This window comes from Scardinius erythrophthalmus (genome assembly GCF_964197995.2).
Source record: "Scardinius erythrophthalmus genome assembly, chromosome: 11".
Classification (NCBI taxonomy): Eukaryota; Metazoa; Chordata; class Actinopteri; order Cypriniformes; family Leuciscidae; genus Scardinius; species Scardinius erythrophthalmus.
In genome coordinates this window covers 10,272,187-10,344,275 of record NC_138231.1, presented here as the reverse complement: position 1 = coordinate 10,344,275, position 72,089 = coordinate 10,272,187, and the positions used below count along the sequence as shown (strand labels likewise).

Here is a 72,089-nt window from a genome sequence, read left to right as displayed (position 1 = left end):
ACCCAATTCGGATTTTTTGCTCACGTGTGACGACCCTGATCGGATGTGGCAGATCGGATGTGTTCTATGATTGTGTGACCAGGAAAAAAACGCATGCATTCGAATATTTCGAAATCGGTTTCAGGCCTCGTTCATATGTGGAAATAAATCAGATATAAATCAGATATGTGCCAATGCGACTGTCATGTATCAGGCATATCAGATTTTCTGAGGCATTATCTACATCTCTGCGGTTTAATGACGAGAGCAACCCCAAACTTGCATCTGTAAAGGGTCGAAACGTTGTGTCGTCGTAGGAGAGGAATGTGGACAATGTTGACACAACATATTGAAGGTTGGCTTGCTCATCCTAAAATTTCGGACCGACCGCTCCTCGTTAAAGCCAGTATTTTAAACACAATATGATCCCACAAGTCCTCTCGCACCCAGTAACTGAAGCATGAGCACAGGCTGCAATGATGGCTCTTTTTTTCCTCCTCCGCCTCATAATAATGGTGATGTTTGGCGAACTTCGCATCGCAGAGCTAGCATCAAGCATATTTCGTGTTCGTCCATCTGTGCAAGAGAATTGAACCCTTTAAGCATGCGCATTGTTTCAGATTGTATGGCAAGTGTAAACACATGAATCGGATATGGATCACAATTGAAAGAACGTGTAAACGGGCGGTGAAAAAAATGTAATATAGGCAACAAATCAGAATTGGGCATCAAGATCTGCAGTGTAAACGAGGCCAAAGTGTTCTTGCCCTATCTTATACTCGAATCACTCTCTTCTTTTCAAGCATTCTCAGTGTATCTTATGTTCGCTACTTAGAGCACTTGACCTCTCAGACCTGTTTAAATTGTTAGAAATGCTCTAGATGATTAGAATTTAAATTCATGAAACTAAACATGTCTGTTCAAGGCTGATGACTGAAATGACTGAAATGATATGAACTCTGCACACATTGTAAATAATTCTAACACAAATCCATTTTTTGTTTTGTTGGTCAGGTGGCGCTGAAATTCGCTGACAAAGTGGGTATAGAATGGATGGACATTGTAAGTACTCTGTTTCTCTCAGTTTATTTTTCAATAGACAAACTGGTATTGTCAGTAGTTTAGTAGTGGTCTGCTTCCTGTCTCCATGTAAGATCATAAGAATTGTCTTTCTTCTAGGAGGGTTATCCTGAACCCGTGCCACAGGAGATCGGCCTGCTAATTCTTGCCAACAAAGGCCCCTGGGTTCCCCAGATCATCCAGCTTCTGGACTGGGTCGAAGAGCCTGAACGATACATTATGGTTCTAGAGCTGCCTACACCCTGTGAGAACTTGATTGAATTTCTAGACCGCCACGAAGGCACCATCGGAGAGAACGTAGCAAAGGCTATCATGCTGCAGGCAACACTCGCAGCTCAAGCATGCTGTCAACGTGGAGTGCTGCACCGAGACATAAAGATGGAAAACCTTCTGATTAACCCGGACACCCTGGAAGTCAAACTAATTGACTTTGGATGCGGCGAAATCCTGACCAATGCGGGATACACAACCTTTGCTGGTATGTTTTAGTCCTCAGAGCCGTAAGGTGGGTCTCAAGCTTTGATGACGAGTTTGTGACCGTTCGACTTGAATGAGTCAAGGTCTTACAAAGCATCATGTAATGGGATCCAGCATTGTGAATCAATAGCATCAAATAATTTCATCCAAGCTAATGAATACCTAGTCAAAATGTTGCTTTAAAACAAGCTTATAAATCAGACAAAATCTCTTTCTTCCAGGCACAGATTGGTACTGCCCCCCTGAGTATGGTTTAAACGGCAAGTATCACGGGAAACCAGCGACAGTTTGGTCACTCGGGATACTCTTGTTTGTGCTACTGTGTGGGCAGTTTCCGAAGTCAGTAGACTTGGACGAGCTCAATGATAACATCTGGACCAAAGATGGCTTGTCACAAGGTGAGATCTTAATTTCAGCAAAGGACACTTGTAATAATAAATCATACAAAATAGAACAAAGTAATACAAATGGTTGTGTGGGTAATGCAGTAATATTTAGATTTTTCAGCTCTTAATCAAAGAGAGCAAGTGTGAAGTTTAAGGTAACTAGTGCAAAGTGCCCGTGCAAAATCAGTTTTTGTGTGTGTTTTTAGTAATTGTTGGTTCGGTGTGTTTGAATGCTCATTGTTACAATTACACAGCAAAAGTTCAGTGACATTTTTTTATTTGTGCATGGTAGAAAGTAAATACTGATACTGACATAATGACATACAATAAATATGGAAAATTAAACTACACGATTGAGGGAGCAGGCCTGCTACATAGTAAACTCAGAGAAAATGCTACGTTTGAGCAAACAGTTTGTGTCTAGGCTACTACATATGATGGCTGTGAAAGAGACTGTGAACGCATTGAATAGGATATGTTTAGTTGGTGAATAGCAGATAGGCTACTATTACACAGTAGCGATAACGTTAAGCGCACCAGAATAAAATATAATATTCAGAAATAAACAGTGTAGCTGACTTACAGTTTCAGTTAACATCCACAAATGAATAAGCGCGATGATTGAGGGAGCAGGCTACACAGTGAACTCAGAGAAAACGCTACTTAAGCTCCGCTGCTTTCTTCAACCCTCTCTGACTCTTGTCCTGCGCTGTGCTCACTCAGTGTCAGTGTGAGAGGGGGAGTGGCCAGCAGCTAGAGCGGCAAAAGCCAATGTGCTTCTTATACCGATATATTTGATGATATCTTTTGCATTTCTAATCCAAACAACGTCAAACTTGGCACTGCACTTACTCGTGCCCATAGAGACACCTGTCAAATTTGAAATCCATCGGAGTAACGGTTCTTGAGATATGCGAATAACAGACACACAGACAGACAGACAGGCATTTCTGTAATTTATAAATGGATAATAGGACTTCTCTTCTCTTTCTTCACAGAATGCTGCAAATTACTTTGCTCTCTCCTGCAAAGAAACCCAGAGAAGCGGCTTGAATTGGACAATGTCTGTCTCCACAACTGGTTTAAGTATTTTATTTGTCAGCCTGAAGATAAAAAGATTATTGGTAAGTTTACTGTCATAACTCCAACATTACACAAGACAAACACACGTTTGATACAATATATGCCTTTACTCAGGCACAAAGCAATTTTCATATCAACTCTTATTATTTTTCTTTTAACAGACGTCGGTTTCTCCAGCTATGAAATCATCAGGAAGCTCGGTGAAGGAGGCTTTGGGAGCGTTTATGCAGGGATTCGCTTAAATGATGGCCTTGAGGTATCACTTATTTTACTTGCATTATTTATCTATCAAAGTGTTCTTGCCCTATCTTGTACTCGAATCATTCTCTTCTTTTCAAGCATTCTCAGTGTATCTTATGTTCTCTACTTAGAGCACTTGACCTCTCAGACCTGTTTAAATTGTTAGACATGCTCTAGATGATTAGAATTTAAATTCATGAAACTGAACATGTCTGTTTAAGGTTAATGACTGAAATGATATGAACTCTGCACACACATTGTAAATAATTCTAACACAAACCCATTTTTTGTTTTGTTGGTCAGGTGGCGCTAAAATTCGCTGACAAAGAGGGTATAGAATGGATGGACATTGTAAGTACTCTCTTTCTCTCAATCTATTTTTCAATAGACAAACTGGTATTGTCAGTAGTTTAGTAGTGGTCTGCTTCCTGTCTCCATGTAAGATCATAAGAATTGTCTTTCTTCTAGGAGAGTCACCCCGTTCCACAGGAGATCGGCCTGCTAATTCTTGCCAACAAAGGCCCCTGGGTTCCCCAGATCATCCAGCTTCTGGACTGGGTCGAAGAGCCTGAACGATACATTATGGTTCTAGAGCTGCCTACACCCTGTGAGAACTTGTTTGAATTTCTAGACCGCCACAAAGGCACCATCGGAGAGAACGTAGCAAAGGCTATCATGCTGCAGGCAACACTCGCAGCTCAAGCATGCTGTCAACGTGGAGTGCTGCACCGAGACATAAAGCTGGAAAACCTTCTGATTAACCCGGACACCCTGGAAGTCAAACTAATTGACTTTGGATGCGGCGAAATCCTGACCAATGCGGGATACACGACCTTTGCTGGTATGTATTATTCCTCAGAGCCGTAAGGTGGGTCTCAAACTTTGATGACGAGTTTGTGACCGTTCGACTTAAATGAGTCAAGGTCTTACAAAGCAACATGTAATGGGATCCACCATTGTGAATCAATAGCATCAAATAATTTCTTGCATGCTAATGAATACCTAGTCAAAATGTTGCTTTAAAACAAGCTTATAAATCAGACAAAATCTCTTTCTTCCAGGCACAGATTGGTACTGCCCCCCTGAGTATGGTTTAAACGGCAAGTATCACGGGAAACCAGCGACAGTTTGGTCACTCGGGATACTCTTGTTTGTGCTACTGTGTGGGCAGTTTCCAAAATCAGAAGACTTGGACGAGCTCAATGATAACATCTGGACCAAAGATGGCTTGTCACAAGGTAAGATCTTCATTTCAGCAAAGTACACTTGTAATTATAAATCATACAAAATAGAACAAAGCAATTCAAATGGTTGTGTGGGTAATGCAATACTATTTAGATCTTTCAGCTTAATCAAAGAGAGCGAGTGTGAAGTTTAAGATAATAATAGCCCTTCTCTTTTCTTTCTTCACAGAATGCTGCAAATTACTTTGCTCTCTCCTGCAAAGAAACCCAGAGAAGCGGCTTGAATTGGACATTGTCAATCTCTACAACTGGTTTAAATACTATTAGGACTGGACGGGCCTCCCCAGCTCCAGAACTCCCTGTCCCCACACACCAATGTACACCCTGCATTGATGTGCGGGTACTATCCAGGTAGACACAACCTTATTCTAAAAAGAAGTCAAAGTTTGGACAGTCTTCCCCCTCATATCCGGCTAGCTCAACAATAGAAATCTTTAAGTCTCAATTAAAAACTTATCTTTTTAACTTAGCTTTTAGTTAAGGGTATTGTACATTGTAGATATAACTTATTTTCATTTAGTTTCCATTTAGTTTTATTTCTCTGTACACTGATCTCATTATACTGTTGTGTGAGGGGGTATGTCTAAGAGTGTGTAGTCATGCCTTCATCTGCTATCCTTGATAAATATTTTTATGCATGTATGTTTGACTGTTTTTAGTTAACTGTGAAGCACTTTGGGCAACAACGTTGCTATTAAATGTGCTATATAAATAAAAGTTGAACATGCCCTGGAAAAACTCTGGAAAAAAAGATTGCTTGTCACAAGGTTAGATCTTCATTTCCACAAAGATTACTTGTAATTATGTATCATACAAAACAGAACAAAGTAACAAAAGATTGATTCTTGATTCTCGATCGATCAAAGAGAGCAGGTATGAAGTTTAAGGTAATAATCAGATGTCTTCCATCTGTCTCCACAGAATGCTGCCATTTCATTGGCTTCTATCCCCATACACCATTGCAGACGCTGCATTGATGTGCGGGTACTATCCAGGCAGACACGACCTGTGCATGTCCAAGAAGACTCTGTGGAACAAAGATGGCATGTCACAAGGTTAGATCTTCATTTTCACAAAGATTACTTGTAATTATGTATCATAATTATGCAATTATTTAGCGTTGGAGGTCTTTGGGAGGAGGATTTTTTCCATTCCTTTTACTGAGACAATGTGACCAAGGAACTTTAACTGTCGTTTAAAGAAATGACACTTCTTCATGTTAAGAGTAAGAGATGCCTGGTTGGGTCTCTGCAGTATAGTGTTCTGATGTTGTATGTGTTCATCTAATGATCGTGAATAGATGATAATATCATCTATGTATAAAAAACAGAATTTGCCTCTCAATTCTGCCAGAACCTTCTCCATTTGCCTCTGGAAGGGCTGCGGCATTCTGGAAGGGCTGCGGGCTGTGTCAGTGATAACCCAAGGGCAGAGGCTGATAGAGAAACAAAGTTTATTGAAAAGGTAACACAGGAGTCTGCCGTCACGCGGACGCAGTACTGGAGAAAACAAAAGTCAAAAACTTGGCTGGTCAACAGCGGTGGTCCCAGGGTAGGAAATGGTAGACAGCGAGGGAGACTCAATCCCCAAACCAGTAGCGGAGACTCACAGGTGCGATAAGGAGAAGATCATGGGCAGCAGGATAGATGGGCAGAGAACAGAATTAACGTACCAGAGGATGTAGCGAGACAGGACAGGACAAGACAAGACAGCAGGTTCCAGAAGGCGATAGCGAGAGGATGGTCAACGTAGAAGGTACGAGTGCGAATCATTTGCAAACAATAATCTGGCAAAGAAGCAGGGGGAACAGTAACTAGAAGTAGCAGAGAAAATTAGGCCAAAGAGAAAACATTGAGGTGGCAATCAGCGCGGGAGATAATCATCAGCTGGAGGAGAGAGGTAGAAAAGTGAGAGAGAGAGAGAGATCAACCCAGGTTCATGACAGTACCCCTCCCTCGACGAGTGCCCTAGAAATCCTCGATGAGCGAGTGGTTCAGGGAGTGGTCGAGTGGTCCTTCTCTCCTCAGGACCGTACCCCTCCCAATCGACCAGAAACTGATGCCCACGACCCCAGGGGAGGACGTCTAGTAATCTACGAACAGTCTAGACAGGGGAGCCTTTGACAAGAGGGGGGGGGGAGAGATCCGATGAAACGAGGTGCTAATTTACGGGGACAGGACTGAAGGGGTAAGTTTAGGGTGGAAAGCCAAACCTTCTGGCCGCAAACATATCTAGGAGCCTTGACGCGACGTCGATCGGCAGCCCGACGAGTGCGAATTTTGGAGTGACGAAGGGCAGTTCTAACCCTTCTCCAAGTGCGTTTGCACCGCTGAATGAACGCTTGCACCGAGGGAACGGAGGACTCGGCATCCTGAGATGGGAACAAAGGTGGTTGGTAACCGAGGCAACAATGAAACGGGGATAACCCTGTGGCGGACGAGGGTAGAGAATTATGGGCGTACTCCGCCCACAGTAATTGCTCACACCATAACAAAGGATTCTGGAATGCCAGACTGCGGAGCATACGACCGAGAATCTGGTTAAATCTCCTCCTTGGTCGAAGCACTTTCTGAGGAGCCAAATTGATGCGAGAGGGTGTCTGATTTAACGTTCTTAGAACCGGGTCTGTAAGAAATGGTGAACTCGAAACAACAAAAAAAGTACCCAGCGAGCCTGTCGTGCATTCAGCCTCTTAGCTGACCGAATGTATTCAAGGTTTCTATGGTCCGTCCAAACTATGAACGGACAGGTCGCCCCCTCCAACCACTGACGCCACTCCCCAAAAGCTAAACGAATAGCCAGCAATTCACTATTCCCCACGTCATAATTGCGTTCAGTGGGCGAGAGCCGATGAGAAAAGAACGTGCATGGATGAAGCTTATCGTCAAGTGGGGAGCGCTGCGAAAGCACCGCCCCCACACCTACATCTGAAGCATCCACCTCGACGATGAATTGTCTCTTGGTGTCAGGGGTGATTAAAATCATTGCGGTGGTGAAAAGAGTCTTGAGATGCTCAAAAGCGGTCTGAGTCACTTCGGACCAAGAAAAACGAAACTTGACCGAAGTGAGCGCTGTCAGGGGGGCGGCAACCCTTTTCTGAAATTTCTGATACACCGGCGATAAAAATTGTCAAACCCCAGAAATCGTTGGAGCGCGACTCGGGAATCAGGAACTGGCCAATCTGTGATGGCTCATACCTTAGAGCAGACCTGGGCATATTACGGCCCGCGGGCCACATCCGGCCCTTTGTGTGTCCCTGTCCGGCCCAACATAGATTATAAAAATATCTACCGTATTTTCCGCACTATAAGGCGCACTGGATTATAAGGCGCACATTCAATGAATGGCCTATTTTAGAACTGTTTTCAGGCGCACCGGATTATAAGGCGCATAGAATAGAAGATACTGCAGTCAAACTCGAGCAGTCCGCATGAGCGCGAAGGTAATAAAAAAAAACTAATATCCGTCTGCTCGGGCAGATTCGGTTTAACAGCGCGTGCGCCTCCGCATCCGAAGATGCACGACTTTGAGTTTGAATCTGCCCGAGCAGACGGATATTAGTACATCACACCAGCACCCAGTTTGCGCGTCTAAATCAGTTGTAGCTATGTCTGGTGTTCAGTCTAAAACAAAACAGCTGTGTCAAGTATAAATGCCTCGTCTGTTTGGGGAGTTGCGCGCGCACTCAGCTAAAGGCTCGCGCTCTGTTGCCAGGCGACAGTATAAACAAGATTTAAGTCAGCGGTTGTTACTTTTTATATAAGGCGCTCCGGATTATAAGGCGCACTGTTGTTACATTTCTATAAACCTTTTGTTAGGCTATTCTTTGTTTTTGAAGATTAACAAGTTCAAATTAAATTGCACTGATTCAGTGATTGTTTTTGTTTTATTAGACCTAAGTTACACACCACAATTTCACTTTTCACAAATTTTCAATTTCACACCTAATATAAACAGAATTTTATTTAGTTTTATTCTACTGATTACCAGTACCGGCTATTCATAATATATAATTTAGGGAATTGTACAATGGAAGAAAGCTGAGCAGAATTAAGTGTTATTGTTGGTGTGGCCCTCTGACACGATTCAGGTTTCTCATGTGGCCCCTTGTAAAAATTAATTGCCCACCCCTGCCTTAGAGGGATCCATACTGATCTCCTCCTTGAACAGAGCATATTGATCGCAACAGTCTTTCTGCATCTCCCAGACAGCCATTCCCCACTCGTGCGCCCGTCCGGTCAGTAAAGAAACCATAAAGGCCACTCGGGTGCGGTCCTCAGTGGTGGGCTGAAGGGAAAATACAACCTCACATTGGGTTAAGAAGGAGCGACATTCAGTGGGTTCACCAGCGTAACATGGTGGGTTGTTGATCCTGGGTTCGGAGGAATTGTGGACTCTCTGGGAAGTGGGTGTTTCCATAACACTTCCGAAAATGGTGAAAGCGCGTGGATAAGTCCGTCACTTGTGCCGCCAGGCTCTCCACAGCATGTCTGGCATTAGTAATCTCGTCCTCGCGAGGCTGACAGATGTTAGCCACTTTCGTTCCAAAACAGAGGATGAAATGTGTCGTAATATCCCAAGTGGACGCGTGGAAGTATGGCAGGCGATCGGGGTCAAAAGTCACGAAACGCGTGATTTTTGACCGTGTCAACACGCACCGTTTGTCCGTGTTAACGCGACAACATGTACAACAGCCAATGAAATAGTTGTATTTGAGACTACATTTGCATATGTGACGTGATGGTACGTTGGTATATATGTATACAATCATCATACGTCATGTTTATTTATGAAGGATGTCGTAATGGTATACTGGTATGCACGTATGCAAACATCAGACGTTATATTTGTTCATGAGGGATAATGCATTGGTACGTTGTGAGTGATGTCAGTCTTATGTCATAATTTGTCATGCCCTTTTAAGTTGTTCGTTTAACGTTCTTTCTCAAAGTCAACAAAACTCCTCCTTATGACGTTATAAGGAGAAATGTTACCTCCCCTTTCTCTGCTTTGCCCGCCCGCAGAGCTTGATGTAATTGTAATAAGATAAATTACAGACGTTACAAATCTCTCATGAAAAGGCAACAGTAGGTTAGCGTTAGCTACATGATAATAACTGTTAACCATCCGAATAAAGTACCGTATCCAGACATAATATTTTAAACTAACCATTTGGAAACGTCCTGCTGGAGCCGCTGAGTTGCAACTTCTTCATCCGTTGCTTCTCCATCTGGATCAGATTCTGGGTCAAACTGAAATGCTTGAACGACTGCGTGTCTTCGTGCCATTGCAATTATATCCAACGTAAACATGCATGATGTCAAGGCCACACCCACCCTCCACCTTGTGCTGCCTTTCTCCTACTCATTAGCATTTAAAGCTACAGAGAGCGAAACGGCCCGTCTGAAGGAAGCTCATTCTGGGACTGGCTTGTAGTGGCTATAATTCTACACCGAGGCTGAATTTTTGGAAAGAGATTTCAGATACAGTACTAGGGACCACTAAGGCCTATATTAAAGCCTACAAAAAGTAGCATGTCATGGGACCTTTAAGGCATACTCCTGTCTTAATTTAAACAACACATTTCATCCTCTGTTTTGGAACGAAAGTGGCTAACTTTTGTCAACCTCATCCACAAGCAAGGACAAAAATAAAGCAATTGAATTTGAATTAATATCGGGGACATTCTACCAGAAATGTACATTATCTGTCCTTGAATTGTTACAGTGACTAAAAAAGTATTTCATCCAAAAATTTCTAAAACTGGCTCATAGTTGATTTCTGTGAGTTGTTCTGTAAAGGAATATGTCATTCATTAGGTTCTCAGATTTTTTTTTTATTAAAAACACTTTTGAAAATTACAAATCCTGTCCATGTCCTTGTCCTCAGCCAAATTGGAGCTACAGCTTTCATAGTTTTGTTATGCTAAAAACTGTTATTTAGAATATAAACTCCATCAAAACAAGTTTAAGCTGTTATCATTCACATCAACTGATCAAAAACATGAAATTATATATGCATTTTACAAATAAATACTATTTTACATCTGTTCATGTTTTCGGTCCGTCTTGTCACGTTTACATAAAACTACATAAAATATGTGAAATACGCCTTTAAGGGTATCACTCAGAGGAAGTGACATTATTTGACCCAGGTGAAGCTGACATTGATCAAGGCTGAATTCTGTCATTAAATTATATGATTTTAAAGCTTGTTTTTGTATGGGTTTTTTTTTTTAGGAAGACGAGCTTAAGGGTCAGTCCCTGTCACAGTAAAACATTCCAGAAAATAATGGAAATGTTTTAAACCCAAAACATGTCTAAAAAGGTTACTGAAATTACTTGCTTGCATGTTAACAGTTTTTATGCTAGCATGCTATCAGGCTGAGTAATGGCAGTTTAAAATGTCCGACCATTTGTATATGTAGTTAACGCATGAAATAGTAAAATGGAGGCCAAGGTGCTTGATTTTTATACAACTGTGGCCATGGAAGTGATTGATTGGAACACCTGAATTAAATTATATTGATCGATTCAGGAATAAAAATATCAATTTTAGAATCGTTTAAAAAAAATCACGATGAGTCGAATTTTTCTCCCAGCCATAATATATATATATATATATATATATATATACTATATATATATACTGTATATATATATATACAGTATATGCACCCCATTTTTACATTTGAGCCCCTGCCCCTGAGGAACTCTCTGCACGTCCCTGGTAGGTATAATTACAACATCACAGTATTTGAATAGAGATTTTATTATAATATTAGGTCAATGTACATGAGTGAGTCACTCGCTGTGTGAAGAAAGTGAGTCGCTCGCTGTGTGAAGAAAGTGAGTCGCTCACTGCGTCAGGAGAGTGAGTATATAGATCCACCGCCGGCCTATCAGTGGGGAATCTCAGTAGCTAGTGGTTATAAAAAAGTGACTTCCCAAGACAAGTCATTAGTCATATTTTTTTACCTTCTGGCCCGCCATAAGATATGGCTATTATTTTGCGCTAAGGTAGGAAAATCTGACAAGGTAGTTTAGCCCAAGACTGGTTGCCCACTGAAGTTAGGCAGGGTTGAGCCTGGATGGGAGACCTCCTGGGATAACTAGATTGCTGCTGGAGGAGGTGTTAGAGAGGCCAGCAGGAGGGTGATCATCCTGTGGTCTGTGTGGTTCCTAAAGCCCCAGTATAGTGATGTGGACAGTACACATCCGAAGTACACGGATGAGACGTTAAACCGAAGTCCTGACTCTCTGTGATCATAAAAATCCTAGAATGTCATTCAAAAAAGAGTAGGGGTGTAACCCTGGCATCCTGGCCAAATTTGCCCACTGGCCTCTGTCCATCATGGCCTCCTAATTATCCCCATATATATATATATATACATATACAGTATATACATACTAAATTGTCTTCATCACTGTCTCCTCTCCACCAATAAGCCGGTGTGTGGTGGGAGTTCGGGCACGATATGGCTGCCGTCGCAACATCCAGGATGGATGCTGCACATTTGTGGTGGTTGAGGAGATTCCCTGCTTCCATGTTAAGTTCTCTGAGTGCCGAGAACAAATTATTATTATTTGCCACATGTTCTGTGTATCAATCATGATTCAATGCGACAGTTGAATGCACATTTGATCCATAGATAAAATGCTGTATTTCAATATATCATTTAAAGGCCTTATCAACAAGACAGCATTCACTTCTTCCATGCAGAGAATAGTCGATACTCTCTCTGTATTATGATTTGCCAAACTTCTCTTCTAATCCTTTTCTCTCCTGAGTTCTGCCTATTCCTCTGAGCTGCTGCTCTGAAGTTTCACTTGTATGACTGAATTTATTTTTTAGCACTGTGCTTTCTGATGTCAGTGCTTTGTGGGAAGAGTACCGCCGAGGGTCAAGAGCTTCATACATATTTGAATGTTATGGCTGTATGGTCCTTTTATTAGTATAGTTGTGTGTGTGAGGCTGGTGGGCGCTTCAATAGTATCCAGCATGGCCTCACTCCAAGCTCCCTGCTCCCCAGGCTAATATTTCTGAGGCTCACTGCCAGCGGTGTGACTCAGTCCAAGTATGACTAAATAAGGTAGTCCAGTTTATTCAAGAGAAGAAAATGCTAAATAAGCTGCTTAACCTCCACTATTTATGCCATCAGATAAAAATAGTTTTATTTGTGCACCGTAGACTAATAGCCTACATATGATCAGGTCAGGGTAGATGGATGCCAAAAATATGTAACCACTGCACAGCAACAACTGATTTTTGACTGAGTGCATAGATGCAGTGAGTGTCAGTATGCATAATTTTGAATAGGCCTTAGACCAAGTGCATTAAACAAGCGAGACACTAGGTGGCAACTATTCACTTTGAGAGAAAGAACTTGTTTTATTTATTTCCAGCATATCAGTTTGTTTAAAAGGGATCCTGTTATTATTATTATACATTTTAAACTTTCTTTAGTTTGCAATGATGCAGTTTGAGCATGAAAAACGTCTGCACAGTTAAAGTCCAGTCTACTCCAAAGGGTGTTATTCTCTGTATGTAGGTGTTTATGCATATGTATTCCTCTACCAGGAATGTACACGTCCCAGCATTCCTTATTTAAAAGGCTTCTGCCCAAGGCATAGGCCTATGGGGCAAAAAAAGGGGCAAAGCCTGTTTGAGTTGCATTAGTAGTGTGTTGAAACGGTTAAAGGCAGGGTAGATGATTTGTTCCAGAAACCTTTTTTGTTATGCTGATTGAAAGTCTCTTCACATCCTGATAGCAATCAAAGGTGTTTTTTGAACATTCAAACATGAAAACCTTTTCTAGTAGACTCCAAAAACAAAATCAAGACTTTGAAAAAGGGCAAAATAGGTCCCCTTTTGTAGTATGAAAAAACTATGGAAGTCAATGGGGCCCATCAACTGTTTGGTTACTGACATTCTTCAAAATATCTTCTTTTGTGTTCAGCAAAGGAAAGAAACTCATACAGGTTTGGAACAACATGAGGGTGAGTAAATGATGAAAGAATTTTCATTTTTGGGTGAACTATCCCTTTAAGATTGTCAAAAGATTACGTTGACCTATGTTATTCAATTATTTATAACAGTTTTTAAAATCTCTATCACCAGATAAAGAAAAGCCAAACCATGTTTTATTTTATTTTTTAAAAAATGATCATTTTCTCCAGTAAAATTGTACAACCGAGCATAATTAGGCTATTTAATTGCTGCGCTGACATGGCAAACATACAGCAAGGTAGAGATGCAGATCTTAAGTTTCCTAAAACATACATAAAGGTTCTGGATCACAGTTTAGGTCACAAGAGAATTTCAACGTTGTGTAAACGTTTCTTTGTGTTAAACAGGCTGCAGCAAGCCCTTGACCAACATAAATGCAACAGGGTCAGATGTCACTGGTTTCAGAGATTTATTTTCTTGAAGAGACAGAGCACACTCTGAAGACATTTGCACATTTGTTTTTACACAGCAATGTAAAGCTTAGCTTATATTACAGTGAACCACTACGTCACCAAGATATGGGAAGCCAAACAAACAAGAAAAAACAAAAAAACAATGCAGCTACATTTAGTGTTCTTGTGCAAAATGTAACAAAACATAAAATATAAATATGAGTATGCGTATGACACCACTAGAAATTCCCACAATTTTTGACCTCACAAATATGGCATAAAATGTAAAACGTGAAGGGCAAGAAGAAAGACTTGGTCAGTTTTGTTTGTTCTCTGTAATACAGCACCATCAACAGCAGGGGAAGCCCTACTTCCATGTTTTAGCTTGTGTGGGGAGAAAGCACATCTGGCTTTAATTTAAGATTTAGTACAGAAAAAAAAATGCAATTTGGGGTGAATAGATCTGATTAAAGCTGCTGTAAGTGTTTTTTATGCCATCAAATCAAGTGCAAAAATAATTTTAGTTTCCAAACAAGTCACCTTTTTCTTTCATTTTTCAGGTTATTTTCAGTTTAGTGCCATAACTGCACCATTATGATGGTGTTTGAAGAATGAAAAATGTTTCCTGACTGCGTTTTAAAAGCCGTGTATTAAAAAATATTTTTCCTAGCATTGCTTTATTATATTATTATTTATGTTTTAGGGTATTTAAGTATACTCTCAGAAAAAAAAGGTACAAAAGCTGTCACTGGGACAGTACCCTTCAAAAGGGTTCTAATATGTACCATTTAGGTACTAATATGTACACGTTTGGTACCAATATGTACCTTTGAGGGACTTAAATGCACTTTTTAGGTACAAAGGTGTACCTTTTGAAAAGGTACTGCCACAGTGACAGCTTTTGTACCTTTTTTTCTGAGAGTGATGTGTGTGTGTGTGTGTGTGTGTGTGTGTGTGTATATGTGTATATATGTATATATATATATATATATATATATATATATATATATATATATATATATATATATATATATATTCTTTTTTTCGAACACCTATTTCAGTGATATCTGACTGTCAGGTATTGTAGGCCTATTAAAAAAATCACTTACAGCAGCTATGATTTGACCTATTTCATTTTTCCTATGTATTTTAAGCGTGTTTAGGGAACTGTGGCTTTAGGACAGGGATTTGAGACCTTTTGTCCGCTCTGTTCCTTTTTGCATTCGTAAAAGGTCATTTATTTAACAACAGCAAAATATATGACGGGTAAAAAAAAAAAAAACAGTGTGGTGACATTTGGTTCGAGGCTTCTCAATAACCCATCTGCCTTTACTGTGTGACTGGAGTGCGTGGCGTTGACGTCCCGACCTGTAGGTCTGCCCTAGGTGTTCCTCGCCCCGGGCTAAATAAACAACGAATAATCACTGATTGCGTTTATGCTGGTGTCAGCACGTGGTTTCCATACTGACCAACAAATTAGTTTTTATCTCCAACGATATTTTGCTTTGAGCATTATCTCATTGTTTGGCGGTATGCAGGGATGGTTCATTTGCATGGCAAATAGTCATGCAAAACAACAATCACCTCTCTCAAACATGATGCGCTCAGAGAGTGGTGAATCAGCATTCAGAGGCACTGCATCGAGCGGCGCCCTCAGGCACTTTTCAAAGGAAGAACAACATTTCTTAAGGCTCTTGTGACAATCTGCAATGTTTGAACTTGCATGGAATGCTTGACATTTTTGGTCAACAGATGTGTAGATTAAGATCACAGTCTGTATTAATAAGAAAATACATTGTAGCTCTTACAAAAGCTCTTATAGTGACTCCCTTGCTGTTTGCAGCCTTTACTGATTGTTAAATACAAAAAGCAGTGCAGACTGTGTGTTAACAGGGAACTTGAAAACATACCACAAACCGGTGTTGACAGATTAATAATCTCCTTGAACTGGAGCCACTTCCTGAGAAAAACTTTGACACTCAATTATTTTGGGCACTTGTGGATAGGGCTGGGTAGAAATATAGATTTTCCAATTAATCATGATCTTCATTTGAATAATTCTGATGTGGATTCTTAATATCCCGTTTGTTTAGTGGCGGCGTGATAAAGTATTTGTACCGCGCTTCCCATCCTACAGATGGCACTGTGTTCAGCTAAAATGAAATCAACTCAATCTTCAGTGACACAGCACTAAAACAAAAATCATATTTTTAATATCATAGTTAGCAATATTTGAAAATTCGCAATCTGTTTTGAATGTGATGCAATACAAAGACGTCAAAAAAAAAAAAAAAAAAAGTCTGGGGTTGCATGCAGAAATGTGTCCAGTGGGTGAATCACAAAAATATTCTTAAGAGTCAGGTCTTTCAACATAGTGCGACCAGTATAGAGTGATTTAGATGTCTGAATTCCCATGGGACCTGACTTGTGGGACTACAGGAAAACATATATAAAAATAAAATACAAGTTACTCAAATTTAGTTTATGTTTGAAGGTACAGAATGTTATTTGTCTACTGTGCAAAATGCTGACAAATGCAACAAGTTGAGGTCTGAGGCGTTATATGTGTGTGTGGGTATTGGGGGAAAAATAGCCTATGACACCGGAGAGGGACAGAATATTACTGGAATGGGACTAATGGGATGCAAAACGTAAGATTTGTGAGCAGGAGCAGAATTTTTTTTTTTTTTTTTTTTTTAGCGGGAACGTAGCCTCCTTCCCAAAACGAATGACTCAAGTCAAAAACTTTAACTGAAATGCATCCCCAAATACATCGGATTGAATTGAGAGCTTGTTAATTGTAATCAAGAATTGTAAAATCTGTATCGATACCCAGCCCTACTTGGGCACAAAAACATAGACTGAATTTAAGGAATGTCAATATGAAGAATTGAGTATAAAAGAGCAGAGAATAAGACCATCCACCAAATTGGATAAATGAATTTGTTCTACTATAGGCACTCAGTATAAATGACATATTTAACAGTACATTAACATTATCTTAACAGGGTAAAAAAAAAAAAGAATATTGTTAGAATCCTAAAAATATAAATATATCTCAATAAACATCTTGTTGTTAAACTGATTGTTAGGCTTTCCCATTATATATATAACATTTATTTTTTTGTTTCAAATAAGAAATGGTGCCTATAGGTGAGAATAAAAAAAAAAATCGTAACATTTTTTTGCAGCATCTAAAAACAAAATTTTAAGACGATCACGAGTAAAACAGCTGCAGGTGCTTTACACTTTTCCGTAACACAAGCATGTTGAAAAGAACGCACATAAAGGGAGTGTGGCTTTAAGATTCACCCGTTTGTTAAAGCGCTAGCTGCAAAGATCCTATTCACACATGTTCTGAACTAAAACACTGGCATTTACACTATATGTACAGCATCTACAAGTTTACAAACATACACACTCGTTTAAAGGCCACTGGTTTTCTGTTTTAAGTTTTACAGTTTTCTTTTTTGGTGAGACGGGGGCGATCGGTTAGGATAGCTTTAGGGGGAACCCAGCGAGGTCTTGAACTGTAGTGCGGGCGAGAAGATCGAATCCTCTTACTCTAGCGGGCTTTAGGAGCTAGCATATGGGAAATAATGTCTATGAGGTGGTCTAGGCCGTAGAGGTAGCCGTCTTCCCTGTTACCCTCCACCCAGGTGGCCCTGTGGCACAGCTCCTGCCCCTCCGGCAATGGTGTGGTCTTCCCAAAGTCTATCATCCACACTTTTGCCTGCTCCCGTTTGTCATGGACGAATAATAGAGAACTGCCGATCACCTGAGCACGAGAGAGGGGAAGAGTTACGCGTGCACAACACGGAAATGCGTTAAATGTCAGAAGGGTGTCGCATCTTTAAATGTTTCATCACAAATTCAATCGGGAAACTTGACACAACAGACACAAAGATCCTGTTTCCATCATATTTGTGCAGCAAACATGCGCTCACTTATTAAACAGATAGTTGTGCATAACTGTGCCCTGTTTTCCACCAGACAGTTTGTTTTTGTTATCTATTAATGTGAATAAGCACGGCTCTGTGTTTGCATAGCCTGTTCTACCTCCTTGTATTACAATAAAGTTCTGACACTGGCAATGCATGAAGTTTATCTAGTGTATTTGTCTTTAAAGTTGATTAAAAGAGGTTGTGTGATGCTTTGCATACAACCAAGCAGCTCTTCTGGCTTCAAGCATCCAGTGTAAACAGATAATTACTTCAGAGCTGGTCTTTGCATAGATGCTATTGTGTATTATACATTTTCACATGCTCTTATCACATGGGTGCGTAAAAGGTTGCATTTATTAATTCCACCATGGTCGTGAGTGTAACTAATGTGTCTTGAGATGATAAACAAAAGAGTGACTGTTTACCTCGTGCGTTTTGAAAAACGATGAAATTTCCAAAGTGTCCCTGATCTCTTTCAGACGGTTCAGATAGGAATGCTATGGGAAAAGAGATAAAGTGTAAGTAACAATAAAACCATAAAAAATACCCACAAATGTAGTGTCACAAATACTTTTTCAGAATATTATTGGATGCATGTGATAAAAAAAGCTATAATGTAATGAGAAAATAAGCTTTTTTCTTTAAATCAGGTATAGTTCATTTTGTAAAATAACTTGAATATGAATTGAAGACAATATCAAGATTCATTTGAACCTTTTTTGAAGAGTTATTTAAATGTGGCACCTCTACAATAATGTTCTATTATGTTAGCTTTAGTTAATTGCTATAGTGAAGTATTAAAAAAAAAAACTTTTCTTGCATTTATTAATATTGTTAATTTCTACACATCCTAATACACTTTTAATATTTAAAATTGCTAAAATGAACATTATTTAATATATGTAACAGACATTAATTATCAAAGTGCAATATTTTATTTATAAATTGACATGATCATAGATTGATAAATTGCAATAAAATGTTGTTCATTTAGTTTATGATACCTTATGCATTGACTAGTGTTAATTCATAAATTAACCTTATTCTGAAGCTCTGATTCTATATATATATATATATATGCGCAATAAATAGAAAAACAAAACATTTTTAAGGTTGAATTAAGTTACATCCCCGATTTCAAGTATATATTTGGATGCTAAACAGAGATTTAAACCATATGAGTCAAGACTTATTATCAGGAATTATTAGTGTCCGATAATCAGATCATACAGTACTACCACCACACTCTGCTCTAATTCATGCCAAAATAATTGCATTAATTCAGCATTTAAATCAGAGGATGTTAATTGTGGAAATAAAAGCAAGTTTATCTGGCAAATCTAAAGCACATTTATCAGATGAATCACAGAGCATGTAAGTGAATAGGGATGCACATCAAGCTTCAGGACACACTGTGGACAAACACTGGGTTAAATAAATAGGACAAGTTCTTTGGAACTGTTTGTCTAAGGCTTAACTTTAAGGAAACACCCCTGTTACAACATGGAAATCCTCCCATGTAATGTCATTTCTTTGTTCAAGTTGCAAACATCCTATTAATATTTAAAAACAGTAAGATTGCATTTACAGTACTTTAATGTCACAAGAATACACAGTCGTGTGTCAACAATTGCATTATGCAAAGCGCTGTGAATTTGCATGTGTGTATTTCTCTGTATAATAATCAATTTTGTGTGCATCTTAAAGAGTGGTTTTCCCTGACAGTCGGTGAGCTTTCGCTGGTTTCAATCTATAACTCTGAAGGGACTGCACCACACAAAGGAAACCCTTAGGTTCACAAACCACCCTGGGGGGTAAATGAGAGAGTTTGGCTCCACCTGTCACTCACTTCCCCTCCTTGTGCCTCAGGAGACTTTGAAATCGTCAGAAGGCCCTAGAGCACGTAAACACATGAGCGCAGACTTACCAGGATGTTCTCGTTTCCTTTGACGAAGTCTTGGAAGGCCTCAGTCACTTGTTCTCGCGTTTTGGTCTTTTTAAAGTCCCTGTTTACTGTTCCGTCCTCATTCTGTAGAAGGAAAAAAAAAAAAGGTATACTGTATGTATATATATATATATATATATATATATATATATATATAAAATATATATATATATAAAATATATATATATATATATATATATGTAAACACTGCCGTTCTAAAGTTTAGGATCGGTAAGATCTTTTATGTTTTTAAAAGAAGTCTCTTATGCTATGTATGATTAAAAATACAAACAAAAAAACAGTAATATAGTTCAATATTATGACAATTTAAAATATCTGTTTTCTATTTGAATATATTTTAAAACATAATGTATTATATATAAACTCTGCTGTTTCTACATCAGGGTGTGGACAAATTAATGTGCTTCTAAGTTAAGACAGTAATCACAACAACAGGAAGCTCAACAGTCTGCCTTAAGTGTGGGACATATACCCGTAGACACGATTAACTGTAAGAAATTTGTCAACCGCTAGAGATTTTGGACCATTGTCTCTGTCACGGTTATGCTCATGTGACGTAGCTGTTCTGCATGGTAACAAAAGATTATCGTTTAAATGCGTTTAAGCATTGCACTTTAAAAAAGTGATTTTAAACCATTGAAGCGCAATAAGCAGCGTAAGAGAACTGATTTCGCTATATGCGCACCCTCTCTGAGAGACTGTTTGGTCAGTCTGAGTGACGCGCACACATGAATCCGCTGCTCATTCAGTGTGTGAGGACTGAATTGAGTTAGCCTGGCTAACGTCAGACCTCTTCTCATTGAGACAGGTCTGGGAACCACATGTTCATTTTCTCGTATTTGAGGCGTGGTTTACGAATGCCCAGAGCCGTTTATTGGGCGCTACGAATGTCTATCAAATGCGCCTGTACGTAGCTCATAGCCAATCATTTGAACTATACCAGATGATGTATGTAGAGTGACAGAAATTCGACGAGGAAGAAGAAGACGATGGGTCAGAGATTTATGTGTACACGATAGCGTTCAGCGACTATTGCCGTTTGTGCTGCATCGAAAAGGTAACTTCGCGTCTGCTGCCATGTTGGATCCATAGATATAAACAAACTGCTTCGGTGTGTCGCATAGACGTTGTCATCGTCTTGCTGCTCCCTCCCCGTTCTGCGATTGGTTCCCTTTTTGAGGGGAAATTCTGGTCCATGGTGTCCAGGCTGCCTAGCAGCGTGAATAAAATCGTGCTGCGCGCAAGGCAGCATGGGGAAACCCAGGCTAGAACTGAGTGCTTTTGCCACATAATTAGGCTTGAACAGTTAAATACACATACTTACATCTTTGCAAGTTACTCGTGAACAGTCGTTTATGTTAAGTGAATGTAAACAGTTGAGAAAGAAAACGCATGTGTAACTGTATTGGATCTGTGCTTTCGGTCTTAAAGTGACAGCAGCCTAATGTCATCGATGTTAATCAAATAAGAATTTATGCAATTAGTATTTATTACAGTATTTCTAGAGCTTGAAGTTTCACGCTCAAAATGGCTTAAATCACCTTTCTTTCCCATTCTGACATTCAGTTTGGAGTTCAGGAGATTGTCTTGACCAGGACCACACCCCTCAGTTAGGTCTATTTGATTTGTGTCTTTGTTCTATTGAAGTTTGCTGTCCTATTGCTTGAAATTAGTTTCTTTGTTCTTATTTTATCACTGACGGTTGTCTTCTGTAAGCTTGAGAGTTTTTTTGTTTTTGTTTTTTACTTAGGCTATTATTACTATTTTTTTGGATAGTAATATGAAATTTCAATAGTATAAAAAAAATTAAATAATAAAATCCTAATTTAAAGCAATAAAAATAACTTTATCGAGATATATATATATATATATATATATAATTGAAATAACATTACTTAAATCATGATTCGTGATATAAGATTTTGGTCATATCGTCTACCTGTTATTCAGAAAATACTTGATATAGAGCAGCCCAGGGCATCCCCCATCCACAAAAATAGCAAAAGAGGGGGAGAACCTGCCCTTTGAGCTAACGGAAAGTGCCAAATGAGAACCTATACTTCCCTATTCATGCAGGACATCTGCAGAGCTCTCATTAACGAAGATTTATTTTGGAAAATCATGACAGAGACCGAACATAAGCTTTCTAATCTCCTCTTGCTTGTCTTAATGGAATCACGGCCGCCTGGTTTGGCTTAATTAGCTGAATGTTTTTAAACTTGTATTAAGTCTTTTTGACATTTTCCATGAGGGTGTATTTACATTATTAGCGCGGTGTATCTGGGCCGGAATTACAGAACTGAAATCATGTTGTGAGAGCAGTAGCCTGTCACTGACTGATGTTGAGCTCAAAGAGAACGTGCCACAAACAGGCTGTGTGTGTGACAGAAACATTCAGTCACAATCAACCTCTTGAAAAAGGCCAATCCTGCCCCCTCACCTGAGTGTGAGGTTCAGGATCTAATTAAAACGGTACCGTGATTTCTCAGATAAAACATCACTGTGCTTCCAAGATCCCTTTTGTCAACTCATGATTAAAGTTAAGCTCAATGAACAGCATTGTTGTGGCATAATGTTCATTCTCAATTATTTCGTCTCGTCCCTATTTTTCTTTAAAAAAAGCAAAAATCAAGGGTACAGTGCGGCACTTACTATGCAAATAAATGAGGCCAATTTATGAAGAATTTAAAAGCAGAACTGGAAAGCTTATCATTTAATAAAAGAACTTGTATTACAGTCATTCTTGTGTATTTTACAGTAATTTTAGGGATTATAATGTTTTGTTGTCATGACAATGAACTAAAACTTAATATAACATTTCATAGAAAAGGTTAGTAAGAAATATAAATTCATGTGTGGAAGCTTGTGTATTATTTGAGCTGTTTAAATCATAAGTTTTGCAGTCATTTTTGGGATTATGATATCATGTTAACATAGTAATTTAACATATTAGCATATTATGTCTCGTGGCTATACTTTTAAAACAGTGAGTATTTTAACGTTTATTAATTGGATTTATTTACTTCCATTGCAATTGCCTCACTATAACCCAGATCTTTGCTTTTTGAAGATTTTTTTTTAATAAGTAGCCTATTTTGCCACATATGCTATCAATTGTACTCAACTTGTTTTGAACCTGGAATATTCCTGTTAACTCAAGTACTTAAAATGAATAAGACAATATTTGGCACACGTGGTAAACACTATGTGCGCATTTATATGTCACAAGCTTCAAATTAGAATATATTTTTTGACATGCGCACATTGCACGAATATACAGTTTCCCACTTTATTTCAACTTTATTTCGACCTTTCAGTTGAGACGAGTGTAATGATGAAAACATGTCTTTAAAGCCTCTGTGAGCGAACGTCTCACCTTGATGCCCTCGATACGGAAGCCTAGCGTGGCGGTGGAGCTGATGGTTTCCCTCCACTGCATATAGCGAGGCTTAGTGACCGCTTTCTGTTCTTGCTCCTTTGCCGTGGGGGCATCGGGATCCACCTCGATCATCTTCTGGTACATGTCAGATCTCAAGCTAGGCTTCTTCCTGGCTTTCGTCAACTCCTCTTCCAGATACGTCCTGCAAGAGGGGAGAAAAATGACCCACTGGCTCAGTTTCTGTCATTTAACTTGTTGCTTGTGTTGCATCATCAATCATATTCTGTTGAAATTTGTAGTGCCAACTAAAGTGTAGTTAGTCTTATTAGCTAATGGCATGATAACTAAATAAATATTTATTCTCCAACTTGACTTTTCTTGGAAAACACTCCCTTAGAAACTGAGAAGCGCACTGAATGTGTGTGAATCTGAAAGCATCACATTGTTTTGTTTGGCCAGGCCAGTAAGGATTCTGTTAATATCCTGACCATCTGGTTATCTCTATATTTGTCCATGGCTGCTGCCGTGTTTCGGTCAGGCTTGCAACAGCAATCAGAACAGTCCCGGGAACAACAAAGATGAGAAAGTTGAAATGTGAGAGTAGGGAAAAAAGTGATGAGCGATGGACGATGCGTTTCATGGTCTCCCTGCACCAGCCGCAAACATGCACCGCTATCTTTCACCAGATTAGATGACAGAGCTGATCTGCTGCGAAATCTCTAGGGAGTGAGGTCCTTGTTCAAGTTCTCTGGTGCTTGGAATGTATAACATCTGTACAAATAATGGGTCAATGGAACTATTAATTTTAAAATAACATACAAGATTTTCAGCAGTGGACATGCTGTTGCATAAGTGGAAGATAAGAAAAGATGAAGATTCCGTTTTTGCAGGGAGGGGAATTTTTGCCGTACTTTATTTTAGTTAGTGATTTATTGATGAATTTCTTTCTTTCTTGCTCTCTCTCTCTATTTCTTATATTATACACAAGAGACAAGAAACTATTTTCAAGTTCTTCAGGATAGAAGAACTTGTAAAACATTCTAGATAGTAAAGTATTATTCATAAACTATTATAGTATTTATTCTTATACTATTATAGTATTCATATTTTCAATGTTCAGTTTACTTTTTTAACTTAGTTTTATACATTTTTAGTTTGTTTTAATAATTTTGTGCTTTTGTCATGTTTATTAGTTTTTTATATTTCTATTTAGCTTTAATTAATTTGTATTACTTCATTTATTTTTGTTAGTTGCCAACGCATCATTTCTCTTAAAGTTTTTTAAGTTAAATTTAGGTTAGGTCTTTTTTTATATATCTCCTCTAACTCATTATATTCATAATATTTTAATAGTATTTTATTTTATTTCAGCTTTATTTCAATTAATGAAAACGGTTTATATTAGTTTTAGTTCTAATACAATATACTGTATCTAAACTAGAACTTAAAAGTAAGTTAAGTTTCAAGGTTATATACAGTCAAAGAGCATTACTGAATGGTTGCTAAGGTGTTGCTGGACAGTTGTCAAGGTGTTGTGGTTGTTGCTATGAGGTTAATGAGGTATTCTGTGTGGGTGCTAAAAGGTAGGTGTACTGGTTTTGTGGAGTATTATATAATGTAGAGTGCTATATTGTTGCTAGGTTATTCTGAGTCAGATTTAGGTGGTCTCTAGGTGGTTAATAGGGTGTTATTGATCTTTTCGAGGGTTGTAGATAGATTTTTGTGAAGTAAAAGGTTAGGTGAGGCAGTGTAGCAGCAAAGTGGTCAAATCTCAGTAACTGACCTGACGCCCATCTTGCAGTCCATGACACAGGGTAGGTCAAAGTCTGCCAGCAAGTCCTCCATCTGATTGTACCTCTCTCCATCCTTCTCTACATCTCCATGGTAGGCAGGAACGTAGGGCTTTAGCACGTCTCTCATTAGCCTATCGAGACATTGCTGCTCACACTCACAGTGTTTCTTCAGGATGCGGCCGTTAGCTCCAGCTTTGAAATTGCCTAAGGAGAGCAGAGAGAGACAAATGGCAGTGCATTGCATTCTCAGCATTACCACAAGGGATATGTAGCGAGGATTCTTTCAAATATAAAGCAATTTACTATGCACTGTTTTGAATGTATGGCTTAGATTCATGAAAACTTATGCAACATCTATGGCTCCTTTTTTAGGCCTACCTGCATGGCCAGCCAGCTGGATCCAAGGGTACTTCTTCTTGAAGGACATAACAAATGGTGACCAGTGCACCATGTTCTTGATCTTCTTCCATGATTTATGCTGTTCAATGACAAAAAGAGAACAAGATGAGTCCCCATTTAAAGTCATGAAATCAAAATTGGCTCGGATATACCTCGCAATAGGGAAGAAAAGACTATTTCAACTTCTAACTTTGTTATAAAACTAAAACAGTGATGATATAACACTAAATTAGAATGATATATAAAAAAAAATCAAGAAAATTCAGAGTTGCCATCACAGGAATAAATTACATTTGTTAACTTGTAATAATATATCAAATATTACTATATAATATATATATATCTTGCCCATGTTATTTTGAACAAGTAATTACTTATATAATGACATTTGGCAGGTGGGGTTCATTTTCCTACAACAAAACCCAGACTTGCACAACATGCGGGAAAATAAACAAACAGGTCTTTTGCATGTATTTACATACGTTTGCTGGCACTCCTACAGTGGTCAGTGCTGATATCATTGTTTACACAGCATCGTAAATTTATATACAAACATAAAATCAGATATCGCACATAAACAAATGCCGAATATGTGCAGTTGCATTTATTTTTCCAGGTTTGCTTTCCTGCCAAGGTGAACCATTTCACCTGGAACCATCTCAAAATGTTCTTGCACTATTTGGACTTACTCGCTCCCTGCAGAAAACTCTGTTTTCTAGTTCGAGAAAAGCTGCTCTGTTGAGCCATTACACTGTTATTCCACTTCACTAAATGTCCTTGAGTGAGAACTCTTTAACTCTCCATGTTGGCATGGTAAACACATTCTTCATTCTGCTCTCAGTGATAGATTAGGGGTTTCCTCGGGTGACCAGGGAAACCTCTCTCCCCCCAAGCACATTTTGAGCCAGCTCTCCCAGGAAGAGCACTTCAATGCTAGACATGCTATGACCACAAATCAGCCCCCTTCCCAATCTAGAGAACCTGTCTGGCCAACAAACACAAGCCACAGAGTGAATTCAAAATATGTTGAGAGGCGCTTTGTCATGCATTAAAAAAGGGCAAGCTGTCAACAGATTCGACCATGAAAAAACGCTTACTATCAATCAAGGGTTTTAAAATGCATTAAAATCAGAATTAAATTACAGTGATTTATCAGTTGACAGCTGTGACAGCTTTTTCTTCCTTGCTATTACATCATTAAAGGAATAAAATTCTGTTATTATTTATTAATTCAGCTACATGTGGTTTCAATCCTTTGTGACACAGAATGTGAAATTCTCATATTATGAAAGTGAATATATAGAGCTCTAAAATGACACACACAAAACACTTATCTTTGACTCCATATGACTTCTGCATTATATTTTAGGTCTTCTGAAGCCAAGTGATAGCTGTGTGACAAAAATGTAAGCCTTTTTTTTTTTTACTGGAAATCCTCCTCTAGTAAATAACTGCTGTGAACTTGAGAACTGAATCAGTCTTTTTAATAAAATCATTCAGATCCATTTATGAAGCGATTCAAATGATTCATTGAAAAGATTTAGCTAAATGAATGTTAAATGATTTGTTCACAGACTGGATGTCAATTCTTCTGTCATGCAAAGGAGAACTAGAGTGGATGTCAAGATTTTTAGTGAATACATTTTAATCTGTTCCACATGCAAAAAATATCACATGGCTTCATGAGAACACTTTTACAGTTTTAGGGTGTTTTTTTGTCATTTTGGAGCTTGACACATGTACATACAGTTGATAACATATGAGAATGCCAGTTTGATACAACATGAGGGTGAGTAAATGAAGAATTTCTCCCTGTATGCCGAAAAGGTCTGATTTAATTTAGTCTAGAGAGAGGCCCATAAAAGGTATGAACCATCATCTGAGAGCAGCAAGAGTTTTATCTGTCACATGAAGGTTGTCCTGTTCTGCTCCAGTGGAGGAAGACCGTTCCTCCCGCCCTTAAGATGCTGTTAGAGAGGGGTCGGGAGCTGTAAGGGCTGGTTTGCTTTGTGTGTAGGGGACAGCCATGTCCCCTATCCTCACCCCTGGAGACAATTGTGGAAACTCAGTGATCCAGGGGTCGCCATCGTTGCTTGAGAAAGTAGAGGGCTGATGTTAATAAGATTGTAGCTATAAGTGTGTGAAGGTTGATGAGCCATTTCATAAATGTCCAAAAAGCGAAAACAAAAATTCACATGCCGTATCTGAATACAGTGCTTAGTTATAAACATTTTAAACTTTGTATTATTACAATAATTATTGTTAATATTATTATTTAAAAAAAATATATAGTGAAAAAAAAAACTTTTTTTTAACAATTTGCTTAAATGTGTCTGCTGACTAGAAGCAACATTGTGCAACAGTGGAATAGATATGGATCTAGAGGATATGCATGTCATAGATGTAGCAGCTATAAAGAATATTGCAGATGTCATGTTATTATTTTTTTCCTTTTTTTATCCATATGGATATGAATGTAGAGAATATGCATGTGGTTAATGCAGCCGAAATAAAGAATATTGCAGGTGAGGTTTTATTATTTATTATTTAGGTTCCTTTTAATTTGTATTTTTATAATAATTTTTTTTTATACAATATTAAATGTTTTAGTATTTTCTACTTTTAGGTTTAAGTAAACATTTAATAAAAAAAATGAGCACAATTCTGTCATTTAGCAGTTTGTTTTCAGTATTCTGACATCAGCAAAATCATTGGTTTATTTAATTCCGTCGCAAAGTTTTGCATTCAGATAACATACTTAAAAAGGACACCTTAAATATTTTTCAAAAATGTTATCATTATTTACTATTTTATTGTTTAAAAAAATAATACAAATCCACCAAGTGATTTATGAAAATTACTTAACAGTTTTTTTTTCAGCAGATTAGCTAAGATTACTGTGACTGAAGAGAGAGGTCTGATCTGTTAAATAAAACAATATAGCTACAGTACGCAGAGGTTCTGGTTAATATTTAAGCATTTGACATGAAACAGATGCTGATGGTGTGCTGTGGTTTGGGCCACTGCAGAAAGCACTTAAAAACCCAAGGATTGAAGGACAGGTAGTGTTTGCCAGACATTAAGATCTGAAGACCACAGGGTCCTAGTGTACCTCCTGATGACTACACAAATTAAAGTTCAGTGGAAAGACAAAGTGGATCTGAGAGAAATTTCTATAGTGAGGTAAATATTCAGGATGTGGGAAAACAAAACAAATGGAAAACTCGCAGGAAGAGATGGGAGTTGTAGAGTTAATTAGAGAGCAACAGTCATGTCAAAATGCCCACTGTGTAAAACAAGCTCTAGATCATAAAGACTTCTAAATGTGTCTGACACACAGACTTTCACAGCTTATTTGCTTCCATGAAAAATTGTGAGATTTACGGTTGTAAAAACACCTAAATCTCATGTGGCTTTAAGCCAATAGCAGAGTTTTTAAAGCATTTTCTGCTGTGATTTTTGGGGAAAATATGCAAAAAATTGTTAAACTGAGCTATACTGCACTCTTATTCATAGATGAAAGCATAGTCAAAAATATTTAATAACTGAACACTCAAAGGGCCAGAATGTGATTTTACAGTCCAACTACAGAGAAATTGAAGCAAACCAGAATCTATTACCTGTAACGCTTTGAGCACCGAGATGATTGACGTAGCACAAAAAACCAGCACGGGGACGATCAAATCCCAGATGTGCGTGATGAAAGATGACATGGTAAAAATCGGTAAAATCATACACTAGTGTGCTGCGTGCAATCACAACGTAAGCTGGAATTTGAGTGAAGGAAAGTGCAGGGTAATGTGGATTTCTCATTTGTTTCCATACAAAGCATTCAAAAGCACAAATGGCCCATGCAAATATGCTGGCAGGCCAAGCTCAATGTGAAGAGACCACATTAAAACTCTATGGCATGCCTGCGAAGGCCACGAGCAATGCAAATGTTCAGTGTTCTTTAAACTCACCTGTAATTCTAAGAGTTTGGGATAACATGAGAAACAGCTTATACTATATAACACCTGCCCGTGATTTTGGTTCAAAGATTATATCTGAAACCCTCGAAAACAAAATGCATTGCTCTGTCGCATCTGCACTGTAACAATTTTTAAAAAGTTTTAGCTCTTAAAAAAAGGTGGCAGTTTAATTATTTTTAGTCTATGTTTTGAGTAAAATGAACTTGATACTACTTTTGCTCTTTTAATGTGACTAAATGGGTTTCATGCGTAGGTGTCGATAATGGGTCTGTGGTGTGTTAGTCAAGAGGGTCAGCCATCTGAATGTTTATAATATCTTTAAATAACTAAAGGACAGTGTTACCAGTGTTTTCAGACTGAGATGAGGTCAGCACCTTGTTTTGACATCACCAATGTGATTTGTGAGAAACTGACTTCCTTTTCCCGAAACGGGATGATGAATGAGTATTGCAGACCGATGATGAGAAAGATTTTCAAAGATTTTCAGTACAGATTTTTACAAGAAATTACAGAAATCTAATCATAATTTTAAAGGAATAGTTCCCCCAAACATTGTTATAACTCACCTCTGTGTCATTTTAAAATTGTAGAACTTTCAATCTACGGTGGAACAACCCGGGTGAGTGAATGATGACAATTTTCATTTTTAGGCTTAAGATTTCATCGTACATAAGAGATTACATCAATCACAATGTATTTTAGGAGCTAAATTTTAGGAGGTAAATTTGTTTTGAAATCCTGAATCGTGCTAAGGTTTGATGCAAAATACGAATTTACGAATCTGGTAAACAAGCCTCTCTAGACAGGGTAGCTTGCAGGGTCTGATATTTGCATGCAGAAACACATTTGCATGGCTTAGTTTGTGGTTGGAGAAATACTTAAAGGGTTAGTTCACCCAAAAACAAAAAAAATCTGTCCTTTTCTGATCCCTTTGGCAACCCTTTTCCATGCAATTACAATGAATGATAACTGAAATCTTTGAACATCAAAAAGGATGCAAAAGCATGGCAAGCATCATGAAAGTATCATAAATGTGGTCCATATGTTATCTTCAAATACTTTACTTCATAGATTTAAGTTATATTAACTGAATGGAATTAGTACTATTAACTTTATTTACCCAAGTTATCTTAACAATAAGTTATTGAGTTACTTGGACACAAATCAAATATTTTTAATAAACTTAAATGATTTAAGGCAGTCGGTTTCCTCAAACGGTTTGAGTTGAACTAACTCATCAGGTTTTACAGTGTAGAAGTGAATAACATTTACATTTAGCAGACGCTTTTGTCCAAAGCGACTTACAATTTCGGACTAAGTTAACTCAAGAAGTGCTCAAAATACAAAGTTCAGGCATTGTTCAGAGTAGCATAAGCCCGATAAGGGAGAATTATAGGAAAGGATTTTTTTTTATTTTTTTTTATGAGGTTAAATTGGACACTGCTGCTTCTTACATGGATTCTCAGGACTTCTGGTTTCACACAAAGCTATCATACAGTACTATCATACAGCTTCAGAGGAATTGGAATATACTTTTATAATATTTTGATGGTGCTTTTTATGGTTCTTTAAATCTTTTTTTATTCCAGGGAAGAAAAAACGTCCTGAGGATGAGTATGATGGCAGAATAATCCTTTTTGGGTGAACTGTTCTTTTTTTGTTTTAGTAAGAATTTTAAAATCAACTCCAGATGTAATGAAAAGATGAGGAAAAAAAATGAGGTTAAAAATTCAGGTGTGCTTATAATCACACTTTCTTTAGAGCATTACTCATTACAAGATTTCTTTCCAATGGAATGTATTTGCTGCATGAATCGGGCAATCAATTTTACATTCTGAATGTATTGCGGTTCATTCCCTGGATTGCTTTGCTCATTTTATCATAAGCGTGTAAAAAAAACAGAATATTGAAAATGTGTTAAAAGACAAAACTCTTTTAAGTTTGTGTGGTGAAAACTGACATCTTTAATAGTATTTGATTGCACGCACAACAGGGTCAAAAGGAGAACTAAAGGTAAGCGACCTCCACTCTGATGATAAGTGCAACATCATCTCAAAACCACAAAAGTTTCCGACGGCAATGCACCCTGGGAAACACCAAGCGCCAATGAGTTCAAGTAGATGTTTGCATGCACTGCACCACTTGAAGACTATCAAGTCATGCTTATTTTACCGAAGACCACAGATTGTTGCTCTGTAAACATCAACCCGCAATAACAATCAAAGCAAAGCCTCTGAACGAAGGAGACATAATACTGCGTAATCTCAAAGTGAGCCTAATAACAAGACTTAAGAGTTTTGCAGTCTTGCCTTTCTGGAATACCAGAAAAATAAACTGTCCCGTAGAGGACGTAAAAGCAACCGCTCATTTAGCCCTCCCTCCCATCTCAAACTCTTCTCCCTTTGCTATTGTATAGAGCCACTATCAATGGCTCAGGGTTTTGTTAATTTGGGCAGCGGAAGCAGGAGCGCCGTATCGCGAGGGGAACACTCCGTGGCGCTGGGTCGTGCCATTGTTCTGATAAGGCCAGGGTGAGCTATATCGAGCACAAGGAAAGGGATGCCGCTCTTAACAGCATCTCCTTGACCTCACGGGTGTTGTTAAAGTTTCCACTGAGCACTGAGGGAGGAAGTGGCTTTTAACCCCTCGAGAGGAACCTCTCTGCGAGACAGGAAAGTGCATAGGGCTCTGAGACAGTATTTTCCACATCTACAAGCAATACTCAGCAACATAGCCAAAGACTGGGTGTTATTTTCTGGAGGCCTCACAGCCACCATTCCCCTTAAGCACCTAAATCCATCTGTGGTCAATGTAGCCAGCCTTACCACATGCTATGACATGTTTTCTGTATATATATATATATATATATATATATATATATATATATTAGGGCTGTCAAAAGATTAATCGCGATTAATCGCATCCAAAATAAAAGTTTGTGTTTACATAATATATACATAATATATGTGTGTGTACTGTGTATAATTATTTTGTATATATAAATACACACACATGCATGTATATATTTAAGAAATATTTGCATACATATACTGTATATATTTATATGTAATTTATATTATATATAAATATATTTTTTTATATATAAATTACACATTTTTCTTAAATATATACAAGCATGTGTGTGTATTTATATATACAAATTTAATTATACACAGTACACACACATATATTATGTAAACACAAACTTTTATTTTGGATGCGATTAATCGCGATTAATCTTTTGACAGCCCTAATATATATATATATATATATATATATATATATATATATATATATATATATATATATATATGTATATGTATATGTATATGTATATATATGAATATATACAGAGAAAACATGTCATAGTTTGTGGTAAGGCTGGCTACATTGACCACGGATACGTACAAGCATACTTTTATATGCTAATGTTTCTCAGAAAGACATAATGCTTTTTTATATATATATATATTATTTTTTTTCTAAGTATATATCTATTATTCTTTTTGTGCATTTGTGAAATTAAATCTCGACTCGCTCCGGTTATCCAAATATCAGCAGATGTGGTTGGTCACCAAAAATTATACAATGTAAAATGGAAGTACAGTCTACTTTATAGTGGAAGAATAGTCTACATTAGATCATGTACATGTTTAAATAGAATGAACTTAAGTTGTGACATGATGTTAAAGAGTTGTATCATTATCAAGTTATTAGCTCATTTGAACTTAATTGAACTGTACAATAGTTTTTCCATTTTCATTTTCAATAGTTTCATTTACAAGCCTGGCAAAGACATGAGGATGGTTGTTTTGCTTTAGGCTAGACATCTTCAGGTATGTATTTGTAATTATTGTTCATTCATTTTTGAGTGTCAAATGTCACCTAAATGGCACTTGAAATGATGTGACATGCTTAAGCGTAATGATTTCTTAGGAAAAGGTAAGACATTTAGGATATGCATCCATATCTTGAAAATCCTGAGCTACAAGTTTCCATTGGCAAGTCAGGTACATGTCTAAATTCCAGCAGACCATGTCTGTTCAGAAAAACATGCATGAAAAAATGGGTCCAGAAATTGGGTACAGCTAGACTCGTTAATACTCTTAGAGGATATTAGGATATACAGCTCAACACTTGTCAGATAGTGTTATTTATCATGAATTCCTCTTTGACAGTTGAGAACGAAACCGTCATGTTCCTTGACACTCCCGCCCTTTCAAAGTATGTCATAGCTGTTCCTGCTTGTCCTGAAACCGGTCTTTTCTCATCAATGACAGGAGAGTTCTTTCACAGAAGTGAGACCTCCCATTAAACTGCCGTTTTACTGCACCCTATGTACACAAAGGTGTAAAGCTGCTATAAGACGCCAAGTAGAAATTTGTATTATTTGCTCCTTGTGGGATTCATTGAAATAAAATACACCCTCTTCTTTACATATTTCCTTGTTTGAAGATGACGTATAATGGAGTAGGGGTGGGTCTGCTATGCAAGAGAAAATGTACATGACATAATTAATAGCTCTGCCCAGAAACATAGTGAGCAGTCTACTGCTTACATAGGGAGCTTATTAAATAGGAAGCGTCTTAATTGGCATAGTAAAGAGATCAACAGAATCATTTTGGGCGAGGTTTAATGTAAAGTGTCTAAAGTGAATGTAAACAGACAAAAAATCGGTAATGGTCAAAAAGATAAGATCTGTGCATTAAGACTTGCAGTGTAAACACAGTTTAAGTAAGCGGTCAGTTATTCAGTTCAGTGACGCAAAATGCCATGACTGACCAATTGGAAGCAAGCATTCCACCGAGCCGTGCAATAAGGAAAGGCACGCAGGTTTTAACAAGGGGAAGGGAGTTGCAGGCCTGGGTTACGCCTGTGCATCAAAGTCACCACTTCAAGAGAGTCTAGAGAAGTGCAGGGGGCATCAAAGAAGTAGCTCACTGCTCATTTCCAGGAGTAAACCATTACACACATCTGTTTCTCAGAAAGGCAGTCACAATAACATTCCTTATCTCAGCCAGCTGTGCTAAGAATGCCTCATCTCATTCTGTCTCTTTTTCTGTTTGCAAAATTAGTAGAAGTAAATGTTAAGCTAGCTTTAAAAAAAATAAATAAATAAATATTTAACTCCATAAAAGAAAAACTAGAGCTTTTTCCTTCCATATTAAGTGTAAACAACCACACATTAGTAGTAGAAGGGTGGTTTCCCCATATAGTGTTCTACGGTGTATACAAGTGAAGCCTACTATTTTAAAAAAGTGGCCAGCGCAAAAAAAAAAAAAAGGCCGGTGCACTTCCTGTCTGTTGCATTTGAAACGGCTCCCTCCAGCAGCACTGCTGCAGCAAAGAACCCCAGCTGTTTGAACCAGGCATGCCTTGACGTCAGCTGGTCGCCAGGCAACCGTCAACCACAGGGGTGTTACATTTTCCATTGCTCGTAGCCTTCAGATCCTCCAGTGTATCATGCTACAGCACTTGTATGCTCACAGTTGGGGCGATAGAATCAACCTCACACAAAAACTGTTTGTGTTGGGTTGGCTCGCACTGCGCTGCAGGAGTGTACGAGTTCAGAGCAAAGCCACGCTAAGACTGAACAAACACTCAGAGCTTGTTTTGTCAGTCTATATCTGGTTGCTGCTGAACATTTAAACTTTATTCAGACAACATATTTAGTATTTTTGGCTTTAAAAAAAGTGCACTTAAAACACTTTGTCCTGTCTTTGTTTTATTGTTCTAACATCTCAGCTTCTGGCTCAACCAGTGGCGTGAGTTTGGGGGCGGGACTACCTGTTAGTTTGACAAATGGAGGATTGGGACAGGGTAAAAAAAAGAATTTGTGAAACCTGTTAGAAACTATTATTTTTTAAGTTCCGTTTGGTCCCACTAGTTGGTACCACCATGTAGAAGATATTACACAAAACAACATTAAAAAAAGTCAATCTATTTACTTTTTTACTGCACATTCTCACTCCTATTGATATATGATCTATTGGTGCATATGCCAGTATTCATTAATGTGGTATATATTGGGTTAATGATCAGTATTGTTAGTGAGGGCACTTCAAAATTGTGAATAATTGTAGGTGGTGGTGCCATTTTATCCAAATGCACATTAGCTTCTTTTCCATTAACTAGGCTTTAAAATGTATAACACATATGCTGCGTAAACATTTGGTCCGATTTTCCAATTGGTCTGAACAAAAATCGCAGATGGGCTAAAAGAAAATACAAATTCACTCTCTGACAATAGGAGGATCTTTGTTGACATCTTTGTACGCATGCGCGAGTGGTTGTGTGGCAACAAATCAAACAGTATTGCGGGCTGTAAAGACGCGACGAGCACTTTCAAGAGAGTTAGCGGGCAAAATCCACAATATATAAGCACTTTAACATCTGAAGACCGGAGGAGGTTTGGAGAGAAGCTCAAAATTTGTATTGGTGACAAAATCGAAGTTATTCAAAGCCCATATGAGATCTCCGCTGACTGTGCGTGCAACTCCCCAAACAGTCGAGGCATTTATACTTGACGCAACTGTTTTGTTTTAGACTGAACACCAGACCATACAACTGATTTAGACGCGCAAACTGGGTGATGATGAGATGTACTAATATCCGTCTGCTCGGGCAGATTCGGCTCAAAGTCGTGCATCTGCGGGGGCGCGCGCGCTGTTAAGCCGAATCTGCCCGAGCAGACGGATATTAGTTTTTTTTATTACCTTCGCGCTCATGCGGACGCGTCGAGTATAAACAAGGTTTTACAGCTCAGCCACTTGTTTTTTTTTCATTTTTTTTTTTTGCAAGTGGAAGATCTTGGTTTACATTTGGACTTGGATGTGATCTTATAAGCTTGAAAAGGTTGGTGACCATTGCATAACGCAAACCCAGTCAAACATTTGACTGCAGTATCTTCTATTCTATGCGCTTTATAATCCGGTGCGCCCTGTATATGAAAACAGTTATAAAATAGGCCATTCATTGAAGGTGCGCCTCTGCTTATAGTGCGGAAAATACGGTAGTCTGGGTGCTGTGGATCGCGGTTTGGGACACCTGAATCAGAACGCGAAAACATATGACTCGGTTGATTTGACTCAGTTTTATTTATTATTTTTTATTTTATTCAATCTTCTATAAATACATCACTAAGACGTAGGCCTACCATGAACAAAATGAGCCTCACAAACTCGATCAGTAACGTTAGGAATCCAGGCTTCGGAGCGTCCAGGTTCAATCGCCTAATTGCACGCAACCATTTCTTTCGTTTTTCGCGATCCTTTTCGGAGGAAATTCGAAAAAACTTTTTATCAGGCCCCCAACGAGCCGTACAATCGACCACACAGCAAGAGTGAACCATCCTCTTCTCTAAATCCTCCTCCAAACGTGCAAAACAGTCAAATTACAGGTATCTAGCGGTGTTTCCTGCCACACGATTCCCGTGATGCAACGCGGCAAACATAAACAATGACGTCACAAAAGATCCGCCTATAGGTGGCGCATATGGAAAGGTAGAAATACAGCGGTTATGTAAATGAAAAACAATTAGGGCTGCAACAAGTAATTGATAAAATAAATAATAATAATGAAAATATTAATGAATGTGTTATACTAAGCACTTTAAAAAAACTGTATTTTTATGAGGGCAGTAAAAGGACTATTGTGGACTATTGTTAACATTTACTCTATGCTTTTATTTTTCTTTATTATCATTTAGTAAATTAATTTCTGCTTTCAAATGTAAGCAATTGGTTTAAATTGTAACCCTGTTTTTGCACAAAGTGTTTAATTGTACATAGCCTACATAGATACAATCACTTAGCACATTGTTTGAAGGACAACATTGAGCAGAATGTGGAATTTTGTAAATAATGAATCCATATTAAATTAATTAAATGAATGTACAATACATTTTTATTTTTATTTAATATTTTGTATTTTTAGGGGATTTTATGGTACTAAATTATATTTATGTAATAGTTATGATCCATTTATTACCTGTTAACCACTTTTTGAGCATTGACCGGAAAATTAAATTTCCAACTTAAACTGTCGAGGATCTTGAATGCTTTGGAGCACAGACTTTAGTTTAGTATATTTTTAAAGAACACACTTTAGATTATTGCTAAAGTGAGAAAAAAAAAGTGAAGCTAAAAAATGTTATAGAAGTTTAAGTTTATTATTATGAAAAAAAATACTATTTTAAAAAAATATACTAAGCTTCCCATTCATTTCCAATGCGGTCATTATTGTGTGTGTGTGTGTGTGTGTGTGTGTGCGTGTGTGTGTGTGTGTGTGTGTGTGTGTGTTCACTAGGGCTGACTTCTAATAGTCGAGGATTCGACGATTCGATTCGGAGAGGTCTGATTCGACTATGAACCTCATAGTCGAATACATGGGCGTCAGTTTGGTTTGAAATGTGCTGGGGACAGAGATGCATTCGCATTTTCAGAAGGGCTGGGTACCATTTTTATTTTATTTTTTCAGGTCATGTTTTGAAAGACGATGTCCTGTAGCTTACTAATGTAAATAAATAAAAATGTATTCAAAAATCTGCTTCACATTTTCAGCAGGGCTGCGGAGCGGCTGTGAGTTGACTCCACACGGTTCTCATGTGCGTTAAAAAGCTTTACATGGTTTAATGTACCTAAACAATGATAACCAAATTCCCCTCTCATGTTGCTCCACATAACCACTTAAAATGATAAAAAAAAATCGAACCCAGAGTCCAATTATTATGGACGTTATCTGATATTAAGCGTTTCTGCTTCACATTTTCAGCAGGGCTGCGGAGCGGCTGTGAGTTGACTCCACACTGTTCTCATGTGCGTTAAAAAGCTGACTCCACACGGTTCTCATGTGCGTTAAAAAGCTGACTCCACACGGTTCTCATGTGCGTTAAAAAGCTGACTCCACACGGTTCTCATGTGCGTTAAAAAGCTTTACGTTGTTTAATGTACCTAAACAACGATTACCAAATTTCCCTCTCATATTGCTCCTCATAACCACTGAAAATGGTCAAAAAATCGAACCCAGAGTCCAATTATTATGGACGTTATCTGATATTAAGCGTTTCTGCTTCACATTTTCAGCAGGGCAGCGGAGCGGCTGTGAGTTGACTCCACGCGGTTCTCATGGGCGTGAAAAAGCTTTACGTGGTTTAATGTACCTAAACAACCATCACCAAATTTCTCTCTCATATTGCTCCTCATGTTTATGAAATGTTATGATATATGTGTGATATATATGTGTTTTTTTAGCTCTTTTGTTTGAAATGGAAAAAATCTAGCTGCTATCTAAAAAAAAAAAAAGAAAAAAAAAAGGTTCGACTATCAGTCGACTACGGCAAAATCTAACGAATCAGATTCGACTATGAAAATCCTTAGTCGAAAACAGCCCTAGTGTTCACATAGAAAGTGCTAAACAAAGAAATAATTGTCAGATTAATTGGTTGAATTAAAATAATCATCCGTTGCAGCTCTAAAACCAGACTCCCTTTCAGTTCATAATGCTCACTTATCGCTATCCAATCAATTCTCAAATGGTGACTTATTAGGAATAATTCAATGATTTAATGTAAACTAATATGAGAACAACAACAACATTTCCCAACAAAGCGGCACTCATGTGAGTGTGTTCATTCAGTTAGCACAGCATGTATGACACGAACATGTGTGCTACACACACTATTTCTAGAAAGCTGTCCACCCACTCTCTGTTGCCAACAACCTACAGCAATCCACAGGCCTAGACATGCTTCATCATCTTGTTCAAATTTTCACATAAACTTTAAAAGCCTTTTGGGTTTACATGAGGGTTAAAACAGCTATTAATATGCCAGAGCTTATTAAACTGCCAATCATTTTAGTGTAACGTAACATCATTCCAATATTGACCTAATACAGTCATCATCAAGGCTTACATAAGCAGAACAATTAGAGCACGGTATTTAAGCTTTACATTCCAGAAATGTGTAGTGCAAATAGATAAAGTAATACTCTAAAAAACAATGGTTTTCAAAAGGTTTTAGTTTAAGACCCAGATTTTACACTGGAGTGGACATACCATAGTTGTTCAGACATTGAAATTATTATTTTATTTGTATAATTTTATATATTATATTGTGTGTACTTCCTTCCTAGCAAAATAAATAGGAAGTTGATTAATCCTATTTATTTTGCTATCCTAACTATACATGATTATAGTTTTTTCACAATGTTACCCTCATCTGACCCTATAAGTCACACCAAATGAGAACCACTGCACTGAAGTAAACTAACCTGAATCATGCAATATAATGCAGCTCCACGCTTTGGTAAGTAAACAAAAAGTGGCAAAGTCTTGCAATGTAAATGCTCACAGCTTTGCTCACAGCAAGCTACACTTGCTGTTGGGTTTGCTAGAGCAAGTAACCACAAGCCTCTGTGCAGAGACAGACAGACAAACACACACATGCACAAGGGTTCTTCCCTCATCTGATTGACACAGGAAAAGGAGACACCATATCAGGGGAGATACTGAGCATGCAGAAAAGTGAACCGCATCTCTGACTTGCACTGGAACAGTGTTATCTTATGCATTTCATCTTTCTTAATAAATAGAACTTGCCGCATAAACAACAACAGTGCATTGCAACCACTTAGTTAAAGCAGCAGGTAGAACATTTTTCAAAAACAATTATTATTCTTAATAGTGGGGCAAAGCATAGCAAATGGTGCATTTTTTTTTTACACACTTAAACAACCAGTCCAGGTGCATTGCTCAAAGCACATCCTGGTGACACACCTTTAACCTGTTTGCAAGTAGGAAGTGCACAGAAAATGTAATCTTGAGAAACTCATCTGTGGTGTAGTTTCACTTTCTGTACTATTCGAAAACATTCACTGATCCAAAAAATGTATGAGTTTGCAGTCTCGCTAGAGTGAAATGTGCAACAGCTGTCAAAGGAACCAAAGGAACCGTGCTTGAGGGATCCCCTCTGCTGAGCACATGGGACGTAATTAGCAGCAATAAACCACAACACACAGCTATTAGCACTTAAAAGGCAAGCCCACTGGAAACTTTTCTGGGTCGCTTGTTTGACTAAAAGCACTGATAACAAGTTTGTGGTTTTTATCACTCTTCATTTTTTCCGAAGGCCCAGTGCAGCCCACAAAACAAACCACGCTGCAAGTGTTTGTAGAGTAAAATGAATACAGATATGTTTATTGCTCATGAATTTCACCCCATACCGTGTTACTGTGAGTGGTGAGAGGCTAAGCAGAACCATGAAATGTGAGATAAACCTGTTTTGGAAAAAAGAATGAGATCATTGAAAGCATCTGTCTTGCCATTTTTAGAGTGATAACCCTTTGGAAAATTTCCTTGTGATAACACTTGTGATCCCTCAGAGCCTGGAAACAACCAAAAAATAAAACCTTAAACAACCACAGAATATTTCAACAGTCTAAGAACACAGTGTGAGCCAAAGGGCTTTCCTACAAGGCTGCCTAAAGAAAAGAAATGAGACCCTAAGAACACACTAGTCTGAGCCAAGACAATTTCTGTAATATATACACAAAAACATGAACTGAAGTCATCTAAAAGCGTCAATACATGCTAACTGAAACATAGACTATAAGCTAGGGATGTGCTAAGAAACTACATATTTATTTTGTTTACTGACTTTATTTCACAGAAGGGATAGGAAAGTACAGGTAGAGAGCGGAGAAGAACAGGACAGGGACATGACCGTGGACTGAGGTGATCCCGGATCCCTCTGTGTCAAGGCACCATTGACAAATCTGTTATTATCCTGGTTTCAAGTTCACCCGTCCCAAATCAGACACGGGGTTGTTCACATACGACACGTCCTTGCGCTCTAAAGCGGGTAGACAGAGCAAATAATAATGGAATCGAGTGCAAGGATCTCAAGATTTGTTTTTGTTTTTTTTACTGTTTTTTTAACGTGACAGACCATCTTGAAAATGCAACGTTGTCTGTGCCATAATCTTGTGGGCAGCAATCTGACATGCAGCTGTACCTCAGGCAACCCGAGTTCTGAGTCCTGACTTGTGGTCCTTTCCTGGTCCTGATCCTTTCTCTCCTCTCCAATTGTTTCCTGTCTATCTCTATAGTGTGTGTCCCATACAAATAATACAAAAAATATCTAAAAATAAGTCAACATCACTAATTGATTAGACTAGAACACTTTTTAGCAACAAAGCTTTAATTAGCGTTCTGACAGAATGCTAATCGACTAGTCAATTAGTCAACAACTATGACCCATCCATAATGTAGGCTAAATATAAAGCACAAATCCTTGTCATGAACTTGTGCTAGTCTAGAGTGCACCAGTAAATCTGACCAGTAAAGTGAGCAATAAAAAGCTCATTTTTATTGACTGTTCCCTGAATCCCAACCACATGCGGCTCTTCTAGTACGTCTGCCCTCTGAAACCAAAGCCATTCCATTGTAAATGCACATGTCCGGGAACAGCAAAGATTCCATCGCAGAAGTTCAAGGTTATCAAGTAATCTCGCCCCTTGTGATCACTGTGAATAGTTAAACAATCTTTTATGAGTGCTATCATTCCTCAGGACGCTACAATAGGATGTTTGCTCTCCTCCACTGTGTGTTTACAAGAAATAGACATCACATAAAAGGGATCTACGGCATAGATCCTGTGTGGCGAGCAGAGCCACATTATTCTACAACTTAGTGTGAGGCTGGAGGACTGTGTGACATCCATGTCTAAACAATGAGCTCCTCTGTAACAGCATGCTAGCTGCAGGGTCTCTTGGTGCGACTGCAAACGCAACATGCCTAAATAGGCGGGCCCACACATTCTCATGAGGGCAAACATGTCGCAGAGACAAGCGCAACCCCATAGAGAATGCGTCACACATGTCACTTCTACAGGACATGATTGTATTGAGGTTTTTTTTATAGCTGCTAAAGCAGCTGATTATCAGGTCTCCATGTTTCCATTACTTATAATGAATGTTTTGACAAATCATGAATAAAACTGAGATTAAGATACCATGGAATAGTTGTTGTCACTAACTTTACATGTACACCACTATTTGTTCCTCACTCTGTTTTGTATTTCGTTTAAAGGGCGGCCAACTAAAGTCAGAGAAAAAAGTCCATCTGACAGCAGGACACAGAAGTACCATTGTATGTGAGAATGTCAACAGTTACTCTGGGTGAATACAGACGAGCACTGAGCAGGAAAGCGCAAGGACAGTGTAAATGCACTGGAGGAAGTTGAGAATACACAAGATGAATTGTTGGACTGACCAGTATGTGTATCTCCTCAAGGTAAAATCTATGCCCCTGAAATCATTTCTGCCAATCATATAAATTGCAGACATTTTAAAAGCAAGTGTGTTTGAATCTGACTATAGCAATAATTTCATACACATGAGCTTATGAAGCATAAGCACATTTCATAAGCATTCTTGTATACAAGTTGAAATTCTAAAGCTATAGCTCAAACAGAAATGCATGGCACTGGCAACACCAAAGTCATGGGTCCGATTCCCAGGGAATGCTTGAACTGATAAAATGTATACCTTGACTGCAGTGTAAGTCACATTGGATTACAGTGTCTGCTAAATGCATAAATGTAAGCTATATTTGCTACCCATCAAACCACTGTCTTACAGGATCAGAGTGCTTCTATTAAAAGTGTGTTGCTTGTATTATTACTGTGTTATTAGTGTGTTGCTCAATACATATAAAAGGCTGTTGTGATCATGCAGAACCAGGTTCAGGTCCCGGTCCTCTCTGACTTCTTTTCTGACTTCCTGTACACTCCAAGAAAAAAAATTGCAAAAACTGTACCTTTAGGGGTATATGACAGCCTGTCACCAGGGAAGTACCCTTAAAGGGAGAACTGTTTACCTTATTTACCCCTTAAAGGATAATAATAATACTTTAAGGGTACATACTTACTACTCTAATGTACTAATATGGACCTTTTAGGGGTAGAAAGATACAAAGTTTTCTTTTTAAGGGTACTGGGTTTGTTGAACCCTTAAAGGTTTAATTTATAAACACATTTTTTGACAGTGTACTTTCCTGTCAATTATCCACTATCCTGTCTACTAAAGCCAGCAAATTAAATAAAAAAGGACATCATAGGTTGACTTACTGCTTTCTGTTGTGTCTGCAGGAAAGCTGGGGACCGCTCTGTGTCACTGGAGATGTCGTCCTCTGATTCCTCCCAGGACGAGGAGAATCCCGTTGAGGAGGCAGAAGAAGAGGAAAGCTTTCTCACGGCTCTGTTAGTTTGAGGACTAACCTGAGGCTCCGTGCCCTCCCCGCTGACCTCCATGCCGTGGTCCGTAATAATGACAGCAGGGATGGATCCCAGCTCTGGACTGACCCAGTCAGACTCTGCCTGAGTTACTGCTGGCTCAGCTCCCGGCTTTGTCAAACATGTCTTGGTCCAAGATGCTGAGCACTCGTTGGCCTCTGGTGAAGTCCTGGAGTGATTGTCGGTAAGGCTGTCAGCTTCGCTCTTAATTCCTGCTGATGTGCTCTCAAGTGGGCCGCCCTCTTCTGTATTTGGGTCAGCCCTGTCCTTCTCCTCACTGCTGACCTGCAGCCCCTCCTCCATGCAGGGGAAGCTCTTTCCATTTTGCAGTTCTTTGGGGATCCCTGTTGAGTGATCCTTGTTCTGTGTTGCAAGTGTTTCCTCTGCGAGTTGGACAGGGACAAAGTTCGGGGGAGTTTTCCTAGAAATTCGTGGGCTTCGTTGAGCCTCTCTGCTGTGAGTCTGAGCAGATATTTGGGCCTCAAACAGATCCACCTTCTTGTTCACCTCCACATTCTGCAGTTCCTTGCCACGCTCAAGTTGCTGAGCGGCACGTCGCTCTTCGTTCTCCTGTTCTTCCTCTAGGCCGGACCCACTGAGTCTGCGCACACGACTTCCCACATGCACGCCCAGTGATTCTGGTCGTCGGCATGGTGAAAGTGCCCTTTGACAACTGGAACCGGTACCTGTAGGGAAGACAAAGGCGTTGCCTGCAGACCCAGGGCTCAGGCTTCCTGGGCTATAGCTGCCCCCCAGTACCGGGCTAAATGTAGAACGACTGGGCACTGGGAGCACAGGCCTTCCTGTTCGAGGGCTGCTCTTATTGGTCAGGTTGTTGGGGTTCATCATTATCAGGCTGTTCAGAGCATAAGCTGCCATAGTGGCAGGCTGACTCTGTCCGTTTTTGCTCCCATTTAGGTCTATTCATCCAAGGTCCACTGGCCTTTGGAGCCAACCATTGTTAGGAGGGACCGAAGGAAAGCTGACACGTAGAATAAAATACAATCCCTGACTCCTTTCCTCATTCATATATTATGTCCACTTCTGGTTCATCCTTAGCAGAGGGCTGAAAAGAAGCACAAAATATTTTTAAATAGAAAATATCAAGTGTTAATGGTTTGTGTACCATTGTACAAAAATACTGAATGTAATGGCTGATTTAACAAGCAAGACTGCCTGAATGAATTACATAAATATGCGAGCATTTCAGAAATGCAAAAGTGCCTTGGGCTGATTATTGTGGTCACTCTCTTCATATTCATTTGCATGAAACACTTCTGCTGAACTACAGATAAAAAATGTCTCATGTGAATGCTTTGTTAGATTTTTAGAATTGTGTTGGTTTTGATTGCTATCAAGATGTTTCCGTTGGCCTCTGTGGTGAGACCTTGGCATACTGAAAACTTTTTAAGCAAGTTTTGCTTGTCTTTCTGTCTAATACTCTTTTATTTATTTGTCTGAGTAATCTTTACTAAATCGCACTGCTTATTCAGTTAGGGAGTCGTATTATGAATATGAACCCACAGTTCTAAGTGTGTTGGCCAAAATACTTCTTTCCATTTGTAGAAATATAAACAGCGCAGATCAAATACTGGAAACACTTACTACTAAAAGAGACGGTCAACATAACCTTTTATGTCTTCACTGGAAAAAAGAATGACTGAGGCTGTAATACAATACAACTTCATGTAAAAAATAATATTCAACATACCATAACCCTCATATCATATTTAGTTTGTCTTGCCAGTCTATAAATGAAAAGATAATAGTGCACTGCACAATAATTCTGAAATACCAAAAAAGTACCCGTGTCTAGTACCTTGTGAGGCTTCAACCCCGCTGATGTTAAACATCTGAGGATCTTGAGAAAAAACAGTCTGTGAGGTATCAATTAGCTGCTTCCATTTATAGCAAAAGCTATGACATGGGAAAAAGATTTGTTTAACTTGTGCACTGAAATTGAATTACCTCATTGGCTGAGGCAAATTATTTCATAATGAACCAGAACAATTTCCTGCAAGTTTTCCAAGTGGGACTAATTATTTTTGCAGTTGAGGCAAATGAGTTTAGGATCAACACACCAAAGAATGAAGCAAAGTATATTTGTATAGAAACGGTTTGGTTGCAAATATAGAATTTTCCTAAACACTACGTCAAGATCCTCACCTTCCAACAACTATATGCGAATTAAAACATCCACCTAGGAATTCGGTTGTTCGATTGAATAGCGATGTCTTTCGCATAGTCAAGATTTGTCTAAGAAGTTAGGTAGGATGGACAGATTGTGCTCTGCATTTTAACTCAAGGGGGGAGGTCAAGTTTGGAATGCACCTCCTCTCTCTGAACCCAACCACCACCCTTTTAAGTGATTTTAACGGTCCATTATGCTGTGACATTTCAAATGCATCTTGAGGCATCCCACGTCACTGGTGAAACACTACCATAGTGTGTTTCAAAGCAAGTGTGTTGTCTAAAATTATCAAAGGGGATCATAAAGCTGCATACTGCTAATATGAACTAAAATGACTCAAAGAAAATGACTCTCGTGAGGCTCAACAAAAGCCCTTCACTGAACTGCCTACTCTTTGGCATTCACTGAATTTGAATGAGCTGGAAAACACGTGGTGGGTCTTATGAACTCAGTAAGAAGCATTTGCCACATTCTTATTCCAATAACATTTTTATTCCATTGGGATTATTAACTAATTTATAAAACGCGCATGAAAAATAGGAACATTAATGGGTAGTGAACTCTCTCTGGGATAGGCTACAAATAAAACTTAATCACATCATGTATTGCAAAGGTGGAAAACATTACTATGCATTCACGCCCTACATTGATTGAGTGTATTCTGGACAGTTCGGACCTATATTTATATAATACAGAATATTTCAGAACAGCGGTGCCGATAACATAAACGTTCTATTGTCAAGTCATCACTACTGGAGCTTTCTCAGCAACTCCTTAACGAACTCCGAATTGAAAATGCTTAAACCTACATTATTACAGTGCCATAAACTGAACTAAACATAACTCTGCTGCTACACTTCGTGAAGTCAGATAGTTGAGTCTGGCTGTAGACGTTTCTAAAACAAAAAGTGAACTTTTACAGAATGCCACACCAAAGTCGGATGCTTACCTACAAGTCTCCTTGTTGCAGACGCTGTTGTTTAAATTGTCCGAGAAGCGCGTATTCGCGAATTCGAGACACGTAATAATAACTTGAGCTGCTCCACTTCTGCTACATTCCAGGAGTTCTTTCGCCAATTTAAATCAATGTTGGCTATAATGTCTTACTGTGTATCGCACGAGCTGTTCGACACCTCGCGTCAGAGCCGTGTGTTTGTTTAATGCACAAAAGGCAGGAAGGAAGTTAAAATGACAGTGAGTCTGAATTCAACGGAACAGGCAGAGCCTCCGCGAGCTCTTTCGCACATTCAGCGCAAGGGGAAGAAGAACAACACTTGATGTCTAAGACTTCAGCTCAGAGGAGAAGAGCTCTAGTTGATTTATTGCTTTATTTATTAGGCTGCTGAACATATTGATGTTTGTGTGTTTGGATGGTCTCTTGCTTTGCTTACACGTATTTTACAAATATGCCAGTCAATAGTCTGAAACCACTTGACTGAATGTCACTTGACTTGAGGCTTAAGCTTCAGGGGTTAAATAAACATCATATAGTAGCCTATATAAAGTAGTTAAATAAACATAATATAGTAGCATATATATATATATATACATACATATATACATATACATATAGCAGCAGATACATATATATATATATATATATATATATATATATATATATATATATATATATATATATATATACACTATATTATTAGGCTACTACATTCAGTCATACATGATTAAGTGTGTATGTATATACACTTGCTCAATTACATTTTTAAATGAATAAATGACATTTATAACTTTCTGCTAAAGCTAAAAATCCCACAACAACCAACTATTCAGAATTTCAGTTGACCGTTATGGTTTTTGCAGTATTTCTTTCTTAATTTATTACATTTTATTTTTATACATTTTATTACATTTAGACATATTTGCATCCTTGCTGTTAAGCATTATATTGTAGTGATACTATTAAAGAATATTGTTATTAAGTGTTACTCATTCATTCTTTTGACAACCAGTTGTAGTTTGAATGACTTACCAACAAGTAGAACAAGGGTCTTAGTAGCTCAGTGGAAATTTCTTGTCGGACGTATGGTTATGAAAAGCATAAAAACATGCAGACCTAGACTCTGTCAAAGGTCAAAAAGGAAGATGTGAAGTTCATCAACCGGGCTGACCTGCTTTTATATAGTTCACCCACCACAACAATTCATGTTACAGCTCCCAATGTGCAGTATGACAACATTGTTATGATTTTCTTTCTTTCTCTCTTATGCACTGATGACCAGCCCCATCAAACAAAGGAAAGTGTGTCATATGCACAAGTAAAATGGATGGAAAATATAATGCTTCAGTGGCCACTCTGATTTGAATGAGACGGGTTTGCTGATAGGCGGTATGAAAATTAATTTTCCATCCTCTATGTTGGAGATGGGGTGCATGACCATGTTCAGCAATAACATTCCTTTCTTCAAAGTATAGAGCTGTCTCTGAGATCTTTCGAAGTTTCAGGATATGTGGGCCCTCCAGCCAACCTTCATTTCCACCAACATTTCCCTATCAACTGCAGCGACTATAAAGTCATGTCCGTGCAATCGTAGAGCTCATGTGCATTTCAAATGAGTTAGGAAGAAATCAGCCACATTAAACTAAATAACCTTTAAGACAAAGTTGAGAAGTTTTTGAGAATGATGTTCTTGCATTAAAACAGGTTTGTTAAAATTGCTTGAGAATCTTTGAGTATTGCATTGGTTGATGATTCAACCTTGCAGAAGCAGATGTTAAGAAATAAAGCTTCACATACTTATTATGAATGTGATGCGCCAATGCAAACGCTTATTCTATTTCTCTGTTTATATGTTTTTCATAATTTCTTGTATTCTTACTAAATGTGTCAAGTTACAGCTTACTGTATGTCAACATCATGTACAGCATGTTTGATTACATTTATGTTTGATTAAGTATAGCCATAGAGTCCAGCTTTATCCAATAAAGCAAGACCTCTTCAACACGCAGGCCAAACAGCCACAATATAAGCAACATGGAACAGTAGACTAAACTAGGGATAAAAATCAGATGAGTTTATTGTTTATAGATCAAATTGTCTTCGTTCAATTGAATAAGGAAACAAACAAGTAAAAGTTCATGATTAACATCTACAGTAATAATGAGGTCACTACTCTCAAATCACAGAATCACAATATATAATACAAGAAAAAAAAAAATATATATATGTATATATATATATATATATGACACGTATTCCACCTAGTGGTACAACACAGGAAATGCACCAATATTTTCAATGAAAACATAATATAATATAATATAGTATAATATAATATAATATAATATAATATAATATAATATAATATAATTAGTTATATACTTAATTGAGAGACACCATTTTAAAATGTAGGTTACTCACAAATACCCTGCATTGCAGGATGGGTTATAGTCCTCGGTCAGGCAGTATAAATATATATGTGTTTAATATATATAAATATGTATATGTGTGTGTGTGTGTGTGTGTTATTATATGTGTTTAATTATAGTTTATATTTAATTATTACAAAAATTATATTTTTGTTCTATGCAAAAGCATGCTATTTAGTTTCTGTGAATAGTTTTGGGGGCAATCGCATTTTTTGGGCCAATAGACCTTATTCACATCAGCTCCATATTTTATTTTTTATTTATTTTTATTAACAAAAAATAATACACTCACCTAAAAGATTATTAGGAACACCTGTTCAATTTCTCATTAATGCAATTATCTAATCAACCAATCACATGGCAGTTGCTTCAATGCATTTAGGGGAGTGGTCCTGGTCAAGACAATCTCCTGAACTCCAAACTGAATGTCAGAAGCCATTTTGAGCGTGGCATGGTTGTTGGTGCCAGACGGGCCGGTCTGAGTATTTCAAAATCTGCTCAGTTACTCGGATTTTCACGCACAACCATTTCTAGGGTTTACAAAGAATGGTGTGAAAAGGGAAAAACATCCAGTATGCGGCAGTCCTGTGGGCGAAAATGCCTTGTTGATGCTAGAGGTCAGAGGAGAATGGGCCGAATGATTCAAGCTGATAGAAGAGCAACTTTGACTGAAATAACCACTCGTTACAACCGAGGTATGCAGCAAAGCATTTGTGAAGCCACAACACGCACAACCTTGAGGCGGATGGGCTACAACAGCAGAAGACCCCACCGGGTACCACTCATCTCCACTACAAATAGGAAAAAGAGGCTACAATTTGCACAAGCTCACCAAAATTGGACAGTTGAAGACTGGAAAAATGTTGCTTGGTCTGATGAGTCTCGATTTCTGTTGAGACATTCAGATGGTAGAGTCAGAATTTGGTGTTTACAGAATGAGAACATGGATCCATCATGCCTTGTTACCACTGTGCAGGCTGGTGGTGGTGGTGTAATGGTGTGGGGAATGTTTTGGGCATCGTTTCAATGCCACGGCCTACCTGAGCATTGTTTCTGACCATGTCCATCCCTTTATGACCACCATGTACCCATCCTCTGATGGCTACTTCCAGCAGGATAATGCACCATGTCACAAAGCTCGAATCATTTCAAATTGGTTTCTTGAACATGACAATGAGTTCACTGTACTAAAATGGCCCCCACAGTCACCAGATCTCAACCCAATAGAGCATCTTTGGGATGTGGTGGAACGGGAGCTTCGTGCCCTGGATGTGCATCCCACAAATCTCCATCAACTGCAAGATGCTATCCTATCAATATGGGCCAACATTTCCAAAGAATGCTTTCAGCACCTTGTTGAATCAATGCCAAGTAGAATTAAGGCAGTTCTGAAGGCGAAAGGGGGTCAAATACAGTATTGGTATGGTGTTCCTAATAATCCTTTAGGTGAGTGTATGTTACAAATACAACAACCATATTTGATTTTTAACGGGAATGAAAGCGATGCCGTGACGGATAGAGACATCTCTTCAGTGGGATGTAGGCTATTTAATTATGGATTGTTCTGTTGACGAAACACTGCAAAAATACCTTTTGTAAGAAGCTTCAGTAGATAAAAAAAGTCCAGACAGAGCTTTGGAAAATTATAAGTAACCAAGGAGCTTTATACAGGTTTTATTTTATTTTATTTTTTTTACAGCGGATGCAAGTCTATCCCTCACAGCCACGTCATCACGCTGCTATGGCTGTGGCTTTTGAACCACTAGAGGGCGGTAAATGATCAAGCATGTGTATGATGTTGTTTTGAAATTGAATTATGCGTAATTTCAATATTATGATTTGTTAAAATTGCAGTAGGAAGCGGTTTAATGTGATGCAACTGCTCATGGATAAATAATAACACAGACTAATTAATTATATTCCTAAAATATTGCTATTGAAGCACATCACGCGCTACTTTAGTATCGCATGGTATTGCGGTTATATTTTCAAGACGTTCTTCGTAATGAAAGTTTAATATAAAATGTGTGTCCTTTGTCAGCAATATAAAGGGTCAACCTTCGATGACTGAAGAAGAAAAGAACCAATAAAATCGCAGATAAAGTTTCCAACCACTGCTCTCTTACTGCGTCGCATCTACTGAGTAACCAATAGCAGGCGACTGGGGGAGGGGCCAAACAGCTCTGACAAACACACTCGAGAAGGGTAAACAGATATCACCTCATGGACGCAGATCCAGCGTACACAGAGAGCTGGACACTGAAAACAAACACGTATCTGTCATAAGTAAGTACCAATGCATCCATTTCTTTGGCTGAATAAACTTCTATTAATGCATATAAGTCGTTGAATGAAAGTCAGCACTGTAAAGAGCGCAAATTGTTTTTAAGTAACGTGTACTTGAGATTGCTGGCTAACAGACGTGCAAACTAAGCACACGTGTCGTGGGACCATACTTTGATCTGGATTCGAATAGTGTTTAATACTTGTATACTGTTATATTTCTGTGCGTATGGATTGGTAAGGTTGCACGTACATTGCGCATGTGTTTTGATCATGTCCACATGGTCCTGGGAACATTATATAATGTTATTTTAATAACGTTAACCCTTCAACCAAAGAACTCTACGTAATATTCTATAGTCTATTCATTACGATGTTGATTGGTGTGCAAAACTCTGTCGAAGCACAAGGCCTGTTCGTTTACACTACACTTGAACTCCTCTAGGATTGCTGGTGTTATTATGTGCCAGAAATCTTTCAAAACAGTAAGGGTTGGCACTTGGCAGGCACACACAGGTAGAGATGTGGTGTGCATGATCTGGTTTGTCTGGAAAATACACTGCCAAAACAAAAAATGAGTTCATGCCTTCTTTTGCAGTGAGGTCATCTTTAAAATAAGATAGCCTACATTTAATCTAAATGCAATAGCATATATCTTTATTATAATTAACTTTCTTTTATTACATATTTGGACAGTAAAAACACTTTTGCCAGTGAGGTACAATATAAACTATATGCAATGAACTAATACATACTTTAACTTGAATGACCGGACTGAAGGGCACAATATGGCTCGTTTTGATTTTGCATTATCACTTCACTGCAAATGCAACTGATGTATCATTGAGATGCCAGGTAAGTCATAAAATGCATCTTGTGATTTTTATCTTGCACAAATCTTCTTACACAAATTTGCTTCTCTTACACAAAATCATCACAATTCGTGCATTTATGCAGCGTTCTATGCCGTTTTGTAGTATACATCATGTGAATAGTGTGTTCAAACTAAAAATTAAAGTGTGGAATGTTGGACACTTCATGCACTCAGCTTTCACAGCTTTTATTACATAGCGGAGGGGGAGGGTCTCTATTTAATGACAAAATAACCAATTCATAAATTCGTTTAGAAGGCAACTTGTAACTTAGATGACCTGACTTAAGGGTGCAATTAATATGGCTCATTTTGATTTTGCATTATTGGTTCACTGCAACTGATGCATCAGTCAGTTGCCAGTTAAATCACAAAATACAATTTTTGAGAAATTCGACTGCATTATTTATGTTCATTTATATATTTTAATGTATATTAATGCAGTATTTTACATATTTATTGGTGCATTTTAGTAGATATCAATGCATTATTATGATATATTCATATGTTTATGTATAGTTATCAGCCATAATTGTCAAGAATCCTTTTAGCATATTAGTAACCAATAACCACGTGCCACAGTTTTTGATTCAATAACTCACAACCTGGCTTCCTGCAAACAGAGAGAAAAGGGTGTTTCCCCTTACTAACTCTCTGATTGCAACATGGCTCTGATTCTTTTTTTTATATATTGTGTTTGGGTTTACTCTTGGTTATTTCCCCTCAAAGCGTATTTCACAGACTGTCATCAAGTTCCCTTTCTATGTGACACATCAGCTGTCGATCGTCTAGCATTGCACAGTGCTTAAGAAAGGGTGTCCAAAAATGGCTGACATTTGTGATTTGTTTCATGGTTATGACACCACAGTGTGATTTAAGAGTGTATTAAGAGGTCTGCCCTGTTTCAGGGAGGAGTAACCATTGTTTTAGCTGTAAAGGAAATAAAAGGGTGTTGAAAGATATATGAAATGGGCTATTATTTTCTGACACTTTCTTTGAAGAACTTGCATAGTCATCTATGTTTGTACAAGTCTTTTTTTTTTCTTTTTTTTTATTCCTACATTTTATGTCTACTAAACTATATCAGTGTGATACATTTCAACCATTGTTATTGTCTTAAAACATAGTAATATCATTTTTGTGTACATACAGTAGTCAACATTTGAAGTGGATCAAAACCTTTCATCAAAGTTATACATTTTGAACAATACCCGTTCTTGTCTTAGGACAACCTTGATTAACTTTTTTGATCCACTTCAAATGTTGACTACTGTATGTGTATATGTGTGTATATATATATATATATATATATATATATATATATGTATATATGTGTGTTTCTTGAGCAGCAGATCAGCATATTAGAATGATTTCTGAAGGATCATGTGACACTGAAGACTGGAGTATTGATGCAGAAAATCCAGTTTTGGAATAAATTCCACTTTAAAATATATCAAAATAGAATATTATTTTCAATTTTAAAATATTTTGCCATATTTGTATTTTCAATCAAATAAATGCATCGTTGGTGAGCATAAGCAACATGTTCCTCTATTTACCAACTGAGTATTGTTTGCAGCAAGCACTGTCAAGTTTGACATGCTAAATGTCTCAGTTGCAAATATGCAGATATGTCCAGGCATGTGCAACCTTACTCATGTGTAACAGTACAGACTCCAGTTAGAATGCTGCTGTATTGCCAGACCACACCTATTTCACTAGATTAGGGTACAAAAAGTGGATTACCACATATGTTTGAAGTGTTAGTTTACACCCAGGGCCAAAACCAGTAAGCTTGATTGTAACTAAATGAAAAGTCACTTGTGTATTGTTTATCAAGACTTGCTATATATTCCTATTTTAATCATAAATGGCATAGAAAGACTAAAGCAAACATCATGATGCTGCAAGCCGCCTCTCTATTGAGTTATCCATGTGTTAGTAAGGTTAAATCTGAAAGCATGTGCATTGAGCATTTCCAGACTGTCTTTGAAATAAAAGCACTTAAAGCAGAATAATTCCTTCCTTGTTTCCTAGTGCTGTATCTTCCTGTTGGCTATTTAGGAATGGTCACATTGTAGAATTAAGTCAAAATTTTGACCTATTTTCACACGAGGTGTGTTTATATCCAGACGGGTTGCTCAAGGTCTGTTTGAGAGAATTTTTCCTTGTTGGAGAACCTTTACCTCAGGAAAGAGGCCAAGTTTAAAGCCCTTTTATTTACAGGATAGTCAGGCTCTCATCCAACCCCTCCCCTCAGTTAAGCTTATTTGTGTCTGCGCTCTAAAGAGTTTGCTGGTGCAAAACCGCTTGTTTTCCAAGTTGCTGTGTAAGTAAAGAGCATTTTATAGTGGCGAGCTGGCAGAATATAAAAAAAAACGTTCATCATGAAGTTTTACAGTAGTGCTTGGGCTGAATCACAGGTTCATAGCTCCTCATATGCTTCTTGTGATTGACTTAGTGTCTGCAGTCACTTTGTAAGAGGCTAAAGGCTTTGAGACTTGTGTCATCATGAAAACGTTTAACCTTTGATAGAGCTGCCAAGAATGGTGATAACAGCTGTTTTCTTGATGCCCCATGACACTCCGGTGTTGATTTAAAGACATTCTGTTTACATATTACAGTCCCCATACAATATATATCTCATGTCAACCAACCTATGTTAGTTTGGTGTACACTAACAAAAAATATATACACGCTTCCATTCAAAAGTTTGAGGCTGGTAAGATTTTTTGTTTTGTTTTCATTTTTGAAAATTCTCTTACCATGGCTGTATTTATTTGATGATAAAATATTGTGAACTAAGTTAAAATACAGTGAGGAAAATAAGTATTTGAACACCCTGCTATTTTGCAAGTTCTCCCACTTAGAAATCATGGAGGGGTCTGAAATTGTCATCGTAGGTGCATGTCCACTGTGAGAGACATAATCTAAAAAAAAAAAAAATCCAGAAATCACAATATATGATTTTTTAACTATTTATTTGTATGATATAGCTGCAAATAAGCATTTGAACACCTGAGAAAATCAATGTTAATATTTGTTTGCAATTACAGAGGTCAAACGTTTCCTGTAGTTTTTCACCAGGTTTGCACACACTGCAGGAGGGATTTTGGCCCACTCCTCCACACAGATCTTCTCTAGATCAGTCAGGTTTCTGGGCTGTCGCTGAGAAACACGGAGTTTGAGCTCCCTCCAAAGATTCTCTATTGGGTTTAGGTCTGGAGACTGGCTAGGCCACGCCAGAACCTTGATATGCTTCTTACAGAGCCACTCCTTTGTTATCCTGGCTGTGTGCTTCGGGTCATTGTCATGTTGGAAGACCCAGCCTCGACCCATCTTCAATGCTCTAACTGAGGGAAGGAGGTTGTTCCCCAAAATCTCGCAATACATGGCCCCGGTCATCCTCTCCTTAATACAGTGCAGTCGCCCTGTCCCATGTGCAGAAAAACACCCCCAAAGCATGATGCTACCACCCCCATGCTTCACAGTAGGGATGGTGTTCTTGGGATGGTACTCATCATTCTTCTTCCTCCAAACACGTTTAGTGCATTTATGACCAAAAAGTTCTATTTTGGTCTCATCTGACCACATGACTTTCTCCCATGACTCCTCTGGATCATCCAAATGGTCATTGGCAAACTTAAGACGGGCCTTGACATGTGCTGGTTTAAGCAGGGGAACCTTCCGTGCCATGCATGATTTCAAACCATGACGTCTTAGTGTATTACCAACAGTAACCTTGGAAACGGTGGTCCCAGCTCTTTTCAGGTCATTGACCAGCTCCTCCCGTGTAGTTCTGGGCTGATTTCTCACCTTTCTTAGGATCATTGAGACCCCACGAGGTGAGATCTTGCATGGAGCCCCAGTCCGAGGGAGATTGACAGTCATGTTTAGCTTCTTCCATTTTCTAATGATTGCTCCAACAGTGGACCTTTTTTCACCAAGCTGCTTGGCAATTTCCCCGTAGCCCTTTCCAGCCTTGTGGAGGTGTACAATTTTGTCTCTAGTGTCTTTGGACAGCTCTTTGGTCTTGGCCATGTTAGTAGTTGGATTCTTACTGATTGAATGGGGTGGACAGGTGTCTTTATGCAGCTAACGACCTCAAACAGGTGCATCTAATTTAGGATAATAAATGGAGTGGAGGTGGACATTTTAAAGGCAGACTAACAGGTCTTTGAGGGTCAGAATTCTAGCTGATAGACAGGTGTTCAAATGCTTATTTGCAGCTATATCATACAAATAAATAGTTAAAAAATCATATATTGTGATTTCTGTTTTTTTTTTTTTTTTGATTATGTCTCTCACAGTGGACATGCACCTACGATGACAATTTCAGACCCCTCCATGATTTCTAAGTGGGATAACTTGCAAAATAGCAGGGTTTTCAAATACTTATTTTCCTCATTGTAGCTGTTTTTTATACTAATATATTTTAGGATGTAATTTATTCCTGTGATGTAATTACTCCAGTCTTCAGTGTCACATGATTCTTCAGAAATCATTCTAATATGCTGATTTGGTTCTCAAGAAATATTTCTTACTGTCAATGTTTATATTAATCAATGTAATGTATGTGTTAGCCTATATTAATTAATTCACTAACATGGCCAATGTTATTATATTTGTTTTATTTTTCATTCTTTTATTTTTATTTTCAACTACCAAATTAGTGGGACAGATTTCCACAATGATTGTTTGCTTAAAAACGGTTGAGGTTGAGGCGATTGAATCACTTCCTTCTCTCTGGTACAGAAGGTGTAAAGAGGAACCATCATGGCAGGCGACATGTTGTTGCTGATGAGGGGTTTAGCCAAGCTCAGCCAGGCTGTGATCGAGACCCAGGCCAGCTCTTTGCGCATTGGAGGGGTCCAAGCTGTGAGCCACAGCATGCAAATGACGGCTGAAGAGGGCATGAGCGTGGCCATGCAGAAGATCCAGGTGGGTTTCCACAATAAAAGATATTAATTTTCTTTATAAATGGAAAGATCTGGGTATGAATTTGATTGGATGAGCCATGTTTGATGTCGTTGTAAAATAGGCAGTGCACCTGTGACCATGCATCAGTTACATTCTATATGAATTATTATGCAATTGAGGCAAGTTGCTACAGACCATTGCAAATGTAAACAGTCTATTGCTTCTGAAGTTTTTGGATAATAATAATTGTATTACTTTGATTATTATTTATACTACCGTTCAATGTTAGGGGTCAAGATTTTATTAAAAGCATTTAATAATGCATTTAATTGATCAAAAGTGACAGGCATTTAAAGTGTTAAAAAAAATCTGAATGGGTCTCAATCAACTCTCTAGTTCAGTAGTCGGGGCACTGATTAGGGAGTCGGCCATTTTAAGGGCTGTCAAAATTGTGAAAACATTCCAGTGCACTGAAACATTCGCTCCCTAAAACATTCTAGTTGTACACGATAACCATATGCTGCCTCGAGTAATATGTACGTTCTGTACGATAACTGCTATCGATTTTTTCTGTTCGCGCTGCTTGAGCTTAAATGCTTTTGTTCTTTATATTTTTTGTTTACACATATTGTTTAATGTTTTCAATTAAAAGAAAACCTTAGGATATATAGTAAGCTCGACGTGTATATTGCCTAATTGTTAGCTTGTTTAGAAATGGTAACAAAAACTTCAAAAAAAAAGTTTCTTGTTAAACGTCATTTAAATGAACGAATATTCGATTTTTATTAGCCCAAATATTCGAATACAAAATTTTTGCAAAAATGCCCATCCCTAATTGCTAGACAGGCTATGAACATAATCTAGCTAACATTTATACATTGATTTACGTCTGAAATGTTGCACGTATATGGAACAAGCAAAAGTATGTGTCATAATGGTCTTTAAATGTCAAATAATGTCAAATAATGTCAAAGATATCAGTTCTGCTGTTGTTCATAAATACCAGTGGTGATGTTGTACATTGAGGACGTTGCCATGTCGCCAGAAATAGAGCCATCAATGTCCCAATGTGTAGTGAGCCATGGTCCTTACTGTCCTTACCAGAGCCTGACCTCATGTACACAATATACTGATTCACAACAAAGGGAGCTGATTGAGACGCACCCTCTACTTCAAATAAATGCTCCTCTTTTGAGCTTTCTATTTATCTGAGAAGCATGTATCATAGTTTCCACAAACCGTTTTCATCATTAATAATAAGAAATGTTTCTTGAGCAAGAAATCAGCATATTAGAATGATTTCTGATGGATCATGTGACACTAAAGACTGGAGTAATAGCTGCTGGAAATTGAAAATGGAATATCATTTCATTTAATAGTGTTTATTTATTTTACTGTATTTTGCTGTAAATGCAGACCCCAATTTTGAATGGTAGCATATATCATTTATTAAATGTAAACAACAATTAAATGTTTTGTTATTACAACAACAATATATTATTATCATCTTCATCAATATTGTAATTTATTGAACACTGGTAACCTTTACTATATTGTTTTTAGAAAAAAAAACAAAAACAAGGCTTTACCATGACTCATGGTAATATATTTATGTGTATCTGTTATTTCTTCATTGATAGCTGTATGGCTTTGTGTAATTCGAAGCGCTCTATAATGGTGTTTGGTTGCACCTCTGTTGTTCTCGAGTTTCTATTCTCCACAACACATCTAGGGTATAATAACTCCAACAATACGATTATGCAAATGAAATTTAGGCCTACCTGGAGATTGGATTACTGCCTGGGTTTCCAGAGCATAGGAGAGAAGGGTGCGCTGCCAAGATGTTTGTGCTATCAAAGCCTCTGGAACTGATTGTGCATTTCATAGTGCTTTGACAGTTCCATATCAGAAAAGCATACCTCATCTCTAATTATAAAATGTATTACATTGTGTCTCTTTAGTCATGACTATATTCACAATATAGCTTTAATTCAATTTATTCTATTTCAGCTGTGGGAAAGCACATTAAATAACCAAATGATGTTCATCTACTTTATTTTTTAGGAGTTCACAGGCGGCCAGCCGAGCGTTTCTGATTTCAGCACAGACGTGGACTCCAAGTATGACTTCACAGCTTCAGAGGAGAACTTTGAGAGTGCAGCACATGGAGGTTTGGACAGTGATTCAGTTTTCAGGGACGCTAACGCAGGTGCTGCTAGCACATACAGCCAGGCCACAGGGAAGTCAAACCTGTTCAAAGGCTACAAGGACCCTACCAGCCAGTTCACCGGACAGACGCGGTCGTATCACCAGGATCACTCTTCAGTGGGAGGCATTACGGCTGAGGACATCGAGAAAGCCAGGCAGGCAAAAAGAGACGGCTCCAAACCACATAAACAAATGGTACAGGCGACCTTTTCCAATCCCTCATCACCCATGAGTAACTAGCCATTTGTCCAACCTATATATGTCATGCCTTACAGAGGATAATAATAGTTGCAATGCAATTTGTTTGTTCCCCTAAAGTTAGAAGATGGTTGCAGATATAGACACCTAGGCCAAAAAAATAAATAACTTCATTGGATTTTTGACTGGACATTTCAGTGGGCTCATCCCTTTTTTCATTCCTACATTAAATCTCACTATCAATTGCTCGATTGGGAAAGAAAGCTTACAAAAGCATCGACAAAACACCATTTTTTTTTATATTTTGAGTTAAGAACATTAAAAATCAGGGCTCGACAATATGGCCCGGGGCCAGCATGAACGACGCTCGGGACAGTTGGCAGATCAGTCACTTACCCGATCTGGCCAGTGCTGCATTGTCACAAAAGCTTGTCATTTGCACGTGCTTTAAAGCCCTGCCAATCTAAATACTCAATCACAAGAAGACGCGAAAGAGAACTCTGTACTTGAAGTGTGTGCCGAGAAAGCCGCATCTCAGACAGTGTGCAAATAATTTCTTTCACGTCGTCTTGTTCTTGAATGGACGTATTCTCAAATAATTGCGTCAAAATGTCCGTATTGGCGAGTATCCTTGTAAACAGTCGGTTACGTAAAGCGTTAAATAAAACGCATGTGTAACACTATATTGGATCCGGGCATTTGCTCTTTAAGTGACAGCAGTCTTATAGAATTAGTGAACGTTTTGACAGGGCCAATAGAAAAAATCCTTAGCACTGAGCCCTGAAAATCCAAAATTTTGTGTGTCCAGTAGTTTAAAAAAGGATATTTGTAATTGGAAGCACATAACATAGGTTAATGACACACTCTAAATGCCTGCTCTTTCTCCCTGTAGCTTAGTGAAAGAGCGAGAGAGCGGAAGGTACCGGTCACACGGCTGGGGAGGCTAGCGAATTTCGGAGGTAAGGTTATTTTAGTATAAATATTTTTATGTATGTACACTTACCTTTACAAACTTTTCAACACTCTTGAAAAATCTGTTTAAAATGATGTACATTCTCTTGGGATTAAGTAGCCTGTTATCAGTGGCCTATAAAATGCCATTTTATTATACGTGATTGCCTCATGTGGACAGACAAATTATTGCCAGTTGAATATTTTACACTTGGTAATTCTCCTGTTACTGGACTCTTTCTATTGAGAAATAAATGAAGCATGGATGAAAGTAATTAGGGCATTTCTACAATGCCCATGGTAACTGAAAACCTTTTCTTTTGCATGGTGCATCCAATCCAGCGAGTGGATACCTCTTCAAATGTGCTATTTTGCACTGTGCTGCCACCAAATCTATTGAATTTAGTACTGTACATGTTGTCTAATGCATCATTACTTTAGTTATGGATTCTTAAAGCCATTTTTTGGATTGGTATATTTGACTTTCCTGGTTGCTGTCCTTTCTGGCATTGTTATTCTTGCTCTGATCTAATGCCTGTTTAAATTAGCTGCTTCTCTATCCTCATACAACATGTCAGAGCCAGATTGAGGGCTCAAGGTTAATCTGCATGTTGAACAGTAACATTGTAGACTGCGGCTGCCGCTGATTTGGATTATGGGACAGAGCTTAACCGGTCTGGGAATGTGCATCACCTGTCTCCCCTAAGATAGAGCTTCCCATTCTGCTCTGGTGGTGTGTAACTTTACACGCTTTTGTTGTTTAAATGACAGTGTACTGGTTATTTCTCAGAGGACTAGTGCTGAATACAGTTACAGGGAGTGAATGGCTAGATATAGACAAGGGTTTGAGCGTAAAGTGCTGTCACATGGGAAAATTAAAGGCTAGCGGTCATAGTAGCTCTCTGTCTCTGGTTCGCTGCAAGCTAGTTTTCCACTGACGTACACTAATTGAGACGTTAAAACATGCATCTACTATCATCTGCTGTTGGTGTGTGTGCATGCTGTTATCAGATTGAACTCTTATCTACCACCGTTGCAAGAAAACCTCTTCAGGCATCTGTTTACTACAGTCTCATTGGTATATACTTGCAGTGACCTAGGGTGCTTGGATTCAACATTCTCTGAACCACAAAAGCATCATGGGACTGTGTGAATTTATGAGGGGGATGTGTTGACAAGTCTTTATGTGCTCTATAGGGATCAAAGCTACCGAGTCTGTTCAAGATGACTTACGTTTTATGTGGCATCCAGTTTGCAAGACTGCATGTAACATGCTGTTAATATTATATTGTGTATAGGCAAATTCAACAGCCATAAACATTACTACATTCTGAATCATTGTTCAATATTAAAGCAAATGTTTTTCATTATTAAATATATACATTTTAGTATAATTGTATTATTATTAGAATTAATTAACCTAGTGTTATTTTAATTATGTATAATGTATTATACATATTATACATGGTATACAACAGCAATGATAATAATTATAATAGTAAGAAATTATATCAGATGTTATTTGATAATTATTAAGCATTTGTTTTAATAATTAACAAGAATTTAGGCCTTAATGTTTATGGCTGTTGAATTTATAAATATAATTTGTTTGTGGTCTTATTGTGAATGAAATATTGGTGCGTATTTTTCTAAATAATAATAATAAAAAAAAAAACTAACCTGGTGTAAATGGACCATTTCACGTTCTAATCCATTTCTGACGGATAAAATCAAAATCAAGTTCGGCCCCTAATTTTTTTATTATTTTTTTTATAATATATATTTTGTTTAGTCTAAAAGTGTGTGATATTAAAGAATTTAAGTTATTTTGTTACTCTTACTGACAGTAGATCACTTAAAGGAAACATTGTTTGTGCTGTGATTTATGTTGTTGTCACGGTTGAAGTATTTTTGTGATGTGTGTCTGACCTCTGTCCTCACCTTGACCTCACTTCTGGACATGAGCTATCCAGTTCAACTGTTTTCTGGCTCTCTTCCTCTAGCTCTCGTTTGATAGTTGAAGATAGTGATTAATTGCATCCAAGAATAGTATCCGTCACTTTGGCAGTCTTTCGTGTGGTTGCGTTTTTCATCTGACTGTAGATGTCCCTTAAATCAGTGCCCTAACAACTGTTTTTAAGCAGCATGTTCATTTTGGTGTTTATGTTCAGAAGCATACCTCTCTGTTTTTGTAACATGAGACTTGGGCCCGTATTGTTCTTGGTCATGCTATCAGGCAAACTTGTCCCCAACGTTTTTAATAGTTTACCCTGCACTTGTTTTTGATTGCTACATTTTTTTTCTGAATTGTGTGGTAACATGGATTAGTCTGTATGTGCACAATGGAATGCAAATGTTAAGTGTTTAAAAAGAGCAAATGCAGTACAATGCATCTGATGTTGCAGTGTTTGAGTACCCTGGCATGGCCCCTGTGTTTTCCTCAAGTCCTTAAACTCCTGCAGGCATAAAGAGACATAAAAACAGGAACCTGCTTAATCATCAACCTAGAACTTCCCCAGCAGGCTTGATGAAAAACTTAACCAGGATAAGAATCGGCATCAAACTGCGTTTCTGAAATGTGTATAGTGTATCTGAAATGTGTACAGTAATATATATACTGCCTCTGAGACTAATTTAGGAGCACTTTAGAAAAGACAACTCTATAGATTTACTCTAGATTTTCTCAATCTAGATACACTCTAGATTTTCAGTACTGCTTGTACTGGGGAGAAAAAAATTTTTTTTATATATATATATATATGTGTTTGTTTTTTTGTTTTTTGTTTTCAGCACAAGCAGTACTGAAAATCTAGTATGCAAAATAGTAGTAGTAGTAAATAACTTTTATTGTCCCCTTGGGGCAATTGGGTTTGCGGCGCAATCGCAAGGCACTTCATGACAAAACATCAGACATATGACATAAACAAATACAATACAATGCAATACATTTTAATACATTATACACCTTTGGGTCTGACCAGGCCAGCTGGACATCTAGCTTATTTTGACTGATTTAAGGCTTTTATGGCTTGTGTAACAAAAGAAAATTTGGATCTGTTCTTGGTCCTTAGGGGTGGACAGAAACGACGCCTAGATGGCAATCATTTAAAATGAGATGCCAACGGGTGTGTGTAATCACATACAATGTTATTGGCCTTTCTCACCATTCTGTCTTTGTTAATGTGTTCAATGCTCGGTAATGTTATCCCAAGTAACTTGCTGGCAGTAGTACCTGTCTTTCTGATTATCTTTTTCTGTGATTCAGTGGCATTTCCGAACCAACAGATAATACAGCAAGTTCAAACACTTTAAATAAAAGCAGTATAAAACATTTGAAGCATTTTGTTATTGACATAAAAACAAGCAGTTTCTTAAAAAAAGACATTTTTTGCTGTGTCTTAGTGTGCAAAAGATCAGTCCATGAGTAATAATAATGCAATAATACATGCATGCATAACATTTATAGAGTTGTCTGTTCTAAAGTGCTCCTAAATTAGTCTCAGAGGCTGTGTGTGTGTGTGTGTGTGTGTGTGTGTGTGTGTGTGTGTGTGTGTGTGTATATATATATATATATATATATATATATATATATGTATGTATATATATATATATACCTGAATGAAAGCATTTCTTGCCAGCTTAAACTGAGGCGTTTAGTTTCAGTGCTTGATTTACAACCGACTTGATACCCGTCCTAAATTTCTCAAAAGCAGGAGGGTTGCATAATCAGAAAATTACATAACTATTGAAGAAGATTGCACCAAAACTCGTTATTGATTCTAAGCTCTACCACAGAAGAAGTGCTGACCACAGTGGTTTGGAAATGCTATTTCTGATGTTTCCTTTTTGTTAGGTTCACATTACACAGCATCAGTGTTGTTGTGGGTATTTTTCTCAAAGCAATTCAAAAGACAGATGTAAATACAGCTCTTTTTGTTCAGGGTGGAAGTGCTTTTTAGAGGTGTAAGATAATGACTGTTTCATTATATTTAACTTCTGTAAATTTATGGACCATTTCCTTATTTCTTCTTTTTTATCTTGAATGTTCTAATTGCTTAAAGTCAGCTTGAAACGGAAGTTGTGAGTCTCTTCTCTGTTGTTACTTATATCCAAGTGAAACGGCTTCTTGATCAACAAGAAATGTAGGGTAGGACTTGATTTTTTTTTTTTTCATCATCAATTGATTGGATGGTTTTGTTTTGCTATGGCTGTGATGTCATCTGAGTGACAGGTTGTCCCCCCTCGCGCCAGTAAACACGTCATCAGAAATAAGAAGAGCTGTTGCTGCAAGAGGGAGGGGAATTTATTTTGATTAAAGATTACAAGGGCTCATGAGTTTAAAAAAAAATGTGCACGGATAAATAATTTATAACATTGCAATATTCCATAAAAAACAAGAATTGTCTATTTTGATTTCATGGTGACTTTAATAATCTCTTGCAGGTCTTGCTGTGGGTTTGGGGATTGGAGCTTTGGCCGAAGTAGCAAAGAAAAGCCTAAGATCAGAGGAGAAGAATGGTAAGACAATTATATTCAATTCTACTAGATCTTTACAGATACAGTTTGGATCAGGACAATGTATTCATAATTATTAGTCATTAGTCTGTTTTATTGAAAGTTTCTTACTAATCAGGCATAGCATGATTTACAAGTGATAAATTGCATGCAGTCAGAGTTTTTTTTTTGTTTCGTTTTTGGACTTTAAACCATTTCATTAACAGAGAGATCGTGAGTGAGGAGATAGGATAGAATAGGAAGGAGATTGTGGGTATTTAAACTCCAGTTACACACACATAAACACGTGTGCACTACTCACCACAACCCACAATAGCCTAGATCATAACCAATGTGCATCATTAGTAGAAATGAAAAAATCTTTCCTTCTTTCGTCCTTCCTTTCAGTACAAGCAGTTCTAAAAATCTAGTGTGCGTATGGAATTATTTACTCTTAGACAGGTGAGCGCCATTGCTCTTTTCACTGTCTGTGTTTGCTTTAACTAGAGTGCATGTATAATAATATACGCATAATAACATTTATAGAGTTGTCTGTTCTAAAGTGCTCCTAAATTAGTCTGAGAGGCAGTTTTAATGTAGAGACAAGCCATTTTTGCAGCACAGACCATACAGTATTTATACGCGTCTGTGTAATTGGTATGAAAAATTGGCAGTATATTATTGAAATGTATACTGTTCTTAAAAGTTTGTCCCTCATTATTGAAATGTTTAACTTCGTTCACTACTTGTGATTGTCAATATGTGCACTCCTCCCATCATCCAGGATCTCTCAGCTCAACTTCAAATCTTCTAACGCCACACAAAAGAGCTTTAGTCGGACATATACGCTGCCATTGTTGTTTTGCCATGTTTAAAGGCAACGTGAAATGTGAATTCGCAGCACGTCGTCATTGTGAATTTGTAGAGCGTTTTTATGTTTAATGAAAGATTATGAATGCAAACTTTTATTTTATTATACATTTTTGCATCTGGCAAACACTTTTATCCAGAGCGACTTACATTTGAATTCAAGGTACATATTTTATTGTTTTAATGCATTCCTTTAGTCATACCCTAATCTTGAATATTGGGTTACAAAACATTAAAAAAAAATTAACAGCTTATTTAGTTTGGTGTTTGGATCTACACCCTCATCTTTTGACTCCATAGGCATTAGCAGCTCAAAGTGTCATTGAAATGGCATTATGTCAGTCTGGCTGCATATTAGAATTAGAATCCGAATCAGAATGCACTTTATTCGCCAATTGTGCACACAAGGAATTTGGCACACAAGGAACACAAACGCACAAGGAATTTGGTTTGGTTTCCTGGAGCTCTAAGTACTTGCAAACATACAGTATAATAAAATGGAGATAAATAATTAAATATGTGGTATTAAAGAAAAAACAACATAATATACATCTATAAAAATTAAATGAGTAGGAAAAATTTATGGGGGAAAAAGGAATGTACTTATAGATGGTAAGTAGAAGGACTGTGTACAGATGTAAATATTAATAAGTACTGTATATACCACTGTATAAATATAAATGTGTATTTACACGAGTTATTATTGCCTAATGTCTTGGTGGCATCAACACCATATAGGAACTGAGAAAATGTGCAAATGTGTTCTAAGGACAGCGGCCTGTAACTTTATCTTATCTATGTAGATGCTGGATAATTATTACCTTTGACCTCATCATCACATCCAGGAATAGCTCTAATGTCCTCACAGAGATCATGAAGTCATCTAATAGTTTGTGGGGTTTTGTTTACATGAACAAATGGTTCTCAGCAGCTCAGATTATCTTTGTTTCAAATGGCACATACAGTGGTTGTCTGAGACTTTTGGACCTCTTTGTATAAAAAAGTGTTTATTTGTCCCATTAGGCATTACTGTGCTCAGTTTTCTTGTTTTTTTAAGTCGTATTTTCTGTCGAAAATGTTAACAGACTTGTAATTTCACATAGGTGATAAGAAGGCAGTTCTGGACCAAAGCCCCTTCCTTTCGGAGGCCAACGCGGAGCGTATCGTCAGGACACTGTGTAAAGTTCGTGGGGCGGCCCTTAAGCTCGGTCAGATGCTCAGTATCCAAGGTAAGAGAATGCTGTTTGTATAACAAGCTGCCACATTAAGGTCACTCCTCAAAGATTTGTTAGGACCAATAAGGCGTCCTCCATGACTCACAATAGCTCATAACCTGCGGCTGATTTCTGTTTTAAGTCATGGCCGCTCTCAAGTTAGGCTGGTATGTGATCTCGGCCTGACTCGGTTTTAAAGCCTGGTGATGTGAGTGACTGGGAACCGCTTACAAAAAGGTGCAGAGAAATTGGAGATGCAGATTATTTCCTCTCTGATATGCAAACGTCTAAAGATAAAATAACCTCAAATAAGCTTCCTGCGTTATTTTCCGCACAGCGGTGGAAAATGGATGCTCACTTTTCTGCATGCTGACAGTTTGGGGTCCTCGTACACTACCAGTTTAGACATACTTGAATGAGTTTACAGTTGTAATGATCTTTTCGTCTAAAGGTTTACACTATCTTCTAACCAGTTGAGACATGACATAAGATAACAGCGACAAGCAATTTGTCTATCCACACTCAAACGTGAAAATTACTTATTTTTTGTTCTTAACTGCCAATGTTTGAGTTATGGTTAAATGTGTGAATTTGCCAAAGCATTAATTTCTTAATATGCAAATCAGCATATTAGAATGATTTCAGAAGGATCATTTGACACTATAGTCTGAAGTTATGATGCTGAAAATTCAGCTTTGCTATCACAGGAATAAATTACATTTTAAAATATAATGTAATATTTCTAGGGGTGTAACGGTACGCAAAAATCACGGTTCGGTACATACCTCGGTTTTAAAGTCACGGTTCAGTTTATTTTCGGTACAGTAAGGGAAAGAAATGCAAACATTAAACTGCAGGTTGTTTATTACTATAAACTTTTTTTTTAACAATTTGTTTACACTTTTTTAAACACTTTTTAATAAAATATATATAAAATAAAATAAAGAATAAGAAATAAAATACTGCTGCAAAGTTCTCCACTAAATAAAATACTCTCAGTCTCAAACCAATATCACATAATTAATTTAATGAAAAATATAAATAAAACTATGATTACAGTGCAGCATTACCAATCCCAGCTTGTAGGCCTGCTCATATTTAAAAATTAAGGCTGGGAATCGATTAAAAAAAATTAACTAATTAATTGCACAATTTGCTGTAATTAATTGCAATTCCTCCAAGCTTGTAATCATCAATAATTAAACTTAGAATCACCTAATTAAATTAAACACCGGGGGGGAAAAAGGAACAGAAAATAGCCCTATATTAAAATAATATTAATCAAGTTTTTTTTTTTTTTATATATATATATATATATATATATATATATATATATATTTTTTTTTTTCTAATTATCAAAATAAAATATAGTCCTACAAAGCTATTATTACCAGAGCATGTGATAGAGCAGGTAATTTTACCATTGTTGCCAGCATGACTATACCAGCTCAGCAAACAGAAGTCTACAGAGAAATTTCACGTTATTTGAGCGGACTTTGCTTTTCCAGTGCGTGATCGGTACATGAGTGTTTGGGCCGTTAACGACATAGCAGAACGCGCAGCGCAAACACGGAGTCGAACATTGAACATTGAGCAGAGAGCGCAGCGCGCAGACACACACACACACACACACACACACACACACACACACGGAACGGAGAGTGCGGCGGCGCACACGGAGCGGAAAAGCTTTTTTTCGCCCTGCAGTCGATTTCTTTGGTTTAGGTTACAGTGACGACGGGTAAAACTTTAGAATCAGCTGCAGGGCGGGATTTGCGCTGAACGCGGAGACTTCCGCCACTTATTATGTTCGTGTGGAAACACGAAAATGTACCTATGTTCCGCACACAAAATATTGCATTCGGTCATTCGGTACACACGTGCACCGAACCGAAAGCCCTGTACCGAAACGGTCCGGTACGAATACACGTACCGTTACACCCCTAAATATTTCACAATAATAATATTTATTACTGTCTTTACTGTATTCTTGATCAAATAAATGCAGCCTTGATCAGCATAGGTGACTTATTTCAAAAACATTATAAAAAATATATATTACTGATCCCAAACTTTTGAACAGTTGTGTTGGTAGGAACTGACAGTTTGCTTTCCTGTTCATGACTCATGAAAAGTTGCCTGTCGTTTCCACACGCCCTTGAATCCACTTCTGTCTGTATTGACAAGCTGCTCAAACAGTGTCTAACTTCTTCTGACATACAAATTCGCCTCTTCTATGTGCAAATATGTTGATTATTACTGGTAGGCATGTGAGGTCATTCTCCCCCGCTCTGTGTGCATTAACGTGTATTGGACAGCCAGAACGAAAGCATCTGTGTCAAGAATGCAGCGCATAGATCAATGCAGCACAGCCTCCCTGCATGACATTTCCAAACCTCGGCCACTTCTCATGCACTGGCCTCATGCACAGTGTCATTTTCATCAAGATAGGCAGGATTTTGTAAGCTGCAGATCGCACGACCGGCAGTGAAGGACAGCGACAGCACTGGCATCGGCGAAGCTCAAAATAAGCCCGCTGCTATGCCAGAAACGTGACCTTTACGTTACACTTCAGGAAGTTCTGAAAGGACTGGCACACACAATCGACCGTCAAGACATGGCTAAACTGTTGTGTACAGGGTCTGCTTTTACAGCTGGAATGGAGAGAGTCCTCTAACGTTTTTAGGGCTTATTAAAAATGTCCATATTATAAAATGTGGAAAAAAGAAATACTTTACCTTTAAAAAGTTGTTTTAAATTCATTAAAAGTGACCGTAAAGAAGTTTTATAATGTTACAGAAAGAATCCTTTAAAAAAATGATCACGGTTTCCACAGACATAGTAAAGGGAAACTGTTTTCAACATTGATAATAAGAAATGTTTCTTGAGCAGCAAATCAGAATATAAGAATGATTTCTGAAGGATCATGTGACGCTGAAGACTGGAGTAATGATGCTGAAAATTCTGAATTGCATCATGAAATATAATCTAAAATAGAAAACGGTTATTTTAAACTGTAATATGTCACAATATTGTGTACAGGATCTGTTTCTACAGCTGGAGTGGAGAGAAACATAGTAATAAAAACGTTTAATGGATGTTACTGCAAAATAAACCCAGACAGGGTGGCCATCAAACTGAAAGTGTTTATTTGTGCAATAATGACCACTGGATTGTACATTTATACTGCTTATTATATGGTTGCTTACCAAATAAATTAACAAATGTGCATGACATATTGATTTGAGGTGAAATTAGTTTATGTTGACAAGGCACACACAACTATGCGAGGATTTGCTTGGTTGAGACAAAGGTAAATTATGTATGTATTTTGGGGAATGCAAAAATATGAATGCTGCAGTATTGTTCTAATGTTTGTTATTGAACAGATAGGAATTACTGGCACTATGTAGCCCACATTCCTCAGTCACAGTATCAGCTCAGAAAATGTGAGGTCATCAGACTAATCTGGGTCAAACAAGTGAACCAGGATAAAAACCACGGCAACTGTAAAGCTTTCCTTTTTTTAAAGTTATGATGTACACAGAGGCAGTTATGGAAAATCTTTCAACTTTCTTTCCTGCATTCTGAAGGAGAGAAGGAGAGGAGCTCTCACTGGGTTCGGATCAAGCGGCTTATTTATCTCTCTCTCTATCTCTCTCTCTAAGACTTGTTTACTGTACATCTGGGGTGTACATCTGTCACACAGTGACACGAGAAGGAACATACTCGGTTCCTTCTCGTGAAACCATCTCTAAAATCCTGTTGACATGATTGACGTGCACTGCAACTGAGTAAACCTGTAACATGACAACAGATTTAATACAGATTAAGAAACACAGGAAAACACATGTACCGTTTATACCTGGTATTGACATCTGTCTCAAGTGATCCAATCATTCAAACCATATTCAAATGTGACCACATTTGTAAAGATTAAAGATTAAGTCAAGTGTTGTGTGGAAATAAAATAAGGTATTACATGTTACTATTACTCTGTTCAGTTCAGTAAGGTTTTTTTTTTTTGTTAACACTTTATTTTGTTGACGTAGTCACGTTACTACAGTAATTACTATAGTAATTACAGTAAATTATGCATAATTACAAGTAACCCTACACCAAACCCTAATCATAACTCTATATTAAGTACATGTAGTTAATCAGTATTACTCAGTACTTATTTAAGTACAATGTAACTGTCACCTTAAAATAAAGTTAGACTATTTTAAGGAGTCCGTGTTACAGTGTAATTATACATTTAAGTACTGAGTAATATGAATTAATTACATGTACTTACTTTAGATTAAGGGTTAGGATATGGGTTTGGTTTAGGGTTATACATCATTTATAGTTATTACTATAGTAACTACATGTAGCACATGTAACAAGGACACTGTAAAATAAATTGTTACCAAATAAAGTGAAACCTTTTTTCAGGAAAGACACAAATAAATTAATCAAAAGTAGAAGTAAAGTGTTTTACATTGTTACAAAAATCATCTAGTTCAAACAAATGTTGTTCTTTTGAACTTTCTGTTCATCGAAGAATCCTGTATCATGTTTTTTTGACAAAAATGTTACGCAGCACTATGTGTACCAAATCAGCATATTAGAATGATTTCTGAAGAATTATGTGACACTGAAGACTGGAGTAATGATGCTGAAAATTCAGCTTTGCCATCATAGGAATGAATTACTCTCTAAAATATATTAAATTAGAAAAAAAATGAAAAAGTAATAATATTTCATGGTATTACTGTTTTTACATAATAAATAAAAAAATAAATGCAGCCTTTGTGAGCATAACCGACATCTTACCAACCCTAAACGTTTGAACGATAGTGTATCTATATACTGTTTACAATTGATA

The 72,089-nt window shown here is 37.8% G+C and overlaps 2 protein-coding genes across 2 annotated transcripts in view; one reads left to right on the top strand and one right to left on the bottom strand.

Moving 5' to 3' along the window:
* Nucleotides 1-16,588: 16,588 nt before the first annotated feature.
* On the bottom strand, nt 16,589-47,001 carry itpkb (inositol-trisphosphate 3-kinase B). The gene is made up of 8 exons (XM_081378070.1): nt 46,776-47,001; nt 43,471-44,701; nt 25,351-25,450; nt 24,963-25,176; nt 23,177-23,381; nt 19,762-19,863; nt 18,260-18,331; nt 16,589-17,668 (listed from the first exon to the last, which is right to left on the bottom strand). Exons 2-8 carry the CDS (start codon nt 44,512-44,514, stop codon nt 17,456-17,458), a joined length of 1,950 nt encoding a protein of 649 aa, XP_081234196.1. The 5' UTR covers nt 44,515-44,701; nt 46,776-47,001; the 3' UTR covers nt 16,589-17,455.
* Nucleotides 47,002-51,328: 4,327 nt separating this feature from the next.
* Nucleotides 51,329-72,089, top strand: part of coq8aa (coenzyme Q8A-a) — a 30,346-nt gene continuing 9,585 nt past the window's right edge. The window contains exons 1-6 of the mRNA XM_081378889.1: nt 51,329-51,496; nt 57,120-57,305; nt 59,349-59,687; nt 60,583-60,649; nt 65,085-65,159; nt 67,109-67,234. Coding sequence (XP_081235015.1) covers nt 57,141-57,305; nt 59,349-59,687; nt 60,583-60,649; nt 65,085-65,159; nt 67,109-67,234 — 772 coding nt within the window. The 5' untranslated portion in view covers nt 51,329-51,496; nt 57,120-57,140. The remainder of the gene's footprint in view (nt 51,497-57,119; nt 57,306-59,348; nt 59,688-60,582; nt 60,650-65,084; nt 65,160-67,108; nt 67,235-72,089) is intronic.

Coding starts and splice junctions, on each gene's coding strand:
- itpkb (XM_081378070.1), bottom strand. CDS start 44,514: ATGGCAGCTTATGCTCTGAACAGCCTGATAATGATGAACCCCAACAAC. Junction 23,382..24,962: donor GACTGCAAGATGGGCGTCAG/GTCAGTTACTGA, acceptor CCCCTCTTGCAG/GACGTATCTGGAAGAGGAGT. Junction 17,669..18,259: donor CGTTTTTCAAAACGCACGAG/GTAAACAGTCAC, acceptor TCTCGTGCTCAG/GTGATCGGCAGTTCTCTATT.